The 72,089-nt window shown below is 41.5% G+C and overlaps 1 protein-coding gene across 4 annotated transcripts; it reads left to right on the forward strand.

Annotated features, from left to right (window-relative positions):
* Positions 1 to 10,432: 10,432 nt before the first annotated feature.
* Positions 10,433 to 42,711, forward strand: LOC111244756 (uncharacterized). Of its 4 annotated transcripts, none has more exons than XR_015321448.1 (5): positions 10,433 to 10,776; positions 22,675 to 22,769; positions 34,131 to 34,209; positions 34,418 to 34,529; positions 35,640 to 40,385. XR_015321448.1 is itself a non-coding variant. In XM_086980484.1 (5 exons), the coding sequence occupies exons 3-5, from the start codon at positions 34,076 to 34,078 to the stop codon at positions 42,299 to 42,301; spliced, it is 285 nt and encodes a 94-aa protein (XP_086836610.1). In that variant the 5' UTR covers positions 10,433 to 10,776; positions 22,675 to 22,769; positions 23,403 to 34,075; the 3' UTR covers positions 42,302 to 42,711. The 4 variants fall into 4 exon arrangements, 2 of the variants coding, with proteins under 2 accessions (XP_086836610.1, XP_086836609.1); XM_086980484.1 differs by lacking the exon at positions 35,640 to 40,385 and adding an exon at positions 42,263 to 42,711 and having other exon boundaries at positions 23,403 to 34,209; XM_086980483.1 differs by having other exon boundaries at positions 23,403 to 34,209.
* The last annotated feature ends 29,378 nt before the right edge of the window (positions 42,712 to 72,089 follow it).

Below are 72,089 nucleotides of genomic sequence, written 5' to 3' on the forward strand. Positions count from 1 at the left end.
TGTAGGCCCCTTACGGCTAGCACAAGACCAATAGAGTTGTCGACGATGACCCTCTCTATTTTCCCTATTTGCGAACATAGCGAGCAGCATGAAAGAATTGCCAATGGCCAAGCGATTCATCGCAGCGGTGTTGGTTGTCTGTGACGACGCTGTGAGGGCTGGAAGCAGCAGTGGCTGTTCGATATCTGGAAAACATTTAATTAAAGCAGCTAACAGTTTCTGTACGTCGCTCCCCGCTACTATCGGCTGACTACTGCTGGCTTTTCTGGCCGAGTCAGGTTTTTTAGATCAATAAGCTTTAACGTCCTTTATGCCTCTTCTCCACGTGTTTGACGGGCGCGCTAAAAAGCGCGCCAATCAAGACTGCAATGTAACGGACATCCATACTCAGAGACAAAATGCCATTCGATAATAGAAATAGTAGCTTACTACCCGTTGGCCTCTGCTACGCCATGATGATGTCCAGCAAACATAAGACGTACGTATAGTGCACCGTGTTCATGAACTACTATGAAACACAAGCCATGACATGGTTCGTCGTGGTTTCGTCAAACAGATTACCCCGGAAGCCAATGACAAACAACTAGACATGTAATACATTATAGACAAAGCGTAGTTCCACTGTGTCCTGTTCTAAGGCCGCTTGACGTATGCCTGACAGAAGCGACTGTCGTTTCGTGACAAATTTTGACTACGTATGATGTGCTTCACATGTATCGAACGAGCGAACTCTGATGCCGCTTTTATAGAACAGGTGCAAATGATGTACTGCGGCAGGAGTGGACTAGAATTACAAAAATATTTATTTGATATGGCGACAATATTTGTTGTTGGTTACGCTATTAACACAGCTCACAAGGTACATGCTCTTATCACCGTTGTCGGAATGATATCTCTGGCATTACGGAAAGGACGGATTCCAGACAAAATCGTAATATATCGGATGATAAGAGAGAACACGTGCACTGTCCCATCTATATCGAATGTTGGGCCCTGTCCGCTGACTACTGGCCGGCAGACCGACTTAATCACTCCTTTTAAGCCGTGACCAAGATTCGTCACGCCCAGAATGTCGCTAACAATAATGACATGTCACAATTCTAGTAACAGATAATAATAATAACAACTTCACTGACAGAAAAAAATGACGACAGTTAACTATAGTAGAATTTTACACACTGAGTCTGTAAGTTCGGAAAGTTATTATAGTGTTTCATAGAAAATGTTTCCCTGGCCTACATCACAAAACTGTTATCATCAACATAATTATTTAATCCCGATGCCGCTCATTCGGTAGTTGTTTCAAGGCGCCTTGCCAAGCATGCTCGTCCGCTCCGCCAAGCGGACCTAGGAGATATGTATGGAGGGCGATACGTCGCTGGGGTATCTGAGCTAACATAAATGCTCAATAATCGAAGCGTGTTATCTCATAGGGCCGCTACTCACCACCGTTCCCATTTGATTAACGGAGTGTATTGACTTCGACGGGAGCTCTTCTGCCTGTACCCATAGGGTCGAGGGACGTGGAGGAACCGGTACGGAGCCTAACTCATTCATGTAACCCTATCGGAGTTCGGGAACTCCCCCAGCACCTTGCTGTCTCTCTCCGTCCTATTCTGGGCACACTCTACTCATAGAATAATTTAGGCTTACTAGAACGTGAATAACTGGAGCTGCCTACGATTACTCATAAACTATTATAACGTACGTCGAATAGCTTAGACAAGAAATCAGGAAGGAACGACGTTATTTTATACTGTATAAAGATCATCATTCATGTTCACATACAAACATTTACTGCGGTATACGATATTTAATTAATTCGTTCTTGCCGCTCTGACGAAAGGCCTATTGTACATACACAATTGTATTATGTACTACCACAGTCTACTTTGTTTCCATAATAACATGTCCGTAATAGTCAGCAAAGCGGTAATATAGTGCCATGTTTGGGTAAAGGAAGTGTTTCGCAAACAGATTTCAAAAATCACTACGGGCTGCTTTTCGAATCAGGATACGGGTATTGCGTGACAGTTAGCTTATATACGCTAGATAGCAGCAGTGAAGGGGCAAAAATTTTAAAGGTAGCAACGTTACCGTTTTTTGCAGTAGAAATACCCGTTTGTCCTTATCTTTCAAATGGCACTCTGGTACGGGTGCACGGTTTCCCTGATTAGAAGTTTCGACCGGCGAAGGCAACTAGGGCTACCGTATCTGAAGTTAAAAGTTTCGAGCCTTACGTTCGCTATTGTCGTGAAGCCTCCCAACAGGTGTATGGCTTCCAGCACGAAACGAAATAGGTTTACGCGGATTTGAACCCAGGCCACCACGTCTGCCGTATCTGATGGCCTTTACCAATGGACATGTTTATTTGCTACCCCAATTTATGGGTGGCTGGATGACCAAACGGTAACAGCATCACTAACATTCAATCCGAACCTCAATGTGAATATACCGCTTTTATAAATAGAACGTGCCTACAGTATCGATTCGCTTCTAAGCTGTATTCGAACTATGGAAATGGCTATCCACACAACGTTGCGTTGAAAAGGTGCCATAACATAATGTGACTGGTAGCAAAGGCAAGACTTCCTTCCGATTAACATGCATTTCAAAAGCCACTAGGTTTCACTCCACTTCCCGAGAAAAAGGGAAGGGAGAGGTGTTGGTCGTCATTTTGATCACTATTAGATCACAATGTAAAAAAAAACCTTGAATTGCTGTCGTTGAATCAGCCGCTCTCACGCAACACATGCACTATTTTTATCAATACCGCTAGGCACTCAACGATCCGCCATAACGTGCGTAAGAACTAGAAAACGCACAGCTAGAATATACTATTAGAGGTAAAAAAAAAAAGCACCGGTGCTTCGTCCTTTGTCATGCCACAGCTGAAATACTGCAAAATCAACTCTATTCGAAATACGTACCGTATATATTTGATAGTTGGATCTATTATTTGCAAAAATTGTATGTACTCTTTTTACTAGCTTATTAACGGCACATCTACTTGTACATTCTTATAACTTTATCCAAATTCATCCCAAAAGAGAGCATGCCGAAATACACCGGAACTTACCACTTTTTCAATCCGGATCAGTTTGTACCCAGCAATTTGTATTTATTTTGTCTACAGTGAAGTAAGCAGGCTATCGTAGCTTGATATCAAAGTGGCATCGGGCTGAAATCCTTTGGCGTGCAAAACAGGCGTATCGATGTACATAAAGAAAGAGCTCTTGCCGCTGCTGTTGCCACCAATCCGCATTTTTTTAGCATTTTCCCTTGAAACACGATATTTTTCACACTGTGTGAGCTCACGTTAGCTTCAGCAGGCGTGGAATCTCGAGCCGCATCGTATCTGCTTAGTAGAGGCCGAAGTTGTTGTCGGTTCCTCAGTCTAAGCGATTTACCCTCCTCCTGCCCCACCTTCGGAAGGTAACGCATCATACGTCCTCCTGCCGTAAGCGCCTGCTTGGCCACCTTTGAAAGCATGAGTCTCCCACGTAAACGAACAAGACATAGCTTGCCGAAAGATAGATACCGCAAACGGATCGAAGGGTCGTCTCTTTCTACGCTACTTATGCTGTTAGCGTTGATGGGTGATGATTGTCGGTATACTGTAAGCAGATCCTTGCGGATTTTTATGAAACGGTCATTTTTTGAGATTTATAACGAGAGAAGAAAAAAGAGCGATTTTTCTAGCTGCAATTTGTGTGCGTTTTGCCGACTAGCAGCACAACCGGGGATCATGGCTAGACAGAGCATTTGCTGAGGCCACGGACGGCTGAGGTGTCGTTTTACCAACGACACTTTCGTTGCAACCGGGTCGACGCCGTTGTTGTGACCGTCACTGACGGAAACCGGCACTAGGGAACCAGCCGTTAAGGAGTTGGAGGGGCGACCGGCAGCGAAGCCGATTTATCGCGTCAAACGGAAGCACGATCACTTCCGAGAAGATTTCCGGTGAGCCCGTCAAGATCATGACAGCAAGGAAGGAAGAGAACACACCTTAGTCATATCTCGATACGAAGCAACCACCACGGTGCAGCGGCTGGTGATGGCTTAGCCTCATCGAACGCCGCGCTGCGTTGAGCTTGGCAAGACGAAGGCATGCCGCTCATCGAATATGCGACCACCAAATCATATCCCAGAGCATTTTAAGGCTAGAGCCGCTGATGTCAACGATGTATGGATACCAACGGCGGGCTGAAATTCGGAAGTTGGTGGCAGGGAAACAGTTCGTGGCGATTTTAGCGAAAAATAAGAATGCAAAGAAGACAAAAAGAATGGACTATATGGTGTACATGTGACATGTTGGTCATTTATTGTTTCACCCAAGGATAGACTTGTTGTCTACAAAACTATACATAAGACCATTGAGCAGTACCTACTTTAATGTAAAGACTTTTAATGTATAATGTATCGGATCCCTCATTTCAATATCAGATTCTCATTCAGCTCCATTACTACAACAGGACTGTTTATCTCATATCGGATGTCTAACATCAACAAGGTTAAGCTTTAGTTTGCCTGCCAGATTAGTTCTGATACAAAAGACATGATAAAGTGAAACATTTCTGTACATCACCTCTGCCATTCCGTTCATTAACTAGAAAGAGCAGAACGAAGTTACCCTTACGAAGGATGATAGTCCGTGTCGGAGTCGATGGATCTACGCACAATTCGAGCCGAATCGGTGATGGCTCGACCCTAATACATACCCACCATCACGTGTTTATACGGCTGCCACATATTAATGAAAAGTTTACAGCCAGTACAACAGCAGGGTAAGTTAGTTGCGCCGATATTCGCAACTCTAGTTGGCTTGATTTCAGCTTTGTTTTCTAGCTTTGGCCTGTTAATGTATACCGAAAGATACAAACGATCTCCAAACGCCTCCTTTGCCTTGTATCCCCTTTTACTTTATTGTCACTCGATCTTTTCCATGCTGTACCCTATTGCCATCAATGACGATTTTCAGTGCGTTCTTCGATGATGACTCCTCGGCAATGAACGAAGGGGAAGGTGTCGGGCTAGGTGGCTGGTGCGGGGTATTCGGCCTTGCAAATGGCTCATAGGCCGACTCCAGGCCGCAGGCTAACGTCAATGGGGCAGGAAGAGCGCCAGCGCTACTTCACGTATACATATGTATGGGTCAGTGGGCGTCATCTGAGCTTATACATTAGACACCATCGGCACAGCGAGGTACCTGTGCGACGGAGGCCGATTGAATGTCAGTGAAAAGGCTAAATAAGTAATGGATTTCACCTATAGTGTGAAAAAATCCTGTAGCATCCAATAAAGGATAACCTTTACACAAGAGGATAAGAGGAATAATTTTTTGTTTCACACGTTTTATTCGAGATGATGACGGTTATCATATCTACGAGCTTGCAAGATATTTCAAGATCTCAACTTCAGTCTACTTGGCGGTCACTTGCTCGACACTTCAGGCTTGCCGGACGTAGGACATTTAAGAATATATGCTGCGTACAAAAAAGTACGTCAGTGCATTATCAAACAAATTTTTATGAATTAGATTAGTTCTCCGATGTTCTTTTTCTTTATGATACAGTTTATCCTCAGTATTATCACCTGTGTAACAAGCAAAACGAACCCAAACTTAGTCTCAACAGGTTCTTCATCGCATGTTCCAGTCGCGTCGGCATTGTTGCCCTCCTACCCTGAACAGTCACACGCCTTCCGCACAGCGGCACAACCGATACTGGCAAAACTAAGTAAACGAAACGAAATGAAACCCAGGAAAGATGACCTAGCAACTTGCTCATCCCAGTCGTAAAGCAACGCAGTCGACAAATAGCAAACATGGATTACTGTCGTCCTTTCCCACAAATAGTCAACACACAGGCCGTGCAGGGCGAATTACTGATTACCGTTTTAAGGACGGCAGCACTGACGTGTCCTGCGGCAGACTTCAATTCTTGAAAAATATGTTTCCTATATAGAAGCCTAGCTAAAAATTTGCTGGTAATTGCCGACAACTTTTAGATAAAATTGTCAGGCAGGCGCACACATATTCTGTACGCGTGACTAAGCCTTACCTGCGCAGTGGCATATATGTTCGTGTGTACGAGGAAGCTTTTACCGTTTATTTTTTAAGTTTTCGACGTCAAATCCCTGTACTGGCACTTCGATTGCATTATATATATATATATATACATGGTGCGCACCCCCCGACAAAGCGCTCTGTAGTGATATTACCACAGAGCGTTCTACTGGGGTGGGACCGTAACGGACTGGGGAGAGCCAACCAAGGCCGAAACCTATAACCTTACGTACAACTGAAATTGCAATAGCAGAAATCTATGTTCGTCTTGTATGGCTGGGAAAGAAAAGACTGCTTATTTTAGACAGGTAAAAACAAGCAGAACAGAAAAGGAACAAGGTGAACATGACATCGAACAGTAGAAATATTGCTTCTGATATTAAATTCTTGCTAGCGTGCATTACAAATAACAGGTCGACCTTGATTCAATAGCGGCTGTCGATTACACCGCCTCAATGCTCTGCGTAGGTATCTACATCTACAATAAACACGATTAGTTTTGTATAAGATCGTTTCAAAAATTCGGCGCACACACATAAAAACGCAATGTCGAAACGTCGTGTTCTGCTTAGAAAAGTTCATTGTTAATTTTTGACGTAGGATCATTTTAATAAACCACCAGATAATAAATGCTGTCCGTCCTGTCGTTCAAATATTCTTACATGCGTCTAACTATTTACTCATAATTAGAAGCACTCAATAATGAGTGCAGTATCGTAATTTGTTACAATCTACTTTGTTCCTTGATACAACTGGATGAGGACACAGCGCTTATGTTTTATATCTGCATCAAGCTATTTTTATAAATGTAGAAGCACAATCCGCGGCGCCAACTCGTCCTAGTGAACTAGGTTGGCTCAATTCAGCGGGACTGGCATTACGGCCACTGATTCGTTACTAAACAGTAGCTAATGGAGCCAAGGGATTTCAGCCTCAGCAACGACAGACGAGGAGGATACCCCCCCCCCCCCCCTCCTTCCTTCTCCAGACAAGAAGTAGCTGGTAAGGCGGATGGTTGCGTTTAGACCCTCTGTTCAAACGTCTTGAAGACATCAGTTGTGTTGCTTTGCTTGATCACTATGTTTTCTTCACATATCAACGCTCAAGGAGCCTACCTCAGCTGTTTAGAGCCGATGGTGGCGCAGCCTTCGTTGGGGGGCCAACGAGTCATTCGTTTAGAGAGGTCGACGAAAAAGACGAGAGCATGAGGATCGTCCGTTCATTATTGTATGTTCAACTCTCATTCACTTGGCCTCCGTTGCTTGGATTGTTGTCGTTGGTGGTGCCGCAGTCGCGGTAGCAGCCGCTCCTGTCACTATAGGATTCGCTTCTACCGCTACTGTTATCGTAAATAGGGGCAAAATCATTGAGGAAAAAATAAGAAGACATCTTACCGCAACACAACGCTACCATTGCAGGCAATTTAAGACGACGACTGCCACCGCCTTAAATTACTGCCGTCACCCTACCCTCTCTGAGCCACTGGCTGCTTGTTGTGGTCGACACTTAACACGTCGTTGACGCAATCGCCCAAGGCTCGAAAGTACGGGTGAAGGGGCTTTGCCACCCATTTGATGCCGAAAGAAAGCGGAAGGAAAGCCTCTTGTAAACGCCCTGGAAAAGGCTGCACGATACGGGAAACAGACAGCCTAGGCAACAGCGGCGAAGACGACCGTGACTGCGCAAAACAGGCCCACGACAAGGGAATAGATGTGGTTTTCTGAGAGGCGTGAGGCAGACGAGGTGTCACGAGGGAGCATAATGCGACCGACGACAATGATGTCATGCGTTTTTTTTTATTTTCCAAACAAGAAACCCCATGAGAACCGTATGTATGTATGTGAAAGCGAATTGGCTGAGACAAAATTGACGAAGGGGGAAAGCAATGCAGCGAGTAGTCGTCAGAGTAGTCGAGTGGCGGCCACGGGAGTAAAGTTAGTGTCACGTACTTTTCTCAGCAAGTGCTGGTACAGTCTAGTAGCAACAATGACGAAATCGACAACGATTAACTGAACGCAAACCGTAAGCAGAATTACGGTGGTAAAATTATGGTGGTAGCAGACAAAACAAATAGGACAATCATTGTTGATGCTGCTTTGCTTTTCTTGTCCTACCTTGGAGTGAGTCCTTTCAAAAAATTGTCTGTCATTATCTGACTGTGACCTTACGCCGCAGCTGCCGCGGTTGCCGTTGTAACTAACACACGTTATAAACATCGACAATGTCAAAAGCGTTTCGTCCGCTGATTGGCGATAGAGTTCATACACTTCATGTTTACTGGACCAAACGACGCTAACGGCGTCGAACGGACGACTGTCAAGTCTGCTCGTGTAAAGAGGAACTGGTGGGTGGGGCCTTCATTTGTCTTGTGATAAATATAATCACGGCTTTCAGGCGCTATTTGGATGCAAAACTTCCCTTGACCTAATCGCTCACGATTGCGAGCGACTGTGCCGCATACACAGAGATGGCGCTCAATGCGGCTGCACTGGCGGTGGTTATAAGCGCTACCTGTATCGTTAAGCGTTGTAAATCGCTACCTTTGGCCAATAAGGACACAGTATTATCTACTTCATCGGCCAACGAATTTTTCAGGTCTAAAGCAATCTAGCCGGCGTTTAATAACAACATTTGATTTTTCGTTGCTTTTAATTTATTGCCGATGCGGTGTAGCTATGTGTTGAAGATGAAACTGGCAGCCACGTTTTTGGTTTTTTCTAGACAAAGAAGTTGTTTTTCTCTTGCAATGTTCTATTATAAGACGCACTTTGTCCAGCTATGCTTGTCACTGGTTTTGTCATACATGGTCTGGTTCTTCTATCCTTTTTTGTTCCATGATATTTATTTTTTGTGGAAAAAAAATTAATAATTGAAAACCGCTAAAACTTTCGACTACGACTCGGAGCCTTCAGGAAGACTGTCTGCCGAGAGCAGGAAGGCCTTCCAGAAACAATACGTATTTGAATATTCCATGGCACATTGATCTCACCATGGAACAGTAGCTGGATTCACTAGATCAAAACTGGCATTGTCGAAAAAAGCTTATTATATCTGCGCAAAATTTGGACGTCCCATGTTGATTATGAGGTCATGACTGATGACTATACTACTTCTCTACATTGAATTGTTTTGAAATATACTGACAGCTAAAATTTACTTGGCGAATTGTCTGGCAGCAAGATCTAGGGTAGAATTGGCCTACGACCTCTCAACCTTAATGACCTCACATATAGGATGTTTTTTATCATAAAGCATTGCAATAAGCCCCTGGGCATATTTAAATTAATGGACTGGCGAAATAGGTTTTGATAATGGTTTACAAATCACTATTAAATCTGATACGTCTGTACAGTTGCTGTAGATGATTAAGCAAAGAAACACAGAATGACATAGAAAACGGTTAAAATTTTTGAGACCCATCTTCACCTTAAAGGCGATGTTCCATTCTACATTTAATATGGAAATGTTCGCGACTGGCACATTTTTTATTTTTAAATGTGTTACAGCTCAGGACTTTTATCTCTCAAAGGTATATTCGATGGTCTGTCTTGCCAAACTATTACCCAAATCCTTGGTTGATCTCACTCTTTCAGACCAAGTCAAGCTAAGAAATCTTAAGATATTGACGCTCGCCTGCGCTTTGTTGCCAGCTGGCACTAACAAAGTTTTTTTCGCTAGCTCCGTTTCTCTACCGGAACAGCATATACGGCGTTGTACATTAGTTACTCTCTAAATAGCAACACGTGTTTGACTATGTGTTTCAAGTGTATACATGTCCACCTAGTTCAATCCAAAACAAATTTCAGAATCAGCAAAAATGTTGACTTTTATAATGAACAGATCTAAAAGACTGCCGCAAATGGTAAACTACCGTCAGGCAGCAAAGTTAAGTTTTGCGGACTAACAGGATTTTATTTGTGTGTGAAAACGCGTATTCCGCGAAACGTTAGGCTCGTTAGCCCTAAGAATATTCTCGTAGTCTTTTTTGTTTATCTAAGTGACTGCAATATGAAAAATGGAGTACTCGCTACTGGGAGGACGCAGGTTCGATTCCGAGCTAAGACACGAGGACCCAAAGTTTTTGAGTTCCCATTTCCAATTCGGCTGAGGTTTCTCCTCAAATGTTTAAATTCGGAAGTGTTTTCTCTCCCTTTCTTGTACTAAAATTTACTATCGAGTTTAATGCTTATACCTTTCGCAGTCTCGTAGAAGATAACAGAGTTCCTTTATATGCATTATAACTTTTACACTGAGGCGGCCTCTTACGGCCTATGTTGTAACACGATAGATGTTATTGTCTTCTTACGCCTTTGCCAACGCGCTGTGATCGCCAGTCGTATCTTGGCCTGCCAGGGATATAAAGCATATTGACTCTCACCCACATTCTGCCGTTACATCATTTTTTGACCGTCAGATGTACCGATTGAATTAGTCACTGCTATTACATTTTAAATCTTGTTGCAGGCTTGGACAGCATTGATATTGTATTTTCCAGTTTATTTTTTTCAAATCTGCCCGCGCTTATTTGCTATGTACACGTGTGCTGACTTGTGATGCAATTTATTGCCGCTCTATTATCAGCTAAATGTGCCTCAGGCAACAACGTTTTAAATATTCCAGCACTTGCTTCTGTGAGGGATCCAGGCCACGTAAATCCAGCTGCCACCGACCGAATGAAACCTCGCTACTAAATAGAGCGCTCAAAAATCGTGAGTGCAGCCCGACATTCGGAAGCTCCGTTAGCTTTCTTCGCCAAGGTTTTTCGTATTGTTTTTTCTTGTGATATATTTTTTTTTGTCAAGTTGTTTGCGGTACTCATGAAATGTTTACTTTTCCCCAAGCTATCACTGTTTATTTCGTTAGTATTTCTTTTTTTGCTATGTTTTTGTATCAAAACATTATATATCTCTTGTAGCATGTTCCGGTGCTATAAGAAAAAATAAATTACGCTGAATGATACCGTTTGGCAATTATCCGTTATTATCTTGTGTTAATTTCTACCTAAAACTGTGCAACGAACCATTCCGACAGCCATGGCCGCCTTCACTAACGCACTCTGATAAAGAAAATTATATATAATCACCTTCGCTTTCTCAGTCGCTTGCTGCCTTTCCTCAAGTCAAATCGTGCCGCTCAAATTGTTAATAGATATCAAGTGGATTTTTACGATTGGTAAAACAGAACTATATGGATATTTAGAAGTTTATAAGTATAAACCGTCAAAAGTTAACGAAGCCTAAAGTGTAGAAAGATCGCATAGGCAGATGTTCGAAAAACCTACGGTCAATTATAAAAGCAACATATGCGTGGATTGAGCTACGAAGCCCCTGGTTTTGACTAAAATAATTCATTTAAAAAGCATCGAAAAATAAGTGAGGTTAGATAGAAAAAGGTGAAATAGAAACACCAAATATGTTATTAAAAACGTAGCAATGCGTGATCCGTCGAGCTCAACGGAACATTTTTACATGCTTTAAAGATAGGAAAACGTTGAATTTATGTGGAGTCGGAAAACCATCTTCAACTATATAGCCTATACAGCTAGCTATACACCTAATACTACACTGTATAGGCGAAGGCAGTTCTGCATTTTTTGCCCCCTGTTCCTAGTTGGCCAAGTGCTACTTTAACAATTGTCTCTCCTTCCTATATGTACACTTGCTGACACACACTTAATAGGACTACAAAGGCCGTACGATTGTGCATACACATCGTGTCTACTACAGCCACTACTAGATACTGGGTCGCCCTGTAACTGGTTGGTCAGTACAGTTCTAATAACTATCAAGCTACCGCCCCCGCGGTTTCAACTATATGACTGATAATCGAACAAACTTTAAATTATTCGACACAATTATCCCAACAAACTTGCGCAACACGAGACGTCGACCGAGTCAACTTTCCGGGTTCTGATCCCCTGAGCCGCGGGAAGCGCCTACAACAGCGCCTGCGTGGACGAACACAAGGGCAATGAGACATATATTTTTGGCTACAAAGCCTACTCTAGTCCCGAACGCTCATACCTGATGTTAATTATTGCTTAACATGATGACAATTGCGTTATCGCAGCAATATCCCATTCACAACGAGCGCCTGTTTATGTCTCGGCTGTCATAAGTTAGATATAAGATCCTGGTCATGAAAGTTCATGCATGCTTCATCGTACACTGCCACAATGCCTTGAAGATCTTTGTAGCCTGAAGACTAGTAATCATAATTAGGATGAAATACAACAGTACGTGATACCGGACAATCAGACCTGCACGAAGTTCGAGCCAAGAACGAAGTGTTTTTCGTTACCACTGATCGATGTAACGATTACGCAGTACATCATGTTTCATTGTAATTTAGCAAAGAAGAAGCTGCTGTCCGGTAAAATATAGCTACGGTGACCGGCCCTTAGACACAGTAACCTTAATATGCTCTATATATATATATATATATATATAATTTGCTGAAATTATTATCTGTGCGTTGTGTTTTCGCTGCCGTCCGAATCACGACCCAAAGTAGGGCGTCTGCATTGCTGAAAATTAATACTTTGATAAATACAAGCGTAAAATGATACGAGTACGTTTTTTTGTTCTTTTCTCTTTGTCAGCTTACAAATCTATCTCGTTTCGGTTTGTTGCTTGTACACTAGGTTTGGTTCGCCGTTTCTACATAATTCTGTTAAAGTTTTTATTTTCTTCATTTAACACTAAATTTTATAAATATTTACCTAGCATCAAAAAGTAGTAGAACAGAACCTATTTTCAGCATTTTTTTGCGATGTTCTCGCATACGGCCTTATTTTTCTCGTAATATTTAATTTCGGCTTTAGTCCTTTGGACCACTTTGCAGTTGACAGGTCTCTTATATTTTGTTATCGGCCTTGTCATTGTTATCAGTGCCGTCTCCGTCGAACAGTCCATAGCTGCTTCAGCCGTTGTCAGCACCTTCTTCCACGAGCGAATAGGACTTCACACCCGGTGAAGAATTGAGTCTCATTCTCCTGCTACAGCTGCCGTACGCTATTGCCGGTGTTACGCTTGTTACGTCCTCGCCGTACCTTGTATCTTTGTTCCATTTCGATAACCAATACGAGTACTGCTGGATACAGCAAACCCATAGGTCCAGTCTGTTTATTTATCTATGTTTCATTCTATCTCCTTGTGTAAGTTTGCATTTCAAGGCATCAACAGCCTGGAAAGGGATAAAAAAGGGTGGAGCCAGGCTGTTGGAGGTAGGCAGCAGACAGACGGGGGACAGGTAAGCAGAGCTAACTGTTCTATGCAAAATGGCACCGTTGCCAATTCGTCGTTTGCGTCTCGTCCGTATTTTGACCGGGTGCTGTGAGCGTCGGTAGGGGCGTATCGTCGTTTCAAAAGTGAAAGTGCCAAGCGGCTCAGGGGCAGGGAACCGGCCACAGACGGCAGGTGGGACACTTGCTTGCTTAAAACCTGGAAAGGAAGCAAAGGTTTGAGGTGCTCGAGTGCTTTTTAAGTTTCCTGTCCCTTGCTTGGCACTCACAAAGTCGAAAGCGTTTTCGCGTAGGAACTTTACATGTCTAAGGGTATAAAACTCGGCACAAATAGCGACAGAAGAACTAGACAGATCTGGCCGTCTGATGAGCGCCTTTTGCAGTGAGATCCCAGAGGTCGCATTATGCATGCAACGTATCTACGTTAGTATCTAATGTTTTAGGCGATGCAACTGAAAATGAAATAAGTGTCCGGAGGTGTATAAATACAGGCGACATAGGAAAATACTTAGGCAATTTCGATACCATGATAATAAATGCTTTAATACACAATGTTTATCTTCTGGATAGGATTATGATCGATGAACCTTTAGTCATAGGATAATGGATACAAGCAGTGAGTCCTGAACGCATTTTACAGAACGTACGCCTCACAACTCCGTCTGCGGCGACAGCTCGTGATCTTGTTTTCTACATAGAAAGAGTGCTACCATAGCGAGACATGAACGACAAACACGTCCCATTCGCTACTTCATTCATAGCAGGCTCTCCGGATTAACGGAAATTTAGCTGCGCTGTATATTGTACCACGCGGCTATAATACCTCAATTTTAGGAAATGCGAAGTACACTACATATTGATCTTACCTTCAGTGCATGCACATTGCATACCCCACAAAAACCAAACGCAGTCCATAGAGGTTCGTTCAACCCTCTTACTATACAAGCACTATAATATATTTACGCTATTGGATTCCTAGGAAGCGGGCGTCGGTGCCACTCCCGTCATGACGATCCAACATATAGTGCGCTGAAGTGTATGCTATACGTGTATATATGTCCCAGAGAATCGCACAGAAGACCTCGTGCACATCGACAGTCAAGTAGTCTAATTATTTTCGAGGGTGCTCGACGGTTCGGCTATATTCACCAACGCCCACCTGCAAAAGGACCTACTAGCTACCTGGTTCTACTGCCTTATTGGCCAGTTGGCTTATGGAGCAAAACTCAAGGGTTGTTACCTTGCTATCTACTACATATCCACTCACGTTGATTTCTCTTCGTAGTACTGAAGTATGAAGACGAATCAATACCGAATAGATAGCAGATCAAGCGTCAGACCGGCAACAAAGACCCTTCAGCGTACGCCAATGGCCGACGTTTCGATTAAATAGATGCGTATTTGTCGGCAGATAGGGGTTACATATTGCTTGAGGCCGATTCGATATCGCTGTTCTTCATGACATTGACTGAATGCCAACTAAATACAGATATAACACCCTCGAGTAAGACACTTTGATGTAAGAACATGGCCACTTGCTCGTTGGAAAAAAAAGGCCTAAAAACAATTATCCTTCGTGGGGGGATCCTTCAATGAGAACATTCTACTAGTATCGAAGAAATAATATACGTCTAACTGGTTCACTTGCTATGCTAAATTATAAAGTGTAGCACACGTAAGGGTTAATATTATTTAAGCGTGCAGACAAAACGTCAGTAGTAACATATCAAAGACACAATCAATGGCTATTGTTTAGTTTATTGTTGTTGTTATTGTCAGTATTCGCAGCTAGAGGCCAGTTATCACAGAAGTGGCCTCTCGGCCTGATTAAGGGCGTCGGTGAGCCGTACATACTTGAGGGCTACAGCTAAAACAGTAGTTCATATTGTGTAACGAAATCTATTAGCAGTGCCTGTCTGCCTGTTGGTTGTATATAGAACACCGTTAACTTGAACCGAGGCGTCAACCTATGAGTTTTCTCAACTTATTGAAAGCTGGTCTAATAATAGTAAGTCTAGTAATTGTCGTGTTGGCATTGCCAAATTACCAACTACATTATTAGAGATAGAAAAACTTGAATATATCGCTCGTAGAATTCCACAAAGCTTGACCTATCAATTCATCCTAATGTTACATGCAGTCCATACAATGAAGGTGGGGCATTTAGTCATGATTCTTGCGCCAGCACTGTTCTTTGATGCATTGCTGAGAAAGGCTATGTGCTCAAAGAGATGTCACTTACAGAGCGTTGCAGAGAGCAACGAACGACGCGATTATTGAACCCTTACAATGGCACACGAATACCAACCTATATTTGGGCGCATTGTTATTTAGATAAAAATCGTGCAACGTTCTAGCTATCTTTTGGAAACAATGAGGAGTCATATATATGACATATACCTGCTAATTAAGGTTTTGCGATACTTTCAACCACTTCTACCAGTTTTATATAAGCGACGACAGCGGATATTCCACTGAAATTCTATGCAAAAGCTGTCAATATGCTTCACAGGGTAATAAAACAACTCGATTTTCACGAAGTTGTATATGTTAGACAACGCCTTAACTGTTGCGGATGTTAACCGCGTACTCTGTGAATAGAGACTTTAATTTTCTAACAGTACCTTTTTGTCTGGAACTCACTTCAAGAAAGACTCTGTAGGTGACTAAGGCATGAGCGTACTTTTCAAGCATTATCTTTGTGAGGGCAAACCGTTTCCGCGCGGAGCAGACCGCAGTTTTTTACCATAAGAAACAGTGCTAGCTAGTAGCCAAATCAATTCAAAGTACAAATACATTTTTTTTTTTCTTCAATGTTATCTGCCTTTCTTGATTACTGTTAGCCCGGCTTTAAATACAAGCTGGGGAAATGAATACTCGAAAAATTGAAGCGTTCAGAGATGACTGCGGGAGCATTTTGTCGTCTATCGTAACCGCCATGGCCAGCCCCCATCCCAACTGGATACCAATCCGTAGTCCGACGTCCGTCTCACTTTGTATTAAAAGATCAAGACCCCTGTCCTAGCCAACTCACCCAGCAGATTATGTAACGACCTACGAAGATTGCAGTTTAGATTCAGGATCATTATCCACTAGATCGTAGGATAGTGTTTCACCTCACCGAGAGAGGAGCTGTTCTTCCGATTTTATTGTCTGCTCTTGTTCTTTGTGCTTATAGCGACTTCGTCCGCTACGTCTGGTTGTAGACGTCAAAATAAACATCAAATCGACAATTTTTATTGACTATAGATGAAACGTTCGCAGACAGAAGTTTCCCATAGGGAAATAGACTTGAAAGGTCTGGATTTGCCATACTGATACATTCAGATTGTGTGTGTAGCTCTTCGAGGTCAGACAAGCCAAAAAAAAGTTCTAATCATTTGAATCCAAGTACTATTTTGACTATCATTGTAGAGCGTACGGGTACGAGAGGTTAGGAGACGACCAAATTTCTATTAACACAAGTGCATAAACGTTCAGATCGTTTTCATTCGATGTATAAGGAAATATAAAATATATATATATATATTGCTAGATATATTAAGTGTTTATTTGATATTATTTACTCAAGTGATTACTGAAGACCTTCCATCCTACCAAGTAGCTCGAGCCATGATCGGGCATTTATCAACACGTTACAAAGGATTTGCAAAGTTTCATCATAAATGATCATAAATGTATCAGACAAAGTCTAATGGTCTTGAGGGGCAAATATACATAGCTCTTCTCCCTAAAGATCTACTAGCCTTGTGAAATTATATTTAAGAATCACAACGAAAACAATTCATAAACGTAGTCTACAGTACGAAGTCAAGTTTACGCTATTACTTAAAAAAAAAAGACTCTTTTTTTTTTGCTTATTTGCTTTGACGTGCGCGTTACTATTTAAATCCGTGCATATGGCCATTCTCCGAATTTCGATTAGGGTGTTATAGGGTTGTGTAGCTTGATGATCGCCGGCCCTGCGCATGTATGTTTAAGACTGTCCTTAGTTCAGCCCTCACACACGTTCTCAAGGCATGCATCTTGTAATTATACACTACTTGATCCACCGCAAGATTCTAACCATTCAATGCGACCAAATTTGCCCAGTCAAAGCTTGACGCACACCTTCGATTCAAATAAATAGCTAAGCATATTCGCTAAATTGAGTTGTTATTTCTATCGTGTACTATGCACAGACCCACGCCTTCCGCGTCCCCATTGGGGATGAGAAACCTTTCTGAAAATCGTCAATAATTCCACTCGAATAATTATAGAACGAACCGAAAACATTCAAGATATCACGCGACACCAAGAATCAAGAAAGGATTTTAAGATAGAGAAAAAAGGACACTGCGTGCAACCTTCTTGTTTAGCGTTAGGAAAGCGGCGGTGAAAGAGATGGAAAATGAGCTGCACCCATGTGCTTGCTGTCGGACACTCAGTTCGAAGGCCCAAACAGCCTGCCCGGCCGCTAGCGTAGGGATGTCCAATTATCTTTTTCTTAATTAGGAGAAAGACCTGTTCTCTCGTTAATTGCTCATCAAGGGTAGAAGAAATGACTCAGCGTCGTTTTTGTTGGGAAACACCCCATGCAGAGCCACTCTTCCCTAGTGCTCCCAGAGCTTATCATATCAAAGGACTTATTTTGTCAATGGTGGCGGCATAGCCACGCTGGTGTGTACAGGTAGAACTGATCTGGGCTTCATTGTGATACAGTTCGAGCAAAAAAAAGATAGGGTTCTTCGTTTATTACAGCTTTCCGCAAGCAGAGCTGTGTAAAATGTTTGATCATGCTTGCCAAATGTACAGCCTTGTATGTACAGAGTGTGTTAGCTAAACAGGGAATAATCGACGAAGATTATACAGACCGTAGATTTCGCTCATAAATGATAATTTTCTATGTTGCGACTATCATTCGCGATAGGCATTGGTGACAAGCTATTGTGTGACATAGGTACCGCTTCGGCAGTTTGCTCAATTCTTCACAGCAGGTGGGCGTAAGTATCTTGAAAAACACTCTTCCAAAGTTCGCTAAAGACTTCGTTGCTAACGGCTGTGATGCTAGCATTTCTATGATACTTAAAGCCTGATTTTGATGTTATTGCATCACCATCTATATAGGCCCTCTAAGCACTATATTAAATATTTGCCGAAAATTAGTAAATAATCAAACACTAGTATTAGAAAAGCTCTTACTTAAATATATCCAATATAACCGATTTGGATCTGAGCCCTCTTTTTGTTTTAGAAAGTGTTTGTTTTAGAAGGGGCTTACGCTTACAGAAAACTAATCTTAGACTGTTATTTCAAAGTATAAAAAGCTCTCTATAACGTTGAAAGACGCGTAATCTTACGTTGTCCCTAATGTCGATCTATGATTGCGTTCCATATATCGTATTCCAAAAGTATACAAGGTATTGTTTTTCTATAATACTGTTTTGCAACGTATCGAAGAAAACACTGTGACGTGCCTTTACTTTCACTTGTTCATACCACTGCCAATCGAAAATCATGTTCTATTCATAATAATAATAATAAAAGCTTTGACAATCCGATCTTTTCCTGATGAACCCAAAGAGAATCGCGCATCGGATTCAGCGACGGTACGATCCGAAATTGAGAAACAAAAGACCAAACGGATAAAATACTTATATCATTTCGTGGCGCACTTTTTGTCTAAATTAAGCAAGTTACGTAAAACAGCACGCAAGGAATACCGACAGACGCTACATTGCGAAAAACGGACACGTCTCCTCTATTGCAATGTTCAAAGGCTCAAACGCCATGGACTAGTGCCTCTTCGCTATAGGAACTGTGATCGCTATAAAAGCATAGGGAACATTTTCAATCGTTAACATATAATGTACATGGTCTGGCATAGAGCAGTATCGGCGATCTACGAGGGATGTCAAGCTTGTGGCAGACCGCATGAATTTCATCGTCGGTTACCTTGATCCTATACTGCGTACCTTCCGGTCACCTTAGTATGGCAAAAGGCCTGCGGAGCAAGCTTATTACGGCACAGTGATTCGCCGCTGCAACAGGACAAAGACGGAAATACTCCCAGCTCTTAACAAAAAGTCGCGCTAGTTAAACGCAGGATCTGCTAAAGAATAGGGAACGCCATCAAGTTTTAATAAATGCATCTGTCGTATGTCGTAGGCATGCGCATGCAGAGTTTTCTATCATAACCGCTTTCCCTATCCTACGAAAAGTCCTTTCATTTTCTGCTCTATTGACACCCACAACAATGCATTCGGGTTACATACGCAGGTATATAAAACAAAGTTTTGCATTGCTCTATGCTTTCATTCACTATCTAGTGGCCAACGATATTGCAAAGGCCATCTGAGCTATATATACTGTCGCGGCAAAAATATTTTGGCAGTTTGAGAAAAATCACTAGCCAGTTTGAGTCTTCACTCTACATTTTTTTATCTTGGTCTTCATCAATTTTTTATTAGTATTTTAAGAACTGTAAAATGAAGGTTTTTAAACAATCAAAAGGCTTTTGCTTCGTTGTATATGCATATGTTACTTCACTGACCTAATACGCCGGTTAGACAGTCTTATCAACAAACGCTTGGCTGATTTGCGGCCGTCGGCGATATTGAAAGCACCAAAAAATCCAAACCTCTATATTATTTCTGTATCCGTCTCTTTTGTTACCGTCGATTTTTTAATTTTTATTGCTAAAGCCCAAGGGCATACCTAGTCGAACCCATCTCACGAACAGTGCAGCTCGACTGCCCTTGTTTTGATGGCTACCAGAAGGGTGGAGTAACTTTCCCAGATATGCCCTGCCTATAAATAAGTCTATAAATTTGACATAATTTATGTCATCTTGTTTAGAAAAGAGACCGTAAGGATAAGGGACTTTCGGAGCGAAGGCGGAGGCTTCTTTTGTGGGCAGCCTATATGTATGATATACAAGATAGCTGAGCCGAGGGGCTTTTTCACTCAGAAGGATGCGAAAGTGAGCCTGGCAAAGAAGCCGAAAGTTATATTGTATGCAACGAGTTTTTTTTTTTTCGCGATCTTCACGATTTTGTCCGAACTGCAAAGAGGCGAGTGGAATCGCGTGGTACATTTGTTGGTGTATCATCTAAGTGATTTCTGATTTATCAACGTAGACTCTGCTAACGCTTCGGCCTTTTACTAAACATTTCGTAGGTTTCGTTGAATATATTTGAGCAATGGCGTACTAGTTGTTCACACAGCCTAGGTCCGTCTTTATGAATTGAATTATTATACCAGTCAAAGGGGATCCACAGTTATGTAGTTAGGGTATACTGCCGTAAATTGTTCATTATCGTGTGTTAGGAATATATGGTACAGACTAAATAAGTGTTTATCAGCTAAATGTTTATGAACGTAATGGAGAAAAATTGTTGGCAGGAAGAAAAGTGACAACGATGTGTTCGCGTAGTACTTCTTTATCAAAATAGGGAATAGAGTACTACGGAGGAAATATCAATTAGAAAATGTATGTTTCTTTCCATTTAGCCAGGCGTATTCTATTAGAAAACATTGAGATAATAGGAACTATAAGCGCACCATTTTGCTGAAGCCTGTGTAAGTACTCATGTAGCCATTAATATGACCATAGATCTCATTGCTAACGATAATTTTGTTAAAGAATACATTTTGCTATATATATATACACATTTGTATGCACGCTAAAAAGGAAGGCTACTGCGGTTCTTTTATTATTTTTACTAAATAAACACAACGTTTTTTAATCTTTATTGTATTAAGTTACCAGGTTATGTATTTCTTGTCATTGTCCAGGACCTTTTGCCGTCAATCTACGAAATTATTTATTTTCATGGGAAATCTTCATGTTTTGAGACCCCTTTACTGTCAAATGTGTGGTTCCTAGTTTCCTTTGCTAGTAAACAGAAAAGCTAGAAATCCGTCGGCGCAAGGTACGGAAAATATGGAGGCTGCAATAAAACTTTTCTTTAGAAGTCCAAGAGACCAACTTTGACGATGTTTGCTGCATGCGGTCTCGCGTTGTCATGAAGCGGAACGATCTGATCTCGTTTGTCTGGTCCTTTCTCTTAAGTAGTTTGATTAATTTTATATGACTGAATCAAGTGAGCTCGCGATCAATTCTCTGGTTTGTAGGAAGCAGTTACCAGTGAATCAGATTCTAGCAGTCGTATCAAATGCAAAGCGTAACTTTTTTTTTGGATGAAAGTCTGTTTAGAACCCGAGCCTCTTCTGAAACTACCCATTTCGACCTTTGATTCATGCCTATGCACATCTCATCGCTGGTAACAGTTCCGTGCGGAAATCGTTCACTAAGGCCGCGTGACGCTCACTACCGAACGTCGAGTTGAGATAAAAGGTTAAACCGTAACTCCTTCTTAGATCTAGAAAGTTCATTACGTATTCAGGTTCCAAGCGTGTATAAACCCAAGAGATTTGAGATGGTCACCATCATCATGTGGCTACAGCCTATGTTTTCGGTCAATTATCAAGTTTTCTCCAACCGTCTTCCACTAGGAGTATCTTTAGATGGTCGTCGTCAAATTCAAACAGTCGCCGGCCAAGGGGGAGGCATCCTCTAAGTCCCGGACACCGTTTCGAGCAGTCATTTTAGCCATAGTATCGTGGTCGCGTACAGAGCAAGTGTCCTTAGCTGTTCCGGAAGCGTTTTGGTCTCTGTTTAGTACAAACGGTGTCAAAAATAAATCTTCTTTACTTACAACATCTATCTATCTATCTATCTATGATTAATTATTTCCAGTCGAGACTGTACCCGCAGCGCAATACGCGGACAAAGCGGGAAAAATGCCCTGGAACGGTATATTAGAAATAAACAACAAACAAGGGGAGCAAGAAAGCCGGTTTTTTGACAACGTAGGAACTTCCTTTCCAATCTAAAGACAACTTTTAGAAAATGTGAGAATAGCTGAAATTACAAACAAAGAAACGTAACTGGTTATTTTGCTGATTCAACAAAGGTTCTATTAACTCAAATAGGCTCTTATTTTAACATTTGCTTCACAGATGAAATCTAGAGGTTGCAGATGTACACATATTTAAACATATATTTAGTAGTACTTATTTTTAAAAATAACGATAACGCACATAATAAATATTTTCTAACATATCGTCACAGTCAACATGACAGACAAACTAACTAACGAAATGATGGGGTGAAGCTTTTCCCAAAGAAAACTAATATGAAAGACAAAGTTGGTAAGACCAGCCAGATAGGGCACTGTCGCCGAGATTCAGTGATCTTTGAACATTAAGCGCCCCATAGTGTTCGATCGTGCTGTAGGATACTTAATAGTAACACTAATCATCATTACCGCCGCAGCATCATTACTGAAATTTTGCCTCTTTTGGACTGTTTTCGCTGCAGAAAGCCACACATTTTAGGCGTAAACAGGACCACAATAAGCTGGACCCAACTATACGGCTGAGTCAACCGGGGATAGAAGCGACTCATCGTTTGCGGTGAGTGGGTCAAATCTGGTGCACCCAACCCAAAGTGACTTTGTTACCAAAAGACGCCATGTATTGTGATCAAATCTGTAATAAGGAGCTGACGAGTGAAATTAGAGTTGTTTGGCGACCACTTTGCGTCCTTGCTAATAATAATAATTGTGTAGCAGATTGTAAACAATGCAAACTGCAAGCTATGTTCGCATCGGTATTGTTAAAGCTAAGATAAAACATAAGAAATAAACAAAATCTGTTTCAAATTATAAATACTTAATAACAACCAACACATCCAAGCGTGGCTTTTAATGCTACGTTTTTCATCTATAAATTTACAGTTTTTTTTTTGTTTTTATTTGTTACAGCTACGTTTTTAATAGAATTAAGTCAGCTCCGCCAGAAAATTCACAACGAATTGAGTTCGCAGAACATGGCAAATATACTGCACTAGATCTTACGTAATCGAATAAAAATAATAAGTACACTTCCATGATTTACATTAGTCTAGTAATGCTCGCGATACGAAAACGGATCACTTATAAACTCATTTATGTATTGGAAAAACAGCTTATTTAGCAGAATTTTTCTGCGAGAGTTATATTTACTAAACGAACTGTTATGCACCTTTGACCGGCATACGTTTTACAGAGGCCTCAATGTTTTTATGTCATAGCGATTAGGAACAAGCATAGGCAAAACGCACCAATGCCTCAAGGCAGAAGACGTCAACGTCAGATGCAGAAACCGGCAGCCACCGCAACTGTAGTGCAATATCACTAATACCAGGCACCCCCTGATTTTAACAGAAGACGTCGCACGCTTCGTGTCTAGAGCTGACGCGACCGAAAAAATTCGCTAGGACAAAATGCTAGGGAAGGCAGAGGACAATGAAGGGACGCCTACTGGGGAGCACATGTTTTGTAGAATTTATCTAATCTCATACTGTGCTGTTTATAACCAGTTGCAGTAAGACTACATATATATATATATATATATATATATATATATATAGTATTTATTTCTTCATTCAATGAAACCTCTTGCGTAATTTGCGATGCATACATATATTCCGTTATATAAGACTGGGAGAAATTTTATTGCCGCATACCATTAATGTTTGTATGATCTTCGAAACTTATTCAAAGCATCTTCCAGGGGCAGTAAGATAAAGGATAATTTTAGTTGATCAACTTCTAGAAGAGCCTATTGTCACTTTAATATAGGTGCAAAATATAGCTTGAAGTATGTCCGTATCAACCTTTTAAGAAACAGTCATCATGCTACTAGCGGAAACACAGCATTACTAGCATTGACTAGCATGCACCTCTGGTCCACTAATAATTCTAATGTATATCTGTGTATATTTATTCCTTCTTAACATATGAATAGACCTTCCAGAGTTATCATACATGGCAGAAAGACCATTTATCTATAACGCGTTTCGAAACTCACATACTCGTACGTCTATACTTTTCTAACGATAGTGTTAAGTAAAGCGAAGAAACCTACCATTTTCGCAGAATAGCGCGGATTATCTTTAACGGTTTGAGATGCAAATCTATTTCAATTACTTTCAGTTATGGAACCGTTGAACTATTAAGAATGGGTAAAACGCCAGTGCACAAAACGTGTTGACCGTTCGGATTAGAGAGAGCGTTGCCTTACATGGTCCGGCTTTCATGGAAACAAACACTTATGTTGTCGCCTTAGAATACTTGGCATCAATCTTTAGCCAATGCCATTTGTGTAGGCGGTAAGACTGGCACGCGTTAGGGCCGCGCAAAGTATGCTCTTTCACCGATAGTTTGCCAGAAGTCTCCAATCAGCTAGAATTATCTCGACGAGCCGATTTCCAGAAATTAGTAGTATATATCGCACTGTCTAAAAATGCTATAACGCGAATAAGCAGGCGTTTGTTCATAGTTTAGAAAAAAAAAATAAAAACATCCAGAGCTCACCAGACGCTCTCCCTCGATACGTGATTTACGAGGTTCCCTTAATTCTGCGCCTACTCGTTCATGTTTCTGCTCGCTACCTTCATTGACTTCAACGAACGACGTTAATTCATAATTGCGCGGTTCGGCTGATCCGCCTCTGCTCTTTTTCGTTTTGCGTCTTCCTATATTGCGCTCTTCCCGGCGTTCTCCGTGCTCTTCCCCTATCGAACTTACTCTGTCGGACGTTCAGGTTCTCCGTGATCTAGCCATTTTCTCCCGGTGACTATCTCTTCTCTCTTTAAGCAGTCCCTGCTGTTAATTCCTCATCGTTCGGCGCTCTTCACGCGTCTTCTCTTACTCTCCCCTCGGACTTCACTATTTCTCACTCTCCCGCAACCGTGAGTTAGCTGTAAGCCCTCATTTTATTACCTGAGGGAGACGTGGTACACCTTAATGCTGGCAGCGTCAGCGTGAAGTTTGTGTAGCGGCTTCTCTTAGCCTTTCTAAGAGGAAGCGCTGGTGGCGGGTTGCCAGGGGGACGTGGGCTGTGTGGTCGGTCGGTCGGCGCTTAGCTAAGAAACGTGCATGGCGTGAGATTGGACCGTACTGCTCGAGGCCCCTATGTGCGGAGTTCGCGTGAAAGCAGCAAGATCATCCGGCGTCAGTGAAAAAGGAAAGACGAGGGACAGGAGAAGGAAAGAAGCAAGCAAGAACGAGAAAGAGAGGGAGAAAGAACGCAAGAGGGCACGCGCACACACAGAAGTACTATTAAGTAAAAAGTTAACTGCCACTGTCTTTTTATGCTGGCGCGTCTGCAGCCCCTTTTGCTGCCAGTGCCGCCGATGCTGCTGTTGCCTCGATCCACATCGCACCACTGTTCATCGTCGTCTTCGCTTCTGTCTTGCAAATGTCTCTCTTGCCACTGCAGTGTAAACCGCATTTCGCGCGCTCCTGTGGCTCCGCACCTTACCGATTGGTGGGGCAACTGTCTGCCGTCAGTTACCATGTGGCTCTATTGCGTCGAGTTTTTCCCACTGCGACGGAGTGGCCCTTTGCCTTGCGTAAAGTGCCCATCCAGATACGTACGATCCGACACAAGCCTGCTAGAGGCAAGATAAATGCGAGATGAGTTCTCTTCCTAAGTGCCGCCCCCTATCTGCAGCCGTAGTTACAGGCTTGTAAAACTGCAAAACCCACTCCACTTAGCTTGTGAGCGACCTGGTTACCTTGATTTAGTTTGTGCAAGCACACAAAAAAAGAATAAGCAGAGAGAATACTTGTCTCTCCATCCCCAAGCGGCTCAGCGGCTTTATGTTACATAGAAGACACGATTCACGTGCAAATAGTAATATATATATACACACACACCATCAGTAGGTAAGGCAGCGGTGTCATCCATGTGAAGTCCATACAAATATTACGGAAGATACTATTTTTCCATAGAATCATCTTGTATTTATATGCTTATCGAAGGGGCTAGGTGGTTACTGTACTTATAAATGGGGCATTAGATGCTGCAACAGGAACAACAGCATAGAAAACAGACTAATCATCGGCTTATATTGCTGCTGGTGGAATGGTCAGACAGATGAGCGCTTCGAACACGTAAAGGGTTCTGTACCACTGCCTAGCACTCGATGCATGCGAAGTCCATGCTAGATTAGCACTTAGCTGTATTTGTGAGATACGGTTCTTTATAGGTATCGAGTCGGCACGATATGCTCTCATAAGCATCTGGATTTGAGAGACAAGACAGAACTTTTAAGAAAAAATGCCCTGTAAGTGTCCCCATATTAGCCAATATCGTCTCGTCCCTTCACTACGTGACCACGCATACGAAATGGTACGTGAGTAATTTAGTTCATTAACAGCCGTTTTTATTACGGCGTTAGGATTTTGCACTCGGGGCATTTTGTAGCCTAACGACCTATGTTTCGACTGAGATCTATATAGATCTACTGAAATAAGACTCTATTCATCTTAATTCTTTAAGATACTTTTGTGAGTTTTAGATTAAAGACGACGTGTTTACTATCTATCGATTAATTAATCAGATGAAATGTCGTACAAGCGTAATGGAATCTGCGTATACTACTCAGAACCAGAACAAGTGTTTTGTTCAAGGGAATAATGGCCAAGATCAGCGTGTGATGATTTATTTGTTCGCATCAGGCTTTCAACGCCTGTGACACTGACGGATGTGTTGCCGCTGCTCGGCCAACCAGTAAATCGCATTAAAACTTGATTCTTAGAACCAGGCTGAGCGCGCATCCAAATTAGCATTTGGATGATCGACCATTGAATCTCGCGCATCTGACAAAATTCCTTTGGTATCACCTTAAAATGTACAATAAAGCGCTGTACTGGAGGGGCAGCCGAACGCGGGAGTTGCCCTGTCTGGCTCACTCCTTAAATTTTCGTGGTTGCGAATAACGGGAAGGACTGAACCAGACCAGAATCTAATGCATACTCAACTGAGCCTCTTATAGTTACGTTGCCGTAAAATTTGTGACGGCAGAAAATTTGTTTTTGTCAAGGGATACCCTGCCAGTGCAAGTTGTTCATCGGTCGAATGCGTAAATTACGAAAACAAGCATAAAAGAAATCGATGTTCGAGCGAAATGGCAAAATTATTGAAGTTCGTTATAGATTTACACCGCGCGATATAGTCGTCGGCGGACTGTCGAGGTCGTTTGAAGTAGTTCTACGATTTCGATTGAATAGGCTTCAATCTGTGGCCTTGTGAAAAAGTCCCGTAAAAGCTAGGCGGCACGATTCTAATCCACAAACGTTTTCACTGTTTAAAATGTTATACGTAATTCAGTAAAGAATCATTAGAGAAGGTGTCTTCGCCAATACTCATTTCTCGAACACGATATATAGTACCATTTTTCTCTGTTACAATATACTGTATTGATGCAGTGAAAGGGATGCAACGATCAATAGAAATACAATGTAAGGACATGCAATGTGTACATGTGACTGGCCCGCGTGTACGATAGTTCCCTTAATAAAGAAAAATGCGTTAACTTAACTGAGTTCATCTGTCATTAAAAGTAATGAAAATACCAACATACTGCTATCGTTTGCATTGGCAATTTGACAACTTGAAGGACGTTGCTAAAAACGGTGGCGTTGGCGATGGTCACGCAACAAAAAACAAGAAACATACGCTTAGCCAACGATGATATACAATATCGTGTTACCTTTTAGATAAATTAGATGTAAGACTTAATTTTTGGCTTGTATATTGCCTGGTCGAAAACATGGGCTTAGAGGTTAACGTAGTTTCCTAGTTTCGTATTCTGATAAAGTGCCTAACGACAATCCTAGGCGTAAAATTCGTTCATAATTCGAAACATAGAGGCATCGGCGTAACAACGAAAAAATAAGCCATTTATAGATTATTATATTTATATATTATAGAAGCAGATACTAAACTTCTGCACAAAGTAAGCGTTTAAGGTGGCTTTTGATGGACGGACAAGATAGGTGATTGAGAGGTTAATCAGGGATCAAACACCCGTGTGCTCTATTTCGAAAAAACATGCCAAGGTTAGTTCGAAAAAATTAGCTGATTCCTCTTTGACACCGCTCTACCTCGTGTCCGGCAATTGAGCTACGCTGTCCTTCTATGAAATACCTTAAGATGCAACTATCATTACGCAGTACGTATAATTTTCATACGTGCTTTAATTATGAATTATTATGAATTAACGTCAGTTATTACCGTTATTAAGATAATATTCATATTATTTTAATGATAGTAATGGTTGGAGCTTACTCAAGCGTATTTAAATTACACAAATAATGCGCGTAACTACGAATATATTCATAATGTTGACTTTGTGCTAACGCTGTTGCATATGCCATTGAAACATGCCGCAGTCTGTAACAAAGTGATATATTATAGGATCATAATTTGCAGTTTGTAACGAAGGGGTCGCTTTGATTAGTTCGAAGACATTGGATAACATTAATGGAAGTGAGAAATTTTCTGTTTTTGTAACGTTTCTTCTTTGCATCTTTCCTAACAGTGCCTATACCGTTAGGCTGGTCTGTCAAGCTCAGTGCGATAATAGCTTAGTCTAGAAAGTAAATAAAATCCACATCTGTGGCTGATCTACGTAAGTGTACTGCTGTCAAAACTATAGTAGAGGCTATGCTCGAAAGGCAAAAAGAAGACACTTATGGAGAAGTTCAATTGCAATACTTACAAAAATTTCAACAACATCTGCTTGATTTCAATATGGACCAGCCCAGAATGAACATACAAGCACACATGGTTACCCTGTACAGATTATCATTTTGTGCATCACAATTCTAGATTTACTACTAGCACCTTTGCTTTGTAGCTAAACTTTCCTGAAACCCGCTTTGTCGAACTCATTAAGATAGAAAATCGGTTAGTTCCTGCTCGTGATTCCTTAGGTTTGCGTAGCGCGTCCGCATAGACCGGCAGATCATGGTTACGCCATGAGTGTCTGCTATCGAAGTGTTTGTGGAAGCCTCCGTATTCTCCTTGTTGGCATTGGTTCGACACTTCTAGACCCTCCATCTGGACGACTAACGTTGAATTTCAGACTGGGCCTTTTTGGACCACTATTGTAGTCTGAGAAGCGGCGGACGCGACACGGCCAAAACTCGATGTCTGCTCCATTTGGGCCAGATGCGTTGGCCTACAGCTCGTGATTCTCACTGGGCCATAGCAGAAAATCTAGGACATAATAGAACTCCAGTTTGGCCTAGAAGGCTCATGCCAGTCTTGGCCTCCGCTCCAACCTCAGCTGCTAGGTTCTACAGCGTGCACCATAGCAACGTCGCTAGGAAGTCGGCGGTCGCCTCGAAACGCGGGTTCAGTACGACAGCCCATCAAGCCAGACTATATCAAAGCGAGAGTTCTAAAGCGGAGCAGCTTCCGAACAAAATCTTCTCCGGCTGTCGCAAGATGCCTTCCTCTTCCAGGATTCGTGACCAGGAGCACTGAGGCGGGAGTGCCAGAAACCGCTGCTGACGGTTGTGCTAACAGTAACAGAAAGGGACGATGTCTTTGAGAAATGGGCGGCAATTTACACGATCTAAGGAAAAGAGTCCACGATTCAAGAAAATTGGGTGTGATACGCACAGAAGCACTGGCGGAACGGCAAATACGCATCCGTTTCTTAAAGCCCCGCACCCTGCCTCTCTCTTTCTCTTTCCATCATTCTCTTTAAGCGGCTACTTATTTCACATAGGATAGTACATAATCATATAATATGTGACGGGTGTATTACGCATTGACGGAACGATCCGCAGCCGCCATGAAAGACAACGGCAGACGAGCTCTATTTGATCGCGAGTAGCAAACAGAAATAAGCATTAGGGGGTATATGAGCCTGATGTACGGACGCTAGTGATAAAAAAGGCGGGTGGAAAAAATTTAAAAGCCTCTCAAGCGTCGAACGCTGGATGGCGTATGCATGGTTGGCCTTTTTTTACGGGTGTCTCTGAGAGGGACCATCAATGTTTGGATCATGATTATAGAACGGCAAGCAATACATGCCAATCGTCGATACAAATTGTGCCATGAACATAGTCCAAGCCAGCTGAGGTAGGGAATTTTAGGTTCAATATACGGAGGTATGAAGTATGTGTCCTATAGGACGAAATGTATCGAAAGGTAACGAGTTTGTAAAGCTTCCCAAAGCAAATAGGAAACATATTATCAAACTGAAAAAAAAAGCTTAAAAAATAACCAAACGTATGCTCGGCCAAGGAAATGCAAACATGGCAAAATAGACTACAGTTTTATAATCTATATATAGTTGTAGAGATTTTTCAGGAATCCAGTCCCGCTTATCAGTTGTTCCTAGTAATAAAATACATCTTGACATACATTACGCTACACGTAACCATTTTGCGTTTTTAGTTATAGCACTATCTAGCACACTTTTTCTTCGTCCCGGATATGTACCTTTTTATAGGCTCTTTGTGAAATATTGAAAGGTGGTTAATTAGTCGTATACATATGGGATGAGTCTGCCTACTCGAACCATCCTGTAGGACAAGCAAATCTCGACATTATTCATTTTTTAGGAGAAGGTAAGTATCCATGCAGACCTATTCTTACGCCTAGGCTACATGGTTCTTACCTGCAATCATTAAACTCTAATGTTAGATATATTAAGCTATTCACGCAATAGCGCCTATTATACGATATAATATTATTATTATTTGAATATATAATATGATCGTTAACTAAATCGTATGAGATGTACTTAAGGTTTGTACCTACCAATTATTATAGTTTATTTCGTGCCTCCAAACGCATACCGCTGTCTAAAAGCACACGTGAGTAACAGGAGAGGGCAAAAAAATGCGCGAAAAATTTCTTTTGAAAGCACAAACGTTCTGCTACCCTTTCTGTTCTATATACTAGAATACAGTTACATTTGTAGTGAGTTATTTCCGAACTTGTTTCCACTCGCCTTTTACATCTGACCCATCAAACGTGTGGGAATTATGATGCTCCAGTTTATAGTTCGAAATGGACTCTAAAATATATTGGAGATTTTAAGAAAGCTCGACGAAATCGAGCTTACGACACGCTCCTTTCTCTATTGATCGTGAATTCAATAGTTTTGACACCTTAGGTCATCGGCTTCACAAGTTATTAATTATTATAATTATTATTATTAATCACAAGTTATTAATTGATATTTTCTAGGTATTTCATATATTAGTTTTCAAAACACTTCATTAAAAAAAAAAGAGCACATGAGATTTGTGTCTCTATTTAATGTTTAACCAGTATGATAGCTTGTATTGATATACAGTGCGAATAGGAACTACCATAAACCAAAGTCAGGAATTAGAACGAATCTATTTTTCGAGCCGATATTCAACTGAAGTTACTTACTTTTAGGTATAATTAAATATTTTGCACGGCGTCCAATGGAAAATTGTTAAGCTATCAAGTTATTTCTAGGTAGTTGGCTAAAAACATGATTTTCTGCTTAAATACCCGCTTCCCTTCTATTCTGCAATGTTAGTGGAGCTGGTGTTCTAATACATAAGCGGATAGCTGCGTTGAAGCGTCAGCGGGGCAACAAGCAAGAGGGCACCAAACAATACGGTAAACAAATTTAGTATGGAACTTATTCAGAAGGCGATTCGCTAAGGGTATTGGACACGCATAACCAACATTGTCAAAAGATGTAAGGGGATGTTCGGCATCGTGCACAAACACGTTCAAAGTCAATTATTGTATAATTACTCTCTACTTAAGTTACCTAACTTGGTCTGCCTATATGGCTTACTTGATGAGCCGCTAGAACCATTTTACTAGATCTGAAAATCGGATCACGCAATAATTACTAGATATGAATTGTCTGATTCTGTTGGAGTTGAATTTAAGCTAAAAATAATTCCCGTCCCACAAGTGACAACGTCAAGTCTGACGTAGGACGATAAGGTTGATTTTAAGGTTGCCTAAGCGTCCGGTAATAGTTCTTAATAAGTTCAATCATTAGTTAATATAATACAATTATTGTATATATCTATCCATTTATTATTATAGTAAATGATATTATAATAAATGACTCAACTCGCGGAATCACTAGCCTTCGCCTTTTATTCGATCAGACGGGATCTATTTTCTATATTGTAGGTATATACGGGTATTAACGAAATTAATAGTCTGAGGCAAAATGGTACAACGAACGTGGTTCAGAGAGGTTGGCACTTTTGCTACGCTATGATTGAGTGGCTTTATACTGCGACGAGTAGTACCCAGTTTTTGCTGTAAAGAAGTTTACGGACGGACCTATTCTCATGGAACGAGAAGAGCTAGGTGAATCGAACTCTAGTACATCGAAATACTTGACATGGACTTCGCCACGGTACAAATCCAAGGGAACTCTACTATGATTATAGCTGTAGGCGTAGGACAAATCAGTGATCAGTATTACGACCGTAACATACAGCAATGTCTATGAAAGGCAGACATGATTTGTATATCGGGAATAATCAATTCCACGCAATTCTAATGAAGTAAAACTAATTGCTTAGGCAGCACTGAGCATTTTTCCTAGTTCTCGACGAAGTCCGCAAAAGTAGACCTTAGGTTACGTGCCAGTCGAATAGACAAGTAGTCCTCTGTAACGGAATGTCTAATTAGGACACGATAAGTCTGGCGTATTTACAGTCATAGCGGAAATGGAAGCCATTTCGCTAATCAATGTTTAATAGGACAAAAAATAGTTCAGTGATGCTTCAACGATAACGTTGCCCTGATTGTTTTGTCACGCAAATATTCATAGTCCTTACGTCCGTTATTCACAGATGCACTTTTAATACTCACCGCGTAGTTCCTTATTGGTATTAGTCTCTGGTCGTTGAATCTCGATTTCGACTCAAAAACATTACTCTTGCCATTACTCTGAAGTCCAGTAGAATGAGCCCTAGCGATCACGCCGACCATTGCATTCGGCTTTGTTGGCCTATCTACCTGCTCATTGAGAACTGTACGTTAAAGACACGCTTCATCGATAGCTATTGCAAGACAAGGCCCGCAAGGTTTATTGAACTGTTCGTCAATTACCACATGGAGACCTTTTGTGGAATACTAGGCGCAACTATGGTAGAAACCTTAACACGGACCTCATCAAGCCGCACAAGTTTTTGAGGGACCCTGCGTTTGTTAGTTGAGAATTGCTGCGCACGATTACAAGAAAAACGATCCCGATTATTTTTTACTGAGATAGGACCCAAAGTCCTTGTCAAATTTTCGTCGTTACACTACAGTTTGAAACAGGAAAAAAAAAATTTGGAAAAAAAAATTAAAAGATACCTCTAGATCAGCTTTTGCAATGTACTCGTCACTGCCATTCTCGCCTGCGGTCAAGGACATTATCATTAGCGTTACTGATAAACCGTCTCTAATCGGATTTGTCTAGCATTTCGTAATCATCTTATCTAAATAGAGGAACCCAGCAACTCTCGAATAGCCCGTTCAATATTTACATACATACCCGAAAGTGGCGTTTACTACAGCCACTTCTGTAATTCGCGTTTCTGTTCTTAGCATAAAATCATTGTCGTAACCTTATAGCGATAAAAACCGTTAACAGTTATTGTTAACGGCAGAATCAGCAACGAGATGACATCTGCCAGGCGGTCTGATGAAGAAATTCAAACGTGTTGTAGTTCACGCGTCAACATTAGGTCTGTACTCATGTGGCTGGCTTCTTCGTTCTCTTTTTTGTGTGACTTTTGTTGCGTGTAGTAACGCGAAGACAATGCCAACATTAGTGTTTAACAAAACACAAGTTTACATCGGCGAATCAGACCGCAGATCATTGATACTATAATAAATTATCGATTGAGTGAAACTATCCTTGTGAAATGATAAGTGCATTCTCACGGTCGTTACTTGTGTACCTTTTTGCCACTTTGACAGTATCCATCAATATACCCATTTCCATTTACGCTTCAAGCTGCTTTTGCCCCGGCCATAATCTACCCTTCTCCGCCTCCCGGTACGTTTAGATTCTTTTCATATTTTTATAGAAGTGTTGGAGAACTTAGTCGAAGAAACATACCACTATGGGTGACTTCACACTTTTATGCTATAAGGCTAGTATTATACTCAACATCTCAAAACAAAGTAGTTAGTTTATTAACAGGCCCGCAATTTCGCTTGTTATTTTTGTTGGGTCAATCTCGTTCGACTGTGTCTGATTTCAGCATAAAACAGCGTCAAGGTCTCTGCTGCGTTGTGACAAATTATGCCCTCGATGAGTTCGGTACGCTTTTGGGCTGGGTACATCAACGAGGAATAATACTGCCTTACCTACAAGTAAGTTTTGAGATGGATTCAGATCGAAATTAGAATCTATCAATTCGGCTGGTCCCAATGGTTCTTCTAAATGTATCTCAATGCTATCGGAAAGAGACAAGTAGAAATTCCATATGTGTATAGTGCAACATGCTAATATTTCAAGATCTCAAATGAGGTAACCGTACTTAACCTTCGACTACCCAATAAACTTAAGAACATGCTCTATGAGGTCTCTACGAACGAGGCTAAATCAATTCCATTTCGCTGAAGTCTTTATGATTGAGATGAGAGATAGCCTTTCCTACACCAAAAACGAATTGCTAGATTAGTATAATATGTATCACAAGAATTATAGCTACGTAGGCCGTCCGAAAGAAATTCTAGTCTAACGCACAAACGGATACTTTTTACCAAATAGTACTTTATATCTCAATAATCCCCAGCTCCCACCTTTTCAGCCCGTTAAAATTGTCATTGGTGCCTTCGCCTGCTCATTCGATGGAAATCTCTGTTTTTCGAGCAAAACTTTGATGTTAAGAAATAGAAAAAAAAAAAAGTCGCTGGGTGCCAGATTCGGTGGTCAGTCAACTCGAACCCTAGTTGCGAGTTTTTGCAATAGTAACCACTGACCGTGTGAGATTATTGGTCGTCCTGATGGAACAACATTTTTCTCCAAGACTAGCATCGACTGACGCAAACGAACAACAGCTGGGTATCCAACATGGCTAAAATGTCGATAGTTTCGCAACACAATCCATACATAATTAGAAAACAAGACTGTTTTTAACAAACAAGATTATTTTCACCCTTACAGAACACCCATGTAGGTTCCATTACTTAAATGAATAGCAGTATTGATATTTACAGCTATTCTGGAAAGCACTCCGCCGCTGCTCGCCTTTAGTCAGTCATTAGAATACGAACTAATAACCGCTAGGATATAACTAGTCAATATGAACAAAATCCCTACGTGTTCGCGACCCATTTTCCAACCAACACTAGCCAACATCGTATATCGAGCTACAATATAAAAAAACTCCTGTGCTTTATATTAAATTCGAGACAATATCTAAGACAAAAGCCTGATAAGGCAATTGTCTTTTTTTCTTCCTTTCTTTATTTCCGTAGATTACAGCCGTCGGGTTGCGCGACGCTGTCCGCGCGCGAAGACCACGATCGCCCTGCCCCAACTTACAGACTGGGCCAGTTACGAAACAGAGCTGTTTATTAGCCGATCGCGTATACGGGCTGGTTGGTGAGGCGTGAAACTGTATCTAACAGCGCAGATTTCGGAGTCGAATAAAGCTTTTAGGCCCCGGGTGCTTCTGACCTGGTCGCAAACCGTAATGCTACCACCGTCTCGTTGTTGCCATCCATGATGTACAGCAACTCGAATCAGCGAACGCCTTTTCAGTTTTATTAGTAGTAATCCGGTTAGATCAGAGCAATGGCCTGTGCTATTGCTAGTACTGTTGCAAGGCTGGAGACATCCCAGTGTCTGGGGGGGGGCTCGGTTCAGCAATCCAATGACGAAGTAGACGACATTTCAACCTTACAGAAAGGTGCAGTCTGGGCATGGTTGCTGTGTGACGTCGGGCGCTTCCCACGTATATTAGCCAGACCGCAATATGTGTGCAATGCCATCTGTATGTGTCGATAGGTAGCAAAAAGAAAAGAACCAGTGTAGCTAGCAGCAAGCGCAGAAGGGCTGGCTCCAATTCCAGGATATCAGATCAGCTAAGCGGAAGTATTGCCCTCTCTAAGCTGTTTTCGGGGGCCAAGCAGCTAAACCGTTCGCTAACCTGACTTGATGCCTTGACCAACGGTATCAATAGATGGTCAAACCTTAGAGGTGAGTCAGGTGAACCTTAGAGTTTGCGCTCAGCTAAATCTTCAATGGACTAATGCTACGATGTCCACTGGCACCCATCATCACCAGCTGAGTTGGAATTCCACTTAGAAATATATATATATGTATATATATAAAATGAAAGAGCGGCTATTTCTCTTTAGGTGATGCTTCATCAGATTCTGTCTGAAAACTCGACACTGCTGTCTAAGATTGAATATGCATGTATGTATATATGTTTAGATCTGGGAACTGGCCTCTTACGAGTAAACAAGTCGGATTCAGAGCCGGGTTTTCAAGAAATGAATTTTCTCTGCTGAATTGGTTACGCTGAAGTAATCAAGTTATCGCAGTGTTTCCCTCAATAGATGCCGTGGGCTATATTCTTTAAACCGGCTTAAATTGGATTTGCTAAAAACCTCGACAATCTCGCTTCATTGACGCTATAGTTCGTGTGCGTCAACTCGTAAATACTAGCTATTTAGACAATAACGGCGTGTCCATTTTTGTTTTTATTTATTTAAGAGAGTACCGTCATTATCCAACCGTGTGTGAATCCACCGATCTCAAGCGCATGTTGAATGTATGCTTGCATACAGTCTTAACGAAAGTTAGCCCGCTATCTAATGCTGGCTACTCAGGCGGACATTTATTAGGTAACGCTAAAATAACGTTGGGACAAACAACAACCTTTTATCATCACCACCTTTTTATCAGAACCATCATTATTATCATCGTTGTCGACAGAATCATCATTATTGGTCTTCGTTTATGATGCGTATGAGTTGTAAACAAGAACCTCACTGCGTAAAACTAATGTTAAATAAATCTTAGAAATTTTATGCACGTTTTCCATAAGTACAGGTGCACTAAAAATTGAGAAAAAAAACTAAGAAGTTAGCTTACTATGAAACAAATTCAAGCTAGCCCAAAATAGCGGGGGCTTCTTGTTTAGCATTACTAGTTATTTGTCGTATCTGGACGAGCCCTCGAAATCACCTCTTTTTAAGTAGAACATCAAAGACCCGCCCCCATCTAACTGGAGTAAGTAACCTGTGAAATGATATGAAAATTATACAAGCAACTAGTAATTTATTTAATAACTCCTAATTAACACTTAATGATAACTTTTTGCCAGCACTGAGATTTTAACCAGCGCAGCAGCATGCTTGCTAGCTGTAGTTTCTGTGACTGGGCACTTCAGGAGTCGCGTATCAGTCACCCAGAACACACCACCCTTTGAAACATCACAATTATGTATTTATCAGATCGGATGCTTTTAGATTGAGTTGTACTACATCTCGCGCATAGGACACGATTCTTCCATTTAAGCCGAATGTCGGCTGAATCGGCAGCTATCCCCCTAGTAACACTCTGCAGCGCTATTCAGGGTCATCTTTTAATATAAATAGTGAATCTGTGTACGGAGGACGTACCGTGTACTACCATTGTACCCCAGAAGACTTTACTTGCTAATTCAGTAAATGAATAAATTATATGGACATTTAGATAAAAGCAAAACTGTCAAGGTGACTGCGTCTGAAATATGATTGCATCAATGGCTCATAATGATTTGATGCCAAGGAACTGATGAATGAGTTTGCCACTACTAAATACCTGGGTTGTGGTAGTATTATATGTTCAATCAGCAGTCATGATATTCCATAATGTACATATCCTGTGTCCAGAGGTTTGGGTAGCCAGCCTTTCAGTCGATCGTCAGCGAAAAGTATTTATTTTTGTAATAAAGTAAGGTACCTGTTCGCACTTTACATACTCATTATTACCGTATAGCCAGTGTTAATTATCTTCTACAGTTCCGAATTATCAGATAATATTTAGTTTACTAGATTATGTGTTACAAACATAAAATGAACATCTTTTAGCGCCTGAAAAGATGTCTCCGATACGAGTACTATTATACTGAACATCAGTAATTGCGACTAGTACTACAACTAGGGATTCAAAGCAAAATGATACAAAGTTTCTCGGTGTTTCAGTTTTTTTATTTCTTCCCAACGCTTGCTATCCTTCCTTCAATCTACGCGTTTACTTCGGTTGAACGTAATGCTCGCTACTGCAGATAGCAAGTTTTGTGCTATCTAGGGGTGCCTATGCGGATGAATGCCGCTCAAGAACACGGACTTCTGCACCCATCGCACGGGCTGGTACACCACGAAAATCTCATACAAGCATACGTTCACCATTTGTCTGTACCATTACTACGTACAAATGCCACTGAACACAAATGGTATTAGCGACGCTGGTGGTAGCAAAATCAGTGTTAGTAACACGATACAGCGTTTAAGTGTTATTAAGACAATGATTATGTAATTACGTTCGGGCAGATGGACGAATCGGGGAGGCGACACAAAAGCAAACAGAGAGATCCTACCAACGCTTTCTCGTGTAGCGCTTGTGGTAAATGCCCATAGAGCTCTCATTGGTAACGACGACGACGACGACGACGATCATGATGATTCAACGTAGAAACGCCAAGCCACTTCGACGGCCGATGATAGCGGCACGAACGAAAAAGCTCCCTCTACCTAAACCTTTCCTCGAGTATAACTTATGTGAACAAGCAGGCGACGGCATAAATGTGCATGTCATGTAGGTAACAGACTCAGGATAGCGCGCAAAAAACTTAACTCCGCAGCTACGTCATAACTTCCCGCACTTCAGGCTCAGATCCTGAAGCAACGTGCACTGCTGGGACCGCCAACATTTGAGACTTTCTATGAAAATTGAACTGGCACAGCTATCATGATGACCTCGGTTGCTTGGCTGTCGTACAGGTTTTACCTGCTGTCTCGTTTCATATTGCCGGCCTTTCGGGAGGACCCTTACTGATGCTAGGAATGGAAACTGCTCGCAGCATGATCACCTCCTTCGTGAACTTCGTTAATCGGCTGGCTGTGTAGCCTTGGCAACTGATGTCGCCTTTGGAGTTACTACTTGAGAGATACTTTTAACGCAAGAGGAAATTATGAGAAGACCAGGAAAAGAAGAATGGCGTGCTTCAGTTGCCCAGTGACGACCAGCTTGAGTGAGACTGGAGTAAGATCTTCACCTGCGACAACAACAGCAGTTGCAACAGTAGCAAAAAAAACTAGAGAGTGATAGCCACCAACCCTATTAACGTATCAAAGTAATGGTCCAGTGTCTTTTCATGTCGCAGCACGACTTAAGAGAAAATTTCTACCTGAATCTAATTGGACGGCGGGAGGAGGGAAGCACGGCAGGCGGTAGGGTACAATGCATGGGATTTTTTTAGTCGACGAAGGTTTTCACTGAAATTATAAGCTCCCGTACATCAGTACACATTGACAGTTGTTGCATCTTAGTTGTTTTGTAGCCAACAGAAAAGTCATTTGTAGGACTCTTGTATGTAGGCCAAAAACTCCACTTAGGAAGGAACTTTGAAGTGTCAAAATCGTGCTGTATGCATAGCGACAAACGAATACGTTTCCTTTAGGCAACAGCTTAAGCAGCTATAAGTGATGTGGACGGAGGGAAGGCACAAACATCTTAAGATGTTGATTGTATGAGCATACTGCCACGAGCGTATGTACAAGCACTAATCTTAAATGTAATTATTGGCTTGAGTGTTTAAATATGCGACAATATTTTCTTCCCTAGCCAAACAAACCTTTGCAAGTTGGTGACGCTGTTATTCCTTAGTATCTCAAGTTTAACGGATGTGGCAAGTTGAACTAAAAATGGTGCATTATCGTGCTAGTTGCTGAACACAAATTTGAAGTTAATCTTTTAAGTATTATCACCTTTGCATTGACACAGATATGCTGCCTAGTCCATTACGCACAAGCACTAATCAGTAAATCGGACAACTTTAGATGCCTATTACGTATGAGCTATTTAACTCCATGCTGTTTACTTCTATAATTTTTTATGATATACTTTGAAGAGGAATCAGTGTGGCATATGGAAGTCCAGAGATGGCCATTGATTTTAATGGAAAATAAATAAATCGTTGTCATTGGGATCCGTGCTTTGAGCCCCAAGCATATTTCAATTTAATAATGTCATGCGTCAGCTTTCCCACATGAAAAAAAAACTAAATAAAAAAAATTTAGTGCTTAGTTATCTCAATTAATCCCGTTTAGATAATAGGCAAGCAGAAAAATCAAAACAAAGGCGCCGTATTTACCTCGAGAACAAAGTGGCGTAAAAAATATTAGTATATATATATATATATTAGATGAATTTACATATGTTGAACTTTACATTATCAATAGCAAAATGCGAACGATACGCCGTGTCTGCTATTATCGAACTGAGTAGTGTATAAAGTTACACTCAACATAAGAAACACAGCTTCTGGAAAAGAAGTGGGCCACCGGCCCAGAAAACCCCTCAATCCGGAAAGAAAAACATACACTCCTATATTTTCCTAAGCAGATTTTTCTAACTGCTTCAAAGTACACGGTCATTCGTGCTTGAAATGAAACATTAATAAATTGAGGGAGCGCTATTCAATTGATCTACTAGCCGCTTTTACAGGGTCAGTGCCCTGCAATGATTTCAAATAGACTTGGAATTACAGCGTTAGCCATCGGCCTTTTCTTAAGCGTCTGGCCATTTCGCCACTTTGTTTTTATCTTGAGCCGTTCGTCCGTCTGAACTGCTTGGACGTGCTGCTGCTCTTGCTGTTGTTAACTCCACTCTGATTAGGCTTCTTCTTGTCGAGGTGCGTCTTTTCACTCAACACCCGCTGCCAAGGCACGCTAGTGTTGAGTATGACCCTTTCCGCCTAGCGCCCTCTCGTTGACTCTCGATGTAATCAAAATTATGGTCACGTCGAACCCTTAGGGAACACTGCGCTGCCTTCCACGGCTTACCGACCTTCCGTCTGCGTTAGAAAGGCTGTTTGCAGTCGTAGTACTAGTAGGGGAGAGTAGTTAAGAAGGGAGTCATACCTCGCCGATTGTCGATTCACTCGCTAGCTGACAGTCACAGCGGCAACATCAGACGGGTTGTCTGAGGTGTGCACAGAACTTGCCTGTTGTGCAGGCAGCACGCACGGCTCGAGGCAGAAATTGGCGAACATCGCTTGGTACCCCGATTAGAAAGCAGCCCAGACAGAATGCTGGAAGGCCAAACGATCAGTAGCACTTTCGTCTTTAACGAGCAGAACAGTCCCGCGCAGAAGTTCGCAGGAACAGAGCCAGGTAGTGCCAAGAAGTGATGATGGGTGGGTCGACGAGTTCTCCTGTCCGAAGAATTCCCCTGAGACGATTCTACAGAAGGAAAAGTCTCGAAGAAAGAAAGGAGAAGCCTATCCTCTATATCTCAGTCAATCGGGCTCCGCAAGCGGCCGCGCCGACTGCCGATTGTATTAATCGACCCAGAAGCCGCGTGACGGCAGCAGTAGCGTCGGTCGAGACCCGGTACACACATACCAGTACACGTAGACACATCTCGGTATACGACCTCATTCGGTCCACCCGGCCGAATCGATGTGTGATGGTGGTAAACGGCCGCACGAGAAATCCTGACTACGCCCTAGCTGAGGCGCAAGTCAACGTTGAATTGATGTAGTTTTAGTCCTTAGTTAGTTTAGAAAAGAAGTATCACTGGAGTAATGGCTGAAGAAGGAAATGTCAAAAATCCATTTATAGACTTTTTGAAAATAGGCGCGCCATGATGTAAATCAACCTGACGTATTATTACTAACCAATATTTCGTGGTGGTGAATATATCTACGTTACACAGCTAGTGCAACGTAACTAACTAGACTGAGGTCACTTTTGAACTAGCAGAAAGCATCAGTTGAAACTTAAGTAGACATTCGAATGCCATAAATTGGTTATATAATAAGATATTAGGCTTTATAATAACAATTAATTTCTGTAATAGTAATAATTGTTATCCCTTTTAGGTCGTCAGAAGGTCAACACGTCAATCCACCATGCAATAGCTTCGCTACTGAGATACGGGAGATCCGCATTACGCATTAACGGAAAAACATAACGTCTGCAAGCCAGTTGCTAATATAATTTAGGCGCCTTACTTTTCTAAATAGGCCTAGTTATGTTTTCACTGAAAGATATGGGGTCTACCTTATCATATATATATATATATATACTAAACTACTCACCGGTAAGGTCAAGCAAATCCGAGGATATTAAGCCACTAAAGAACAACATTAAGTATTGAAGCCTTCACCATCTAGTCGAAGGTTTTCAAATAAATTCCCATATGGCTGTAGTTGCTTTTACATTTCACTTAGTTTCAGTAGCACGTGCAATTTATTTCGTGCACATACTGTGCGGCAGGACACTTCAGGTCTCTGGTCATGTGTTACGATGCTTACTCGTTCAATTTAGAAACAACCTTGACATGCTGGAGCGGTACGCCCTTCGATTATGTCATCCGAATCACTGTCTTTTTCTTGCTTTTAGATATGTTAGTATATCGCTCTAAAAATATTGCCAAACTCATAGAAAACATGCAATTTCGATCAAAGATTTGAGGCATGTTTCTATACACACGTGAAGCGCTCAAGGGTCGTCGTTCGACTATACCAACACGTACTCCTTTGCAATACGAACTTTTTAATTAATTATGTGATTGAGCTCGTGTATCGTATTGTCTAGTTGCTAACCGTCATCACATAGGAACATCGTGTCCACATCTAGTTATATACTACTTGGAGTCCAACGGTATGTTTTTCCAAGTCTTGTAGAAGGGATTGTATCAAAATCTAACTCTTCCAGTAAGTTGTTTTTTCGTTCTTTGAATGCGTTATGAAACAAGATGATCGGATCTTATTCTGCTTCGCCCATCAACCCTATTCATGGAAAAACGTATGCTGTTTGTGAGAAATTCTCGTGAAGGGCGGGGTCTATGGAACACACGACTTCGCTGCTAAATCGTATTTAGCAAGGAAGCTAGGTTTGGTGCTGGTCACTTAGTGCGTGTCACAACCTGTACTGCGGAAAGTGCCAATAATAGATCTGCGGAAGTGCTCAATTCCCGCAGCTGTGAGCCTTAAGGGTTCGTAACATCGTTATTTATGTTGCAATTTACACCACCCTTTTAATTGAAGGTTAAACGGCAGTGTTAACTAAGGTGTAACGTTGGCGTGACTTCGATCCTCGCTGACGAGAACAAGAAGGCTCCACCCTGAACTAAATTTCAATAACCTCAACTTATTCGGCATACGTAGTGTAGTAATACATTGTATACATAAATTTATTCATTATATTATGCGTAAAACGGCTCTCCTCTTGTGTAACCATCTAAAACAATGTTACTATTATCATCAGGACAACCCTTTAGTTTCTAGATATAACTCTGTTCCCTTTACACTGTAAATGCCAGATACTTCCGATAAAGCCTTAATGTTCGTCTATCACCCTGCAAAGCTGAAGCAATCATTTTTCAAAGTTTTCCCGATGAAATCACAAGTTGCCGATATTTAATATACCGCTAAAAGTCATGATTTATAAAAAAAGTGGCTTGGCAAAAGCCATTTCGACATGTGCGCATGGACGCGTAATATCAGAAGAACGCGTACAGTCTGCCCTTTCCTTTGAAGCAAGAAATATCTCCTTCCCCCGATCCCTCGAGTCAACTGATTGAAAATAAATAATATTAATTAGATGAATTAGAAAACTTTAACCTATTGTTCAGCTATGAATTGAAATTGCTTAGTAATGTTCCATTATGGTGAACGACCTCAAGGGATATTATTGAGCTTGAGATAATTGCACACAAAATCAAAAAACTTGGACGAATCATAGGACTAGCAGATGCGGAGAAGGGAGCTGAGAAAGGCTGAACCCCGAAGCTTTGTTGAGCTGCTACAGAAAAGTGGCATTTTATTCAGTCTACTCATTATCATGTATTATTTACAAAATAATTCTTTACATGTTTTATGCACTGTACATACACCATAATATATAGATCACCTAAACACATATCGGTCCTTTTCTTCGCCCAGGCTCGTGTAACTTACTGATAAAGATGATTACAAAGCAAATACTCGGAAATGCCGTGAACAAAAATTATAAGATCGATTTGCATAAAAGTAACGATACAGATAGGGCATCGTCTTTTGGTTGTTTTAATGGCATAGCTCTCAGGATGAACTTCGGTATGGTTTAAATATCCTATGTATCGCCCCTTCATGCATAGGAGCGGCCACAGCAAAAGAAGCCCCGAAAAAAGGACGCCTGGGCGGGCAGCAGTGGGCCAGACTAGCGGACGAGACTGAGTAGAATCAAACGGTGTGGCAGATTTCCGGGTTCTCAGCTACTGGGACATGGCGCGTCTGGGGTACTGGGGAACCAGGCAGTAACCTCTGCTGATTGATCCATTAGTTGGTTAACACTTTTACTGCCGTTCCGTAGTACTAATCAATAAAGAAGCCGGCTGGCAGAGGGTGAAACTTAAGGAAGGCAATGCGTTGGTCGATATTAGTGTTCCGGAACAAAGTCCTGTTGTTGGGGTCGAGTTCTACATTGCACTGGGTGTGCATGTATCACTCGGCCCCAGCTTGGTCCGCCGCTGAATCTGCCTCCTAAAAAATATTATATCTTTAAAATGAGTTGAAAGCCATGTTCGCCAAATTGGGTGCGTTCAAGTTTGTAGAAAAGTTTTTCAGAAAGCACTGACCTTTCTGCGAGACCAAATCTTCATCGTTGGAACGAGTATAGCCATCATTAGACATGATGGGGCACCGACTGGTTGCCCAAAGACCCTTTCTTAGGAAGTCTTTTGTGCATACTTTTCATTGATGGGATGGAATACAGCATCTATTTCTGTAAAGCTTACGCAGACCATGTTAAAACGTGCACACTTCTTGTCAAACGCGAAATTGTATCTATAATACTACAAGAAAGCTTATCCAACGCCTTAGCTTGCTCCCTCAAAACGGGTTTATGACTAATTGCACATACAAATGGGCAGGGCATTTATACGCGCGAAACTTCAGGATAGATTGCCGTTGGCTGTCAGCCCTTAGAGAAGCTCGATATAATTAAACATTAAACGTTCTTTATGCATACACTCTACTGAGCGAAGTATTATATACATGTATACGCATGTGGTCGCCGTTACTTTGTTTTTATGGAACCGAACACTTTTTTTTAGAAAATGCAAATATGCTTATTAAAGTCACATTGAACCACATGTTTACGCTATTCATGTGTGACACGGACTGCGATCAAGTGGATTCACCCTTACCTATAGAGATACGAAAAGGTCTTTACATAGAATACAATATTAATGTAAAGAAACTCAATGAAGTTTACGTCGGTAGCAGATCCAATAACATTTACCAACCTGGCCTAGAATTATAATTTCGTATTTATATAGGTATGAAGGATAAGATTAATCCGCATCACTCCTTGCCCATTTGAAAGACGCACGCTACCGCTTCGATGACTTTTATATTCAATGTTTTCGTGGCCCTTTTGAGGAAAGTCGTAGCTTTCTTTTAGTTTGGGTTTCTGTAAACTGGTAGTTTTCCAGGAGTAGCATAGAAAGGCCTTTCCAGTTAAACTGACTAACATGATAAATTCAGATTTGTCTGTCTACTTTTACTTTGTGCGCAGTCTCCCAGTATTACTTCTTGTCCTTAATTTCGATGTCCTCATTCTCTAAAACCCGCCGCCTATACACTCTGACTTAACACTTTTTTCAATGACAGTTTGACAGCCAGAGTGTTGTAGTAATCTGTTTTTTCTTTCTTAAATATCATTTTTATCTTTGTCCGACAAGCGGTTCCGGTGCGACGTTTGCAAGAGGTCGCAGGTCTCACCCTGATTTTGCGTCTATTGCAGTTAACTACAATATATCGATGAATTTCTTGGCCCATCAATTAGGTTGACGATGGTAAGGAGAATGGTTTCATTTTGTTGCAAACTTCCGATCAAATCAGCAAATATCTGTGCGGTAAATGTAATCGTTAAATCGGTAAATGTTACTATTACCTCGAGGATACTAAAACGTAAGGGTATCTTCTGCAATAATTGTACTACTGCAGTTACTGTATTGGAGTACACCTTGAAAATGATAAAGGAGATTTTGTACCATTTTAGGCGCGGATCTACCGGATAGAAGCAGCGGAATCTTTCGAAAACGTGTGTCAGTCCTTTTTATTAGTATCCATCGTATGTTATGGCTGACGTTCGCTATTTCCAACGTCTCTCATGGTAATCTCCCAAGATACTTTATTATATAGAATAAATTTACCTACATCTACTACAAGAATATACACTACATGTGTTAACTATAAGGAAACTAAAGAGACTGACAAGGAATCTTCGAAGCACTCCTTTAAGGACACACCTCGATGTTCGAAACAATTTGTGTATCTACAAGCTAAAAACGTGAGCTATGCAACTTCTAAAACAGCCTGTGGCCAGATTTTCAAAACCCAAATGTTCGCATACAAATGTATTTACCGCAATTAAAGTTACTGGCTAAAATAGCGCATAGGAGCACAGCATGAGCAGAAGCTACGTGAAGCTCCACACGGCTTCCGCTCCTACTGTGTGTTATTACTACAATATATTTCTCATCGATAGAAGCTTTGCTCGTAAGCATCCAATTCTTTACAATGGCTCTGGGTCAGTTACTATAACCCACCCGGTACTTAGCGATACTACGCTGATATAGGCAAAAAACTTAGACTAATCATCAGACAAATGGCCAGCTATTTTCTGTTTGTGTAACATCGTGATGTAGTCTACCATAATTGGTCAAGACGAGCACTACGCTTAGATCGAATCGTGTACAGGAACCCAATCGTCGTTTTTCAAATGAGATAGCGCGTCTCCATTTTTGACTGTAAGCTGTCATATTAAATGTGGACGTAGGAGACAATTAAAGATGAAGCTGCCACCCACATTTGGCTCGTTAAGAGAATGCTCGTGTTCGTTAGCTGCACAGACGGCGAAACGACTACAAATCGTCAATAGGTATTTCGTCACTTTTGAAAATATCTCATAATGTTTAGTCAGCCGCATGTATATGGGGATATTCATTGCTTCACTCTGGAAAGTAAATACCGGATGTTTGCCAAATCAACGGATCAAACTGATGCAGCTTCTAGAACGAAATTCCAATGAAGAGGTGTCCGCTCGAACAGTGGCTTGTCTTTCACGTAGTTGCTTTGTTTAGACGCCGCCGTGTCCCTCTACTATGAAGCACAGAAGGGTCATCGTAGTTTCTTACGGCTGGCAAGATCAGTGAAGAGATGACATAGCATCGTCGACTTCGCGGATGCGAAGCCGCGCGTAGTTGAGTGAGCCGAGGATTAGGCTTAAACAACTTGCCCGTTGTCGTCAGGGTTTCATATTGCCCTCCAAGAAAGTCCTTCACAGCAGACAGTATTTCCTAAAAAATGAATGAGTGCCATACGGCGGGAAGGAGCTTAGCGCGGTGGTTTCGTCTGCTAGTAAGGAATTAAAACGTAGCATGGGTCAACGCGTTTGCGTGTACCCATCTAGAAATCCTAATTAGATTTTTAGATATTTAAGATCTGGTTAGGTGGTCTTCGAAGCCATAACGAAATTGGGACGTTACCTCGTTAACTGTAACTCGGGGAACGTGAAGAGCACGATTTGTACGAGACGGATGTGTGTTCCTAATTAGGAAGGACTTGTCATGATGCCTGTTTACTTAACAGCGTCAACGATACGTGTTGAGTGGGCCGTAATACCCATCCAGGCAAGTTAACAAAGAAGTTAAGATATGCAGTGCGTACGCTACAAAGCACATGACACAACAATATACAACCGCGTATTCACTGAGTTCCAATAGAATTTTTAAAAATGACAACGCATGTGTGTTAAGCTAGAAATTGCCTTAATGTTCCGGTTAGGAACATAAGGGAACATACTTTTTAAGAACACCGCTTCATTTCAATAATAAACGGCTTTTTGAGAAGCGACGAGTGAACTTTATCAAACAATTAAAAGTGTAAACTTTATTTTTTTTTAGGGATTTTAGATTTCTTTCCCTTTTTTTTTTTTCTAAATAACACACTTTCTACTCTAAAAAAATCTCTTTCTAGGTGTTGCTACGTGCGGTTTTTTTGAACAGATCTTTTTTCAGGATAAACATCTCTAACCGAATAAACATCTCTGAACTGTTTATCTATATCCGGTTCAGAGGGTTCAGAGCGCAGAGCGCACAATTTGTTCAGAAATGTTTTAATAGCAGTTCTAAACTCTATTCGTTCTTATTACGTAATTTTGGAAAAACAGTATCTCCAATCGGCTTCAGCGATAATTAAACCTCTTGCTATTCGAAATGTAACCATTCTGTAGGTTACATAACAATAATAGCAACACGTTGGACGTTGGTATCAGGAGCCAAGCCTCCAATAAACAATGGCAAAGACGATTGCCTTCCACCAACAAAACAAAAGGATAAGGAAACAGCATAATGTTATCCTCTTCCTTTCTGGAAATTGAAACATAAAACTATAACCGCGTGTCAAAATATATGTGTTTATTTTCCATGTCCGGGGTATAAGCGTACGCTCCACTTGGTATGTCAAGTTGCCAGTGACCAGAGACAGTTTCAATATACCGAATACGGTAACCCATTACTGCAGTCGAGTAATGGTTGAGCGTAGCTAGCCGTGCGTAAAGCGGAAAACGTTGTATTAGCGGCTAACGGGACACACGAAAAAGCAAAAGAACTGGCTGAGACAGCGTCCCATTAGGTGGTAATGCTCTAGAAGAAACCTACGAAACCCTCAATCGAGGAAAGAGCAGGCCACGTAGCAATCCGACCAGAATGAATGAACACTTGAGCGGCCTGCGTAGACGAACCGCGCGTTCGTTTGAGGGAAAGCGCTCATGCTCAAATTAAGCGGCAGGGGGATTAAGCAAGCGATAATTGTAAGGCTAGCTATTTTCGATATTTATTAGCAAGAAGCGCTAATAGATCGAATCATGTCGTCTATGATTTAACGAATATGTGCGTGTTGAAGAATTCATCTGTATAAACATTTTTTTTTTTGTTTTAAAACGTAACAAGGGTGCTGCCTCTTTTGATCATCATTTGTTCATGGCCAAGTGTGGCACACTCTTGGGAAGCTTCATTATGATCGTTTCGTTCTCATTATAAAATGTTATATTTTCGAAGATGACTATACTGAACGACGCAAAGCAGGCGTGTTTCTAACTCGTGTTGAGCCAAAGTTGAAGAGCTACCGAAACAAGACAAGCTCTTACGATCGATAAGACTTGCCCATGAAAAAACGAAAACCTAAGAACGAAATATATCTTTGTAACAACTAATCATATTGCAAACAAAGAAAATATTCAATATATTGGCACTGCCTCTATTGCAACAGCTGTATATCTCTTGGTACTGAATCAGTGTTCTTCCGTAGCAGAAAAACGTTCCAGTTTTTGTTGAAGCAAAAACTTTTTAACACTCTAGTTAGCTAAATGGGTCGCACTAACGTCAACTTGTTGAGAGGAACTAACCCAAATTACCAATCTATTCTCTATGGAGGTGTACAAGACACTGAACGATAATTTGCCCAAATATGATAATAATCCATATACATCATATAGCGTTAAAAAAACAAGAATATATAGTTCGTATAGCTTTTTGAGTATATTAATTGCTTTAAGTTAGTAAAAAGATTTCAGTTAGTTAGTGTCTTATGGCGTAATGAATAGGGTCCCTTTGCCACGCAAGGGGGCACAAATACTCAGCTTTGCACCAAGTTGCTTACTTGGCAAACACTAACAGCTCCCTATAAATGTCGAAGGGCCTACGCATACGTACACGGGCCGATATACGATTATACATGAGCCTTAATGGAGTATTTTGTGTATAGACGACACAAATGCTGTTGCTGTACCTTTATTAGTGTCAGCCATCAGTTGGAATCTGCTCTGTAGGCCAAGCAGATGTCCAACACAAAAGATAAACCGCAAGGGGAAAGCCATTAGCGCAAAGTAATTAATTAACCTGTAATAATCAACTGTAGCATTAAGAACAGAGCACGACAGACAATTTACTAATTATGTATGCAGTGTCTACGTGTATTATTTTTTTTCCTATTTCTAAGATAATAATTTAAAATAACTTGTAGGTACCAATGGGGCAGGACAGAGGTTTATTAAATAAGTGAACGTATTCAAAATCCGTTCAGCTTCATTGCATTGAATTTTAGCATGTGATATGTTTTCATTAGCTAATAGTTAATTAATGTTAGAGCGGTTTAATATCTACGACGCTAGAATAAAGCTGGGTCAGATCAATTAAGTGTTCGTCATATAAAATGAATAGTAACTTAGCGAGACAGTTTGCCACTATCGACCACAGAGACGCGTTGTGTGTAACGATCTAGGGACACGAAAGGTCAAAACCTTGCACACGCAACGAATTTACTCAAAAAACAGCACACCCAGTTTCGCAACAGATACATTTAAACAATATAGCTGGTAGGTGTAAGAAGTATCTGTCAATTCTTCATTTTCTAAGTACACACCCATTCATACAACGGTCTTCTAGCTTTGGCCTGTCTTCCTGATTCGGTTTCATTCAGTGCGTTGCGAACTGATGACCTTTGCTAGCTTGAATTACATATAATTTAATAGAATTGCTCTGACGCTTATCGCCGCGCACACGTATGCGTCACAGTGAACCACACAACGATGTGTTGAATATGTATTTAATTATTTACCGTTGGTCGCTCTGATAATAACGGCAGCGATAACAGCATAATGATACTTACGACGTTCCGCTCCTTATACATAAAGATACAAGCACAGACGCTTCGGGCCTTTCGTTGTCGACAGACGTCAGTGGGTGGCTGCGTCTTCGTCGCTTTTGTCTTCGCTGCCATCGTCGTGTGCCGGCCATTCTATATGATGAAGGTAAGATACTCGCTAATGAATACTTCCCTGCTGCTGCTCCTGCTGCCGCCGTCGCGGTGTCGGAAAGCCATGACAATGGTGGTGGTGCATTAAATGGCCGATTGTTTGTAAAACAACGTTGACGTCATTCTTTTCATCCAAGGCACTTACTATGGCTAATGGGACGCGCCCGGGGCTCGTCGTTGTCCTGCAGGTCCCAGCGACAGGCGCGCTCGAGACGTGCCAACGCCAGGACAAGACAGAGAGAGGGTCAGAAAGGCAGACTCGCATTGGCCTGCGTTTCGGTCTTTGTCAAGGGGGTTTGCTGTTTAAAATGCTCATTGGCGTTATTCTCGTTCATTCGCCATCGCTGCTTTCACCATCACTACTACGCTATTTACTAGCCAGATGCTATTTGTCGAGCTACACACATCCAAACGGTGGCAAAGGCCGGGCCAGGGTTTTGTGCCATGGCTAAGTTGACACCACAGCGTCGAGCTCTGCCGCTCGTGCCCGTTGTCTTACCCATCAGCTCCCCTCGCCTTCCGGGCTACTGTTATAGGCAGCACCTCATTTCACCCATAATACACGCAGTGGCATCATGGGGACAGCGCGCTATGAAAGCGCTCTTGCAGGCCGAGGGAGATAGCGCAGTAGCTTCCAAAGTGCGACACAAAGACTGTGGGCTCATATGTGGGACACAAATGGCCACCTCATAGACATATGGGTGAGACATGAACAGTCGCTCCTGGCGCCGCTAGCGGCGCTGCTGCTGCTGTTGTGCGGATCAAGAAGCCTGACGGGAAGGCTCCAGGGATGTATGGCTGTGGCTGATGCTATCGTCAAGAGATGGACCACAGAACAAAGAAAATTGCCCTGAAACTAAATTTTAGTCATGTAGTAGTACCGTAGTGCCAGAAACATGCGCTCGAGCGAAGAGTGCGTACCCTACTCGTAATAGTTAGGTATGTTATTAACGAACCGTTTTCTTTGAAACAATGCCATAGCACGTTTGGCAACGCTGATGGTATATATATATATATATATCATATATGTATATAAGACAGATTAGTAGTGTCAAGCTGGTCTTTATTAGTGTTTTCGCGTTTGTTTTACGATAGTTGAAACCCCCTTATTCCAGACGGACGCAGAGCATCGAATGGTTTAAATTTTTTGTTTGGTAAAGTTACAGCGTGAGTCATAATTTTTATTTCTAGCGCATCGGTTGACTTCTTAACGAGTCCTTAAGAGTAAATTGCATAAAACTAGTTAAACGTTGTTGGATGTAAATTATCTTATTGATTTTTATATGCATCTTAATTTTTACCCACGATAATTTGTGCGTCTCTGCTGTTTAGAAAATTATCTTAATTTTATCGGGAGATGAACACAGCTATTGGTAGAGACGTATTGAGTTTTTGTATTCTGACTACACCTTGAGCTGTTAACCCCCAAAAAACTGCGTTCAGGCCCTTTTAACATCATGGTGAAATTCAGAAAATACTGAATTATTAAACCAAGTTCTTATAGCTATAAATCCATGGCTCTATGCGTTCCACTGAGTCCGGAATTATGCTCCGTTAATACCAGAAGCGACAAACCGATTTGTCAAGCAGAGTCGGACTAAACCAGCTAAAATTTGACCTGACTATTTTGCATGGATGATGCCCAATCAGAGAAATACGATATTTTTTTTCCTCTTAATGCACCATGTTGCAACTTTGATTGTGTACTTAGAGTAGTTATTATCAAAGGTCAAACTGACAGGTAAGTGAAGTTTGTATTCTAATAACTCTATAATGTGAATCCTGGAAAGCTGTGTACATTCACGTCATAGAGTTTACCTTTGCGATGACTATGACTAGTTCATACCTAGATTTGCTGAGGTAGTTAATTACTTGACATTCCTGGGGGCGATTGAACATCTTAACTCTTAGGCTGAACGGATCATCGACCTATAGCCCAGAACTTGCTTCAGGAGCACCTCGAATTATCGACATCCATCAGTACCTATCGAGCACTAGTTCGCGATTATAAAGCAGCCACAATAAACAAAATTTACCACTATACGTATATAGTCAGGTGTCAGAAGCAATTTTCAAATCGAACGCCGTTCTACCTTACCTATTCATATACAACTGAACATTGGTTAAACTTCTAGTAGTGTATATGTGTTTTTGCTCCTTACACTTTTATTGCTTGAAAGACCTAATGCTTATCAATATTGCTGTCATATCGCTGATAAGTCATTCTGATGGGTTCGAAATACGTCGACACAGATGTGTCAACTCAACACGCAGTGGCGCGATCGAATTCAAGAAAACATTGTCAAACCGAGTATGAAGGAATATGTCAACTTTAGCGCGCATGTAGTTTATGGCGGGCAGATTTAAATATTGGCTTTTGACTTATACCCCATCAATCCTCAGTGCTTTTTCTGTACGCATCACGCATCACTTGCGTGGTATCGACAACGCCCCCGCCAACGGCAAAGTGGGCGGGTCCGACATCTAGAGGGTAGGATCCGCCCACAATCTCTCGTTCAGAGGCGTTGATGCCTCCGCTCGTGGCACCGACGCCTGTTTGTCCTCTGTTTTCTAATAGGTTTGTTGTAGCTCGATTCTCAGCAAGTGTCCTTTACTAATATGCCCTCAAGCACTTGCTTTGAAACTAAAACAGCTCAAGTAATATCGAAGTATCTTTGAGGATGACACTATAAACGTTTCAGTCACTCTTCAATTTTGTTTGTGTTCTTTTTCTAATAAACGCGCAACCATATTTGCTGGAAGCATGTGATGTGAGGCTGGAGTCCATAGAGTTGTAGTAGAATATCCCATTCGTCTAGAAAATAATTCTAGATTCTTTAAGTTGTTTTCCAAGTAAGTTTTCCATGGGGCAAGTAACCTGTAGATTCGATAATTCCTTACAGATTGGATCCTAACTATCCAGACGTTGATTCTAAATTAGCGTATGGCTGCCAGTCTTAACCAAGCTTAGCACGATTTCTCCCAACGAACCAAGCTCGACGTACACCGCCTGCAGCTTACACAAACTCTATGCAAATTGCGTTATGTTTCTACTTAAACAATTGGTCTTAACAGACGCATTTATTACCCCGAAACCTAATTCCTTGCACATCATATGGTAGTGACTGTCTTTCACATCGCCGAATTTCTCGCCTTTAAAAGATCTACTGATGGTCGTGTCCTGTGAGGCTTATAACCTGCGCACCCCGCCGAGAAACGGATCAGATGGGAGCTTATTTCATTAAACGGGCATAATATGTAAACGAGGTCATAAAATGTCATCTAAAAGTGATTTTTTATTGTCCCCGTGTGTCTATTCGATTGCCGAAAAAGGCCCGAGAACGATGAACCGCAAACCAAGAAAATCACGTACTCGGTCAATCTGAGCCAAAGCACCTATTTTTCTTGACTCTGGTTAAGAAACTGTCCTTTTCGCGGCTTCTTCATTTCATGCTTTCAAGTTTTTTTTCGCTGTTTCTTTCCGAATCTTCTGAACGAAATGAAGTTGTTTCGTTGTATGTTGAAGTCAATAGGAACATTTTTACTCCAGCAATAGACATATATATATATATATATTTATATATATATATATGTCCATATATATATATAAAATTAAAGACAAAGCTATATATATATATATATATATATATATATATATATATATATAGCTTTGTCTTTAATTTTTCAACCCAATTTGTTTTGAAGTTTCAACATACAGTCATGAGCTATAGCCGATGAAGTCTTCAACATCATATCAGTGCTCCGCTGCTTTGCCCGATTTCTTTGTTGATTCCTTGCTAATCAGGCTTAATCAAATCTTCTACTAATCAATAGGTTCAGCCCATACCCCTTAGTTCCCCACTGTTTCCCTTTCACAGCCAAGTTTCGTGTTTAAATATTTTATCGCCGCGCGTACCACTCCCCTTTCTCCTATTCGTAGGGTGCAGCAACAATATTTTCGATACGAAGCTTAGTTGCGGTGCCGTCACCTTAAAGTGAAGGCCTTGCATCCAACACCTAAAAGCCACTATGACATGACGAGATTCTCCATTCCCACCCATCCCTATACGTAACAGCAGCGTTGGCTTCGTTACACTTCTCCACTGCTGCTGCGTGCTTTGTTGCTTTTACCGAAAAATGGACCCAATGGCAGTAGGTACTGGCCGCAGCAGATCTATAGTGGTCGAAGCAGTGGTAGAAGTAGAAATGATTGTTGATTTGTCCCCTGCTCTCCCGGCTATTCGTTCTCCCTCACTATAGCCACTTTGAAGACCCTGACAGCCACTCTTCTCCAGAACAGGCCAAGCCTGTGCAGGCACTCTGTGCCAGCCGAGGCTTTGTGTTGCCGTGTTCTCTTTCGGCAGGCTCAGTTTGTCTTCTGTCTAGATTTTGTCGTTGGTCGCTCGTTCGGTTCGTCGGTGATGTTAGCTGCGATAACGGCGGCAGCAGTGGTTGAAGGGACGTCAAGATGGACCCGATAAAGGAAAACAATATACAACTCGGCCTTCAAAGTAGTCCTGCTCCATTCGCACCTTCTCAACATCTTCTCGTTGTCGATCGCCTTAGTACTACTACGTCCGGCAAGATGTACGTACGGTCTTCAGGCCAATACCATCAACCGACACCGCCTGCAGAATAGGATAGGGCTGCTGCACAGGATTGGACCTCAAAGGAGAAGCAGAAGGAAGCAGTCTCGAAAAAAAGGAACCTTGTAGCGGGGCAATGAGAAACAGAATGAAAAACTGGAGGAACAGATAGCACTAGAGAGTGAGAAGGAAAACAACCGACAAGTCGTGGATCTGTTTTCCATCCATGGCTAGGGACTATATGGGAGTAAAATGGCATAACAGTAGAAGTGCGGGGAAGAAGCATCAACAGACGATGCTGCCTAAAATGGGCACAGGGAAAAAGGCAGGGTACCACAAAAGGACGTAATGTCCAACTGCTGAACTGAGGGCCTGGGGTGGCCTGGCGTCTTCCTAAGCCCAACAAGGACAGAGAGCACAGGAGACACTGTTAGAAAAAAGGATAGCAGAAGACATAGTGGATATCGGTGGCGAAACCTGTGGCCGGATTCGGTTATATCTGGTGGACAAAGTGGTATAAGATGGAGTATACGGCTTTATTACGAACAAAAAGGAAAAGATGAGTTTGGCGGGCACATGTATTTCTCTATTGGTCTAGCGTTGTCTATGTGTGGATCTATTCTTGTGTACTCGGAAATGCATCGGCTGTGCAAGCTGACGACCATAAAGACAAAACTGACAGCGCGGGGATTAGACGGAGAACGCAAACAGCGTTTTACCATGTGCACGGAAGTGTTCAAACCGGTGACAAGTGATCCCTTTGCCGTCCTAGTAGAGCAACGTGGTCAGCTAAAGCAGCTGACCAGAAAACGCTGTCTGCCGTCTTTTACAGACTTTTTTTATGTTTGTTTTATGTTGTTCGTCAAAGTTCGTTGTGATGATGAGGGGGCTAATTTATGCAATGCATGAAATTAAGTAGAGAACTTTGTAGTCTTAGAGAATGCGCTTATTAAGCTGAAACGACTATACAAAATAATGTATATAAGGCTAACATTGCGTGTAGACTTACTACCGTAAAGCGTCGTGCCACAAAGCATTAAATACTGTAACTCCTCGAATTTTTCAATCGCTTGCAATTTTCTTATTAACATAGTGAACAGATATAAGATAACACGTCCATGTTGATTCAATACTGGAAAGCGACATGGGTCGCTCGAGGCAAAGACCAACGTTTCTAGAATAGAAAACAACAAACATTTATTAACCATTTCCCTTGTACATTTGTTTATAGATAGTGTAGACACAGTGTTACATTTACCTAGGCCGTCTGACCGTTACGGTTACGTCACTGAGCTTGATCGTCCATTATATGAGCCCGTTTTTTCGTGCGTCAGAGTAATTGCTCTTATTCGCGGACCTTTGCAGCTTAAAGGAAGGGTCACCGCACTGCAAATTGCATTGCAAATCATAACAGCCAAATCACCCAGCGTACCTAGAAACCAGGAAGAGGAGGAGATAGATCAAAGAACAGTTTCGTGCATTGTGTTTATTGAATACATATATGCACTGCTGGGTAGACAGACTCCACTGGAGGCGACGTGTTGTCCGACGTGCTGAAGGATCGACGCGCGTACGTCTGACGCAAACACGGACCCTTAAACATGGCCTGCGCCAATTTGCAGCTCTCTTTACCTAGCTCTGCGCTAACTTCTCATTCGACTGTCAGCTTCTCTCTCTTACAACACCAGTAATAACAGAATAATAATAGAATCGACAATACAACAAATCAGAAAAATAACACTGAATTGGTGCATGGATTGTACACCCGCAAAATTATTGACAATAACAGCCTTGCCAGTAGCCGGCGAGAGCGTCACACAGAGTAAGATCACAATATCAGGGGCATGAATTGTCCTGCAAAGAAGCAGGGCTGGCCTTCTTGACAGCGGACAAACAAATGTGAGTAAAATTCAACTGCTGTTTAGCACAGCAGACTAATCAAGCAAAGTCTCGCGATGCGATGACCTTTCACCGGGCTGCAGTCGTCAAACGAGTCGTCATTATGCGATGAAAAGCAGGGCGAAACCTAACATGGGAATGAGGGCGCACGCCTGACACCGCTGTCAAATAATCTGGGTGTACTTGATTTGGGCACCAGTCTTGTCGGCTCCGTGGCTGCCTTCGCCGTCTCAGTTGTGCATGGGCTATTTGTAAGCACTGACAGGCGGCTCAGTAAGGTACGTACTGTGGTAACGCTGCGTACAATGTAAAGTCGTTTTCATTTCCGAGGGAACGCTAAACGGACTCGACGGCCGCATCAGACCCGAACGTCGTTCTAGTACCAGCGATGACCAAGGAAGAAATGAAACTAGGTGGGGAAGACGGCAAAGCTCGATATGCTGACGCGCTTGTACTACGAAAAACTTATTCGGGCCATGTCCAGCCCCGGCTCCAGTCTGTATCTCTTTAGCTAGCAAAATCAAGAGAACTAAGGCTCTAGTCATTGGTTGTTGTTGTTGTTGCATGGCACATAGTCTTGCTGCTATTACCCAAGGGCGACGAATAACTTGTACTTCCGCTGACAGTTGCAAAGCCCCACGTAAACGTCGTTATAGGATACAATCCCGTTCGAATTTGCCCAGAACGGATAGATATGTACACAACGGTGGACAACCTTGCTCATATACCCATTAGTCCTAAACAGATACTTACAAAAACGAAATTTATTTGAAGTCGGACTTTTATCGCGAAGGTTCGTATATAAAGTGAGCCTTTGATTTTTGTCGTGGTTCAGGCACACGTATATATCTTGAAATGTAGTTGTATCTCACAGATGAGAAGCAATCATCGGTTGAGCTAGCCAGATAGACCGATTTCTTTTAGCGTGTCTTCCTACGCAAGATTGTCATGTAGGCAGATTTGCGGGCGTGCATGGCACTTAATTTTGCGACGGCTATAATCCATTATTAGGATTCAGCATTGTCGCGTGCTAGTTTAATATAGAGATATCGGGTAATTGGAAAATAACGGGTATATCGGTTATTCGGTAACCAGAGGGAGTTCTCGGACCAATAAAATTCCATCGCTCTGTGCCCAGTTTAATGCAAAGTTGTCATTGTCCTGACCACTGGTTTGTGCCATTACGTTACGTCGAATAAAGAAAGATAACTGTGAATTTAAAACAGATATTCTTCTAATTACTAGATCTTCGAATGGTGTATGACAGTTAAATATGCTATAGTGTTTGACAGAAAACTCCCTGAACAGACTGGTTGCCTAGCGTAGTAAAAAAATGATAACATTTCTCATTGTTATACAACTCGAGAAGTGTTCACTGGATAAGAACACGTAGACGGTTTCTGTGGGAGTAAGAAGGGAATCATAACTGAGGTACAAAAACCAATCAGACTACTCCTGCGTCACGACTGATAGGAAGTCCACATAGCTACGAACGGGATATATAGGAATGCTAGGCGGCGTGATTATTACTGCTTTTTATAAGCTCTGCCTACTTAGATTGTGAACCAGATCTGCTATTTCGCGTATTTTTAGCAAGAAGATTTACGTACTAGCAGTGCATCTGTGATCCACCCATTATCGGTCATGGATTATGTAGTGTCCCGGCCATGAGCGTACGTTGTCACACCACAGATTCACATATTTACTGCATATGTACCGAGTTATAGCTTTCTATGTGTTGCATTCAAATGTCACACTGGAACTAACAGCATCATTAGTCCTCGATAAATCCGTAACTATTCCAGATGTGTTACGTGATACGTATTGATGCACATAATGCGCACATGTTCCAGATATTGACCTTGTTTCCCTAACCGAAAGGTACGCTTTTGTGAGCGACACTTCTTGTCGCTGTTCGCCTTTCGCAACTTCTCGCTCTCACGGCTTATTCTCATATTGGAATAATTTGTCGAAATGATACCAAAATGTTCCGCTCCATTCCTTGGAGGACATCTTCATTTGATGACAAGAACGGGACGCATCACGATGATCAAGGTATCCTGACGGCAAGCAGCGACATCCCACGAACGAGCGGATGCAATACGCGACAACGTCGAGTATTCGTGCTTTTTTTCCGTCTGCAGCGCCGTCGTCTGTGCATCTATCCAAACTCGCCCGTCGGTGTATGTGTTAGCAACGTTTGGTGTTTTCGCTCTGGTGGCGCTCCTCAGCAGTCGGGCTGTCATTAGTTGATCGCTTCCTTTTTTGACGTCATCGCGCGCCTTACAGCAGATCCATTTTATCTCTCCTGCTCCAGCCAGTTGCCCGGAAATGTGTTCGTACTCTTCTCGATTTCATATCTGTCCTGCATGTAGACGTTGCTGCATGACTGCCCTAGTCAACCCGCGTGTATCTGAGTTCCTTGTGTGTTTGTATTTATATATTACCGGCTTTGCAGTGAACGGGTACGCTCGTGTGTTGTGTGCGCATATGTGAATGGCCCTTGCAGCCGCGGCTGGCAGGCCATCTTGCGCCGGTTTCTTCTTATCCGGGTGACAAATGATGTTGAGTGTTGACGTCAGCGCAGAAAGCGGTCTGCGACGGGCTGGCGAGGCAATGTCAGCCTTACCCCTTACTCCCTCCCTCCCCCTCCCCCCCCTCTTTTGTAACTGGCCCGTTCCTAGTAACCCGGTTTACACGAGCGCCTGTTCTAGAGCTGGTCAGCGCCGGACACTGTTGCGTCTACCGGTCAAAAGGGAATAACAAGTTGCGAAGAGAAATGAAATAAGGAAAACTGAAGCTGTATTCATTGTTGTCGCCTTGTAGCCATCCCGGTCACTGTCATTATAACGTGATGAATTAATTCACAAGCAAGCAGGCGGAGATGATAGAGCTGGTATACGATCATATCCATTCTGGATCATAGTCTAGTTTCTGCCGCCGCTGTACCCATTGCAGTGCTTCTGCACGTCTATGGCACAGGCAGCGCACAGGGCCAGACGGTCTAACACATTTCAGGCATGTGCAAGCATTTCCTTCTCCTGTTCCACAATCCCCTATAATTTAAGAACAACCTGTCCACCAAGAACCGCGTGTCGGCATCCGGGGTTTTTGTGTGAGTTGGCCCAGAATACCTTAGACCAGCAGTACCATGGTGACAACAGCAGCCACCCACCGCCTCAATATCCTGCTCTAGCCGGTGCGTCACCGGTTGGCCATCCAGCACCCAGTGAAGGGAGAATGGCAATACAGAACCTTAGCAGTGGGAGTTTTAGGAGAAGCGTTACCACTAACGGCGAAGCAGCGGTAGCAGCAGGAACCGTACTGTACGAAAGACGAGCGGACTCGTGAGATGATGCTCTTGTCTTAGCCTCGCCCCTCTCTAATCGTGCCACGGCGCACTACGGCATCGCCATGTTGATCTTTCTTAGCCGCTTCGCCTCTCGCTGGTGAGCGCCATATAGCGTCATATATCATATCCTATGAATAGCGAACGCTCAACGTCCGTTAGGTCCGTCCTGAAAGCGACGAAGACAAAAGAAACGTTAGGATAAGAAGGCATGGATGAAATTCTGTATAACAACAGCAGTGGTATCTGGCTAATTAAATACCACGTATACATAATGGATTGACAACGGAAACCATTGTTTAAGTACTGTTTTGTATCATTTTTATTCGGATGATTTGCTGCTTCCATGACCATAATAAAAATTAATTGTTTGTATCAGTTATGTGGATGTACGTGTAGGTTAGTACAGCAGATGCTTTTTAGAAAAGTGACATACGCACATCTACCAAACTTTCCTTGTCCTTAAAAGTGAAGCCTAGCTATAGCAACTCACATCAATACATTAAGTTCTATTATCTCACAGGACACATGGAACAGAAAATCATTGGTCGCTAATCTGACAGAGAATTAAAAATATATACAGGTAAATTCTTTGACATATAAGTTAAAAGGACTAACTTTTCATAGAGGTATTAAAATTTGGCACAACAAGTACAAATCTACGGCGTCCTAGTTCAACATAATATATGAACACGGTATCTGATTTTTATACTTTGAATTTACAGTATAGAGTTGATATATAGACAAAATACAATCTTAGCAATGATAATGGTTATAAGATGTCATTTTTCCTAGAAGTGGTCATAGGCCGTTCTAAGAAGGCCAGCATTTCTACCAACATTGCTTCCTTAGCAAGAAAGCATCCCTGCTTTATGTAGCTTCAGTACTGTCTCATATAGTCCCGCCTTTGGCGGCTATATAGGAAAAAGATCACACGATAGGAAACTTTTTGGAGAACACAGTATTATATTTGTTTCTTCCGTAGCAAGAGTTGTTCTTTGTAATTGAGTTCAGTTTCGTTCCATATATTCCTAAATAACGATATATGGGGCATCAATGAACACTATGGAACGAGAGTGAATCATGGCGGCAAAAACTTTTCTACGGACGAATTTCCGAAGACGTGAGCTTGCGGATGATCCTAAAGCAGGCAACGTAGTCTATTTAACTAAATTTTCCACTTGCTATATTTATCAAATATGTGTAGGGTTTATGCAGTGGTAATACTTCTATTAGTTCGAGAGCTTAAAGAAACAAGTTTTTAAAATAAATATATTTGACCAAAGGCTTGGTTGGTTCATTCTTAATACTGTATGTATGCCTGGCAGCTACTTCATATCTCGATATGTGCTTCGATATGTCTTAGTGGACATCCTAAACTTGGAGGTGAATCGCCGACCAGATCTCAGTTTATTTAATAAAGCAAAAAAAGGCAAGCTCCATTTGACTGTGCTTTAATTTTTTATTAAATTAAATAATCTAAAGCTATGGTTTTGTTCAATTTTTTTTATCACATATTTAATATAATATAATTAATATAATAAAAGAATGAACTATTCTAGTTCTAAGTAGGCGTATTTCACGACAGCCGCGTTTCTATAACTGACAACCACCTCAGTGTTAATAATAAAAAACAGATATTAAGAACCGGAAAAATAGGGAATTAAGGAAAATCAAATTTTCTTATTAAGGTTAATGATTGCTATACCTTTAATAGATCTGTTGAAGAAACCCCAGATACGAAGACCCATAAACGCTGTTACTTGTAATTCTCACTTATTATATTACTTAGGAATAGGTGATAATTAGTAATGCAGAAACAAGCAAAAATCGATTCCTCAAAGAAGAAAGCCGACACGGTTGCATTACCCCTAATGTAAACCTTGCCTAATGGAAATTTAGCACGTCACATTTTCAGTCTGTAACCTACTACAATTGTACATCGTACTGTAATTTTACATCCTATTGATCTGAAAGAATAAAAATCATACAAAATTACTTACAATACCTAAATAAATTATTTCTAGTTTGCAGCTGTATATCTACCATATCATAAAATCAGTTTGATGAATTCTTACAGCAACTGAAGCTCTGTCATAGCAATCATACTTTGGGGGTGTTTTTTTCACAGTGTTATACCTCCCATGTCGCGTTTACGCCATCATAGCCCCAAAAGTTCACAAACATATCCCACGATGCAGACAAGCGAATTGCCTATAATCTGACTCCAGACCGACACGATCACTACACCATATGGTATATCATCTTATCTGGGTGGTAACAACCTTCGATTTTCTTATTCAGCATGTTTTGAAAATATGACGCTTGCCAGCCCTGGCACGAATATATGTATCCCGTCCCATTTTCATCTTGTGACAGCCCTCACTACACTCCAGCCCAAATCTATCTATCTATCTCTCTATCGACATTGAATACATAGGCTAGTCCATTCTCATTGAAGACTCTAGACGAAATGCAAGCAGCTCCTTCTGGTACAGCTGACTTGTAGCAGCTCCCGGTCTGACCGACTGAGGTAGTAATAAGGATGTGGAGATGATGGCGAGGTGTGCGAGAGGGTGGCGGCTGTGCTATGGGTTATCTGTGTTCGAGTACAAAAAAGCTCTTACCATCGAGGCAACTAGGGCCATCTTCTCCAGCTATATCAGTATGCACCCCTCTGCGGTCTGCGCATCGTTCACACTTGTGGGCCCTTTGAGAAGCGCGAAGCCAAGAGAGTGTCAAGATCCATAGACGCCTCACCATATTGTTCTGTTTCTCTAAATGATGACTCTGAAGGAGATGGGGAACCTGTTAGATAGGGATGTTCAATGTTTCCCAATCAAAATTCCCAACTGACTTTCTTAGACCCTTTGCCATGGTAGGTAGACTGAACGTGGTGCACAGAAATGATATTTACTATATAGATTCATCCTCGTTGATACGCCACGACAAGGCCTTCTGATATTTATCCTTAAAATTCCATCATCGTACGCGCTAGGGGGCAGTTCCTTTGCCTCTGACAAAGTGGAAGAAATCGAGCCTCAAGTATTTTGTTGGCTTCAAAAGAGACAACAGAGGGCCAGCCAAAGCCGTATTAGGGACAAGGGCCGCAGCCAATTCTTTTGTTCACTAGAAATAGAGCTTTTCACTGGCTGTATAGAAGGGATAGCATGTACAATTGTAGTCATTGCGACTTTCGTTAGGAGGTTCTTAGTTATTTATAGAAAATGTAACATAAGGAATTTATAAGGAAGATCAATTGGACAGCGATAGAAATAACGGGTACCGCAATGATTAATTTTATGTTCGTTTTCAGGAATAGAAATATATTCCGAGAAGCCAAAGTGTTTTTAGTTTATCTAGGAAAAGATAACCCAGGGTTGCTGAATTATTTTCATCAGGTTCTGTTCACGATCACGAAAAAAGCTAAAGACTAACAGACAATACTGACTTCCACGGCGCTTTAATCTGCGGGCCCAATGTTGCTTTGTTTAATGCTGGAAATTACAAGTTTTTAAGTTTCTCTGGCGTAACCAAGTTTAAACCTTCACGCCTCTTTTTGCAGCTTTAAGCTTGCCTTAGTCGAAACCGGCAACTTAATTTTTAGGGCCTTATTTCTCAGTTGACTATATCATGATAATGGGCGTAATTTGGTTAGCTTTAAGTTGCATGTGCCATAGGTCGATATGGACACAATTCAAGCATGTATAGAAAGCGGTAGTTCAATAAAAAAACTATATAATAAAAGCCTATTCAGGCCGTTGTTAGAAATGTGGGCCATCCATTAACGATAACGATCAAAGAATAAATTGAAAACAATAGAATATTTGCATTAGACGATCTAACTAAGGATTAGCACAGTCTCCTTCATGTACGAATACTGATATGTATTGAAAACGCAAGCATTTGGAGAGTCCGAGGCGATTAACTTAACATTTGTAACTTTCAGTCACTTATTTTTGGGAGATTTGAATAACTTCCGAATCCGCAGTGGCAAAGAAAAGACACCAACGTCTTCAACAAAACCCTTATTTGTTCGATTTAAAAGTTGTTTGTTGCACCAAGAACAGAAATGGTAAAATAGGATTGAAAAGATATTCGGCCTGAATTGTATTACTCTGCTGCAAAAAGAGACCTCGCAGTCTACTGCGGGTCTGCCACGCTATTTCAGTGGTGGGATTTTGTCTCTAAAGCCTTCCACGAAATCGAGATGGGCTCAAGGCCGAGTCGCTCAATTTCAGCACAAACTGATTCTGTCAAAGTAACAAAGTGAGTCTTTTCGATAAGAGGGTAATACTGAAGTTTGCTTCTGCGAAGGTAAAAGCCCATTTTTAGCATGTGACAGTTCTGAAGTGCAGTTAGGTAGCACAAAGATAAAAGCCAGTATTTGAGGCGAGCTTTACAGATTATAATAGACAGTTTCGGTAAAAGAAACCTTGAAGCACTCCTAATGATGTATGTTAGATTTTAAGCGAAAGTTTGTTGTGCTAGAAGTTTTCGTCCAAGTTTGGTGGATCTACCACAGCTTGAAAAAGGATTCTAGATCGGTCCTGTGACGTATTATCAAGGTCGCGTGGTTCCAGCTAGTTATTAGGGTTATTATTATTTTCAGTTTAAGAAAGGGTGTCAACGTATTCGTTGGGATCTAACGTAGACTTTCAATTACAAATAATCATGTTATAATCCGGATATACCTAAATGCATCACAAATTGTACCTAGGTCGGTCGTTAGGTCTGTGTCGGAAGTTATCTACCAGTAATCCGGTATGTAAAATGTCGCTTGCAAGCTCCTGCACAAAAAACAGGAAAATCAGTTTCAATAATTTTTTGTTGTTGCTAACGGTACAAATACGTACAGATGCATATTTAAACGCTCGTATAGATGTTACTAGGGCGTTCACAGGCATACTCCGGCCACCCAGCATTAACCATCAGCAGTCCAAAAGAGTTGCCATCGTACCGATCAGAGATGCTCGCCATCCTGTACTAACTCGTGTCAATCTATCCGGCTGAGTATAGCGGTGCGGTGGTGACCTGTATACCTGATATGAGATATATAAATGAAATGGTCTAACGTAACGCAAGCTAAGCGTAGACACATTTGGTTTTGTACCGCAAAAAATACCTAACGGCAGTACCAAACGTAAAACTACAAAATATCAGTTATCTTTTTGTCTCTTTCGCGCCTTTAGCTTTGCCAGTATATTATATTGTATATTACTGCATCAGGCTTGTTGCGCCTCCAGCCGCTTGTTCCTATTTCTCGTTCGTCGACTGCCGCTAACGCGCCATAAATTGTATTAGTTGCGGATGGAATAATAAGAAAAAACTTGCTTGTTCAATTGAGTTTTGGCATACGGCTTGTGGCCACTTTTACCCACTTGGTCTACTCAGATTCTTTGCTCTTACAAAACCTAATACATATTATATAGCAATTGAGAAGAGGGATGTTTTCTAGAAGCTTATCGCGTACTTACTCTGCATACAAACATCTTTGCGTAAAGTCGACGTTTTGAAGAAGGCAATTCCTCATCAAGCATAGCATAGACATATATGCAGTCGGATGCTAGTTAGTAAGTAATCTGGAGTCGAGGCGAATTAAAACTTCAGCTACTGATATGAACAAAAAAAAAAATATTACGTTTTTCCCGTACGACGTAAATGGTAACACATGCTCCATATAGGCCCTCGTAGATAGAACGACGTGAAAAGCTGGTCTGAAAGGTTCACATAAAAATTAATAGCATTGTATATAAATAAAATTGGCTGTTTCTATCGCAATACACGTGCAGACTAACACTCATACTGACCATACAATCTGTCCTGTCCATGCATGCGGCTTGTCTAGCAAATGATACGATGGATATTCTAATTATGCATATCTATCGGATGTTGGCTGGAACAACACTGACCATAGTTGGTAACTATGCATAACACATCGAAAGGCAAATCACTGACCATAATGGGTAGAGCACAATGGGCAATTTTTGAAAACTAGAGGCGGTTAGATCTGGACTGCACGCTGGTTCCGTAAGAAGACACTCGACAAGAGCTACCAGGTAACTGTCTAAGCTACCTTCGAAGGCTAAGGGAACCCAGGTACGGCACAAATACAAATGCCACAGGGCAACTCAAGCGTACGGAATTTCTCCCGAGTATCTTCTGCGTTTCAGGTTTCCTTCTGTTTCTTTCGAACAAAAGGGTGGGAGCACTGCATAAAATTCTATGCCATAGCAAAGGAATTTTTTTGTTGGCCCGCATTTCCAACGAAGGGGCATACATGCGAATGTGACTAGATACTCTGCTGGCCGATATAGAACCTATAGAATATATTATTGTTTATATATCCAAATTTTATTCATCCATACGATTTTCAATTTGGCATTTTTGTTTACAGTTTGGCTGGATCTTTTCAGGACGGTTTCCTGAGCAATCCAAACATGGTGTATCCCATATAAAATTCTTCATTAGCAGTCTGCAAAAAAAGCGTGTGTGGGCCAGCAGTAGCTATGTGTGACATTGAGTAAAAATGAGTGATACCTGGTAACGTTTGCCAAAACTGGTTTCAGTACTTTAGAACTGGGGAGGTCGATTTGAATTATCAACCGGCCTTGAAATGGCTTCAAGAAGAGGAATGCAGATGAACTGCACCCCCTCTTGCGTAAAAATTCGGCCTAGTTGCTCAACAGTTCTCTACACAGCTAAGTGTTGGCCGTCGCATGTGTACTAAAGAAGGTCACCAAATAGGACTTTGCATGAACCTAGTAAAGGTGCCAGTGACAACCGCTTGAACCTATGCATATATTTGCTTGCACGACAGGAATAGAACTAATTTCTCTAAAGGGTCGGCAAGAAGAAACTAAGTGAACGTGAATTACTACAATATCTGGTTCACAAAAGGGTAGTTAAATTTTGAGGAACTTTTACGTCGAAAACTTAAATGACTGCACGGGATCTGAAGGGGCTGCTTTACTATAAGCTTGCTAAACGTTGTAAAATAGCAAATAACAATCGAAATTGTCAAATTGAGTTAGAAAATTGACAAAGAGTGCCCGGACGCACAGAATACGGCTTACAGTGATCTTGCTCCACTATAATCGTGGATCTAACCTTATGCGGATTTGATCAGCTAAAAAAAAATGTCAGATAACGAGCGGAAAGAACATCCACAAAAGAACTCTAACGCATTTAAAAGGGAACCGTATCTACTCCAAGTGATAGGTGACGACGTAGGCGGGCGGCCTGACGTGAAGACAAGAGGATGTTTGTTGTTTTGAAAGCTCCTCGGACTCTTAATGGAACAAAATTTAAGATTTAAGTAAACATTGTTCAAAAATATAAACTCAAGTAGTTGGGTTTTTCGTACATCATACATACACCATCTTACAAATCGCTAATTGTATCGTATTTGCTCCAAAAAAAACATATTCTATGTGCTCCTTCTGCTTCCGTAATCACTAGATCTAGCCCTTTGAGCTTTTTCCTTTCTCCTGAATTAAAGCAACGCCTAAAGAACAAAAAAAAATAGATCAAAGAAATTTAACAAACAACAAGGGCAGAGCTAAAGCGTGTTTCAAAAACCGTTTAGGGTATCCCTCATAGATCTATGGAACACCATGGCAACCATATAGGCAGCTATTAATTTTGAAAATGATTCCCCACTTCTTAATTTTTACTTATTAAATTAACACCATGAAAATAGTCCTGCAAAGACAAAAACAGCCGATAGTCGGAAGGCGCAAGGTATGGGCGGATGTATTCAAATTTCCCATCCAGATTCTCTCAATTTTCGCCAGCTAGCCAGAAATATATGTCGTATGACGTTGTGATGGTTGCGGAAAACGACGCTCCCTTTGTTCATTGGTTCCGGGCGATCCTTTTCAACGGTTTATTATAGCCTTGTTAACTTTTGACAGTAGATATTCGAATCAATCGTTTTGCCAGACGGTAGCACGATTTTTTCCTGATCTCGCCAAACACCGTAGCATTCACCTCTGCGGCGTAGCTTGAGTTTTTTTCACAGATTATAGAGTATTCCTTTTATTTTTCCATTTTTACATTATTGCTGTGATGTGATTCGTTTTTTTATCACCCGTGACCAATCGCTTTAAAAATGCCTTAATCTTCTTACCTTTCTATAGAGATTCGCAGATAATATACAATCCAGTAATTTTTTTTTTACGTCAATATGTGTCGCACCTAAACATCAAGCCTTCTTCAAGGCCAGTTTTCATCACCGGTTTATAACTATTTTAGTGGTGAATGTTTAATTCCTTGGCGATATCATGGCTACTCGTGGTCGGTCTCGTGTAGCTTTTACGATAATTTCATCAGCTTTTTTTTTTTATAGTTGGCCGATAACTACAAAAGGCCTTTTACCTCGAAATTTCGGGGACGAAAGCGACATCTCTGGGTCGTTTTTTCCTATAACGCATCTTGACCATAAGCAACACAATTTTTTGAGGGCCTAAGTGGGACCTTAGCTTCTATTGTAATAACATTTTAGATTATAGCGTAAAGAAATTTCATCTACCCCTAAGGCACTCTATTTTAAGTCTGACCACATGCATTTTAGCAATGCGGGAACAATATCGATCTCCAAATGGTCCTAACACCCACCCGACGCCTATTACTTGGCATATGTGACTCTGAAACGCTCTAACTAAAAACAATCAATATTCTTTTGAAAATCCACCGTCTATTTCATAAGTACGTAAAACTGATCTGCGACCGCTATCTAATTTCAGCGAAAGCTCTCTTAAACTACTATTAATCTTGCCAATATACGTCTGTTAGGAGGTGATTCAAGCAATTCAGTAAAGGAAGTACGTTACGGAATAGAAGTGAACTAAGCTAGGTAACTTGATTGTTAGCTCCACGCAAAAGCCTTAAATCCTTATTTTGGGTTAGGTTGCCACAACACCCGTGGTGGTACGACGATGATGCTCACCGGAAAAAAAAACTAATTGTTTGAAACTTCCATTCACTAACCACTGCATAGACAAGTAGATCATGTTCATTCACTACGGGTTTGGCCGGGTAGCCGAAGCCCTACTCCGTGGGTTTGAATGCGGTTAGTCACCTCGATATCAAATCCAGACAGCTCCTTCAATGAGTGCTGTGCAAGAAACCTCTAGTACCTGGTCGCTATTCAACATACGAATAGTACGTGATTGAAAGGTTATGCGGGGTTGTGTCTGAGCAGCATGCGAAGTTTTTGAAAAAGTTTTTTATTATTATCGTAGCTTCAATGTCTCCGTGAGTAGACATCAACATGTATAGAACGAAAAATTAGGCGACTGTCGATATCAACATATAGATTTGCTTACATTAACATACAGATGGTTTCCGATAAGAGCGAGGGGCCGCCAACGGTACTTGCCCTACGCTTAGAAAGTTGTAGCAATAACAGTGAGCATTTATTTGAACGTAGTGGAAAACGTTGATATTGAACGTATACGTAGACGTACCTAGTACCTTTGCGGCGCGATATGTTAATCATATATAGTATAATCTACTTGTACGTCCGACATCGCATTCTATTAGACAGATGGCTGGCTGCTAGCTAGACGGAACAAAGTCTGTCTACGACCTGGTTCGAACCCAGACCATAACGTGTCCCTAACGAAAGTGTCTGATGCCGAGTAAGTCGCGATATTCTAGCTGCAACCTTGTTGTTAGTAGCACACTTTAGGCATGCCAATGAAGGAAGGCGTACATTCGATTATTTAGTTTAACTTTTTTCTACAATGCACGCTTTACCCATCTATACTGTAATATACAAACAACGGCGAGTCTGATCGCTTATCAGCTATACAGAGTTGTATACGTAGAACCGAAAATAGACGTTGAGAAAGGTTTACAACACATGCTGATGGAAAATTATTAAGATCGTCTGGTGTGATCCAAGCAGACTTGAAAGTTAAAGACGGAATGCCTATAGCGAGAGGGTACCAGCCATTCGGCTGGGGTCAATGGAAGGAACATGGTTCAAAAAAAGATACTCATCGGCCATTAAAGTGGAAGAAAGTTTCCTAATAAGAAATAAAATTTTGTCCTTCTTACGCAACGTTCCTAGAAGGGACGACATAATTAATATACGCTTTAAGAATGAATTTTCATGTATATCGATTAATGGCTTTGATCTCACCTCTAATTCTCACATCAGCGATAAGTCACCGCCGTTAATCGAAGTAAAAAATATTCAATCAATATATGATTATATAATGAATTTTTGCAAAAACTATCCCGGCAATAAAATACTTAGACTACAGTTGGGAAATTTTGTCAAGAAATGGTCCCATATTGATAGCTTACGAGGCTTAGCACGCCCGCTAACTATTTTTCCCTATCAAAGTAGTTCTTGGTCCATTGAAAGACATGTTTCTCTTGGTCTTTTCAACATCGATCTTCCTTTTTTATATCTCACTGATTAACGCATTCCTCGTTGAGCGACTAGATTCCATGATAACCGCACGGAGTTGTCTTATTGATCAAAAACGCAATGGCAGTACTAACGCCTACAGTATGCATCTCTTAATTGGCTGACACGACTATACATAGCATGTTCGCATGTGTCTGATTTGTCGTCAGCATATTAACGATTGTAAGCAGAACTATAAACACGGACTTTTGTTATACGGTACACGTTAATGCTAGACCCCTGCGTAGATCCCACAGAGCGGCAGTACAACGAAACCGCCGGGCCGCTGTGGTCAGTCAAAATCTTACCTATGTCTCACCGCCAGCCTATGAGGCCAGCCATAAAAGCACTGCTAGAGCGCTAGCCATTAAGAGAAAACGTGAAGTTGTAGGGGCGGTCCACACTACTCGGGGTACCATCAGCGACGCTAGTACTACTACTCGCTTAGCTCAGACCCCTTCGTCCCTGTACATATATCTGGGGGGCAGACAATCGACCCACACGCTTGTGGAGAAACGGGATCAGTCAACCTCCGCTGCTATTGCTCTCTGATGCGAACGAAAACGTTTAAAAGCGGCGGACCAA

This window comes from Varroa destructor, unplaced genomic scaffold (genome assembly GCF_002443255.2).
Source record: "Varroa destructor unplaced genomic scaffold, Vdes_3.0 BEIS01000002.1, whole genome shotgun sequence".
Taxonomy (NCBI): Eukaryota; Metazoa; Arthropoda; class Arachnida; order Mesostigmata; family Varroidae; genus Varroa; species Varroa destructor.

Coding starts and splice junctions, on each gene's coding strand:
- LOC111244756 (XM_086980483.1), top strand. CDS start 34,076: ATGATAAGTGCATTCTCACGGTCGTTACTTGTGTACCTTTTTGCCACT. Junction 34,210..34,417: donor CTACCCTTCTCCGCCTCCCG/GTACGTTTAGAT, acceptor GTCTGATTTCAG/CATAAAACAGCGTCAAGGTC. Junction 34,530..35,639: donor TAATACTGCCTTACCTACAA/GTAAGTTTTGAG, acceptor TTATTTCCGTAG/ATTACAGCCGTCGGGTTGCG.